The 70,163-nt window shown below is 34.1% G+C and overlaps 9 protein-coding genes, 2 long non-coding RNA genes and 1 pseudogene across 14 annotated transcripts in view; 7 read left to right on the top strand and 5 right to left on the bottom strand.

The window, feature by feature from the left end:
* Positions 1-3,337, bottom strand: part of LOC108844225 (acyl-lipid omega-3 desaturase (cytochrome b5), endoplasmic reticulum) — a 3,621-nt gene extending 284 nt beyond the window's left edge. The window contains exons 1-8 of the mRNA XM_018617446.2: positions 2,919-3,337; positions 2,394-2,483; positions 1,607-1,673; positions 812-904; positions 532-717; positions 365-445; positions 134-271; positions 1-35 (exon numbers count right to left, since the gene is read on the bottom strand). The exon at positions 1-35 is cut by the window's left edge and continues 284 nt beyond it. Of these exons, the coding sequence (XP_018472948.1) occupies positions 1-35; positions 134-271; positions 365-445; positions 532-717; positions 812-904; positions 1,607-1,673; positions 2,394-2,483; positions 2,919-3,217 (989 nt within the window). The 5' untranslated portion in view covers positions 3,218-3,337. The remainder of the gene's footprint in view (positions 36-133; positions 272-364; positions 446-531; positions 718-811; positions 905-1,606; positions 1,674-2,393; positions 2,484-2,918) is intronic.
* Positions 3,338-6,459: 3,122 nt separating this feature from the next.
* On the bottom strand, positions 6,460-8,460 carry LOC130509540 (uncharacterized). 2 transcript variants are annotated; one of them, XR_008943546.1, is made up of 6 exons: positions 8,180-8,460; positions 7,972-8,083; positions 7,634-7,878; positions 7,266-7,314; positions 6,790-6,892; positions 6,460-6,720 (listed from the first exon to the last, which is right to left on the bottom strand). It is a non-coding gene; the product is annotated as an uncharacterized LOC130509540 (long non-coding RNA). The 2 variants fall into 2 exon arrangements; XR_008943545.1 differs by having other exon boundaries at positions 7,634-8,083.
* Positions 8,461-18,921: 10,461 nt separating this feature from the next.
* On the bottom strand, positions 18,922-21,520 carry LOC130509198 (internal alternative NAD(P)H-ubiquinone oxidoreductase A2, mitochondrial). The gene is made up of 8 exons (XM_057004929.1): positions 20,913-21,520; positions 20,469-20,682; positions 20,218-20,378; positions 20,066-20,131; positions 19,821-19,984; positions 19,628-19,742; positions 19,367-19,546; positions 18,922-19,287 (listed from the first exon to the last, which is right to left on the bottom strand). The coding sequence occupies exons 1-8, from the start codon at positions 21,372-21,374 to the stop codon at positions 19,135-19,137; spliced, it is 1,515 nt and encodes a 504-aa protein (XP_056860909.1). The 5' UTR covers positions 21,375-21,520; the 3' UTR covers positions 18,922-19,134.
* Positions 21,521-22,075: 555 nt separating this feature from the next.
* LOC108845955 (PHD finger-like domain-containing protein 5A) lies at positions 22,076-23,190 on the bottom strand. Of its 3 annotated transcripts, none has more exons than XM_057004930.1 (2): positions 23,038-23,190; positions 22,076-22,566 (listed from the first exon to the last, which is right to left on the bottom strand). In XM_057004930.1, the coding sequence occupies exon 2, from the start codon at positions 22,542-22,544 to the stop codon at positions 22,212-22,214; it is 333 nt and encodes a 110-aa protein (XP_056860910.1). In that variant the 5' UTR covers positions 22,545-22,566; positions 23,038-23,190; the 3' UTR covers positions 22,076-22,211. The 3 variants fall into 3 exon arrangements, with proteins under 3 accessions (XP_056860910.1, XP_056860911.1, XP_056860913.1); XM_057004931.1 differs by having other exon boundaries at positions 22,076-22,554; positions 23,038-23,185; XM_057004933.1 differs by having other exon boundaries at positions 22,076-22,580; positions 23,038-23,177.
* Positions 23,191-25,833: 2,643 nt separating this feature from the next.
* LOC130509709 (probable protein phosphatase 2C 25) lies at positions 25,834-27,375 on the top strand. The gene is made up of 2 exons (XM_057005892.1): positions 25,834-26,701; positions 26,856-27,375. The coding sequence occupies exons 1-2, from the start codon at positions 25,928-25,930 to the stop codon at positions 27,195-27,197; spliced, it is 1,116 nt and encodes a 371-aa protein (XP_056861872.1). The 5' UTR covers positions 25,834-25,927; the 3' UTR covers positions 27,198-27,375.
* Positions 27,376-35,595: 8,220 nt separating this feature from the next.
* LOC108845441 (mitogen-activated protein kinase kinase kinase 18-like) lies at positions 35,596-37,219 on the top strand (annotated as a pseudogene).
* Positions 37,220-45,689: 8,470 nt separating this feature from the next.
* Positions 45,690-47,824, top strand: LOC108847382 (protein transport protein SEC13 homolog B). The gene is made up of 2 exons (XM_018620608.2): positions 45,690-45,847; positions 46,683-47,824. Exon 2 carries the CDS (start codon positions 46,704-46,706, stop codon positions 47,607-47,609), a length of 906 nt encoding a protein of 301 aa, XP_018476110.1. The 5' UTR covers positions 45,690-45,847; positions 46,683-46,703; the 3' UTR covers positions 47,610-47,824.
* Positions 47,825-48,256: 432 nt separating this feature from the next.
* Positions 48,257-50,215, top strand: LOC108847381 (ran-binding protein 1 homolog b). The gene is made up of 4 exons (XM_018620607.2): positions 48,257-48,540; positions 48,662-48,813; positions 48,929-49,054; positions 49,724-50,215. The coding sequence occupies exons 1-4, from the start codon at positions 48,380-48,382 to the stop codon at positions 49,939-49,941; spliced, it is 657 nt and encodes a 218-aa protein (XP_018476109.2). The 5' UTR covers positions 48,257-48,379; the 3' UTR covers positions 49,942-50,215.
* Positions 50,216-52,039: 1,824 nt separating this feature from the next.
* On the bottom strand, positions 52,040-53,339 carry LOC130509657 (uncharacterized). Its single transcript, XR_008943661.1, has 5 exons — positions 53,282-53,339; positions 52,972-53,173; positions 52,742-52,846; positions 52,460-52,637; positions 52,040-52,384 (listed from the first exon to the last, which is right to left on the bottom strand). It is a non-coding gene; the product is annotated as an uncharacterized LOC130509657 (long non-coding RNA).
* A 5,429-nt stretch (positions 53,340-58,768) lies between these two features.
* LOC108834370 (potassium transporter 1) lies at positions 58,769-62,817 on the top strand. The gene is made up of 9 exons (XM_018607703.2): positions 58,769-58,991; positions 59,566-59,809; positions 59,884-60,129; positions 60,213-60,263; positions 60,355-60,615; positions 61,141-61,193; positions 61,269-61,383; positions 61,460-61,714; positions 61,798-62,817. Exons 1-9 carry the CDS (start codon positions 58,947-58,949, stop codon positions 62,640-62,642), a joined length of 2,115 nt encoding a protein of 704 aa, XP_018463205.1. The 5' UTR covers positions 58,769-58,946; the 3' UTR covers positions 62,643-62,817.
* A 570-nt stretch (positions 62,818-63,387) lies between these two features.
* Positions 63,388-64,760, top strand: LOC108834371 (F-box/kelch-repeat protein At4g38940-like). The gene has a single exon (XM_018607704.2). The coding sequence runs from the start codon at positions 63,494-63,496 to the stop codon at positions 64,607-64,609; it is 1,116 nt and encodes a 371-aa protein (XP_018463206.2). The 5' UTR covers positions 63,388-63,493; the 3' UTR covers positions 64,610-64,760.
* Positions 64,761-69,057: 4,297 nt separating this feature from the next.
* The window catches only part of LOC108846881 (F-box/kelch-repeat protein At4g38940-like), a 1,222-nt gene continuing 116 nt past the window's right edge, over positions 69,058-70,163 (top strand). Inside the window, exon 1 of the mRNA XM_018620065.2 lies at positions 69,058-70,163. This exon is cut by the window's right edge and continues 116 nt beyond it. Coding sequence (XP_018475567.1) covers positions 69,114-70,109 — 996 coding nt within the window. The 5' untranslated portion in view covers positions 69,058-69,113 and the 3' untranslated portion in view covers positions 70,110-70,163.

Below are 70,163 nucleotides of genomic sequence, written 5' to 3'. Positions count from 1 at the left end.
TAATATCTTCCCAACACATGTTTAGCTGCTTTTGTCTGTCACATTCCATTTAAAATCACTACATTAGTAACTAATCACCCTTTAATCAAATGATTTAGATATAAGTAGAGAGAGAGAGAGTGAGATAACTCACAGCATCGACCAAGTGATAGTGAGGGATTTGTGGGAAAAGATGATGGATCACGTGAGTTCCAATATCGTGATGAATGTTGTTGAAAATTCCGTAATCTCTATCAATAGTTGTTAATCCTCCACGTAGGTAACTCCATTCCTATTATTATTCACAAAACATCAAGAATTAAGATTAATCAAATACTAATTATTACATTTTTTGTCAAATACTCGTAATCGTTGATTTAATTACCTTGCCTCTGTACCAAGGCAACTTCTCATCATGACCGTGGTGATGCAAGTAAGTGACAGCGTCCAACCACATCACAAAGATCTGAATTTTCAAAATTTTGTGTCAAAAACAAATCATATAAATTGATATTAATAAATCTATACACTATGATATACTAAGAAACTTACGATGTATGGTACACCGTATACTTTGAGAACTGTGACTGGACCAACGAGGAAAGAAAGATAGATAAGAATAGCCAACATTACGGACCAGCAAGAAGTTGAAGTTGCAATAAGCTTTCTCTCGCTTGGAGCAAATAAACCACTGTATGGGTTAAAATGTGACCCTTCTTTTCCAGGACTTCTGTACCACTGCGGTAAAACCAAACAAAAATAATAATTTATATTATTTATAAAACAAAATCTAAAACGAATTTTATTAAATTGTAGGAATTTAGGAAAATACCAGATATATAGGGTAAGCGAGCATGGGGAGAGGGACAGTGTATCTGAGCATCCGAGTACTGTGGGGTAAATTCTTGTATAACTTTTCTGGTAACTGAAAGGAACAATTAAAATGAATTTTAGTAATCAAGATTGAAGTACTTGGGAAAAATAGTACTTAGAAATGTATTGTATATTCATTGCATGCAAAATGTTTATAAGCTTTTGACTAATAAATTATTTTAGTTAGTTTTCGAGACAGATAAATTGTAAGCTACGGAAAAGCCAAACTAGAGAAAGTAAATAATAATACCAGAATAAAAGTAAATGCATTTAGAGGAGTAAGAAATTCGAAATTAAAAGCATTTGCATTAGTGAGTCTTTCACGAGATTTAATCACCAAAATCCCTTATTTGAAAGACTTTCACATGAGCTTGTCATAAACACAAGTCTTCCAATTTTTCTAAAAACTTTTTAATTAAATATTAATACAATTGATTAATACAATTGATAAAGGTTCACCAATATACAAATAGGAGTGGTCCGTTGTCACATACCATTATGTATTTTTTATTTTACAAAAATGTTACTACTATAAATCGCTAAAAAAAATTAACGGTGGTTAACTATGACACTAGCAAACTGTTTATACTACAGCTAAAAAACAAAGCTGACAAGTGGTCGTTCTGGCCTCAAATTGGTATAAACTACTCTATAAACATATAGGATCATAAGAACACTGAAATGACGGAAATTCGAAAAATAAATTAATATTTTGAAAAAGACAAATAGAAATTATCAAAGAGGTAAAGGTTACCGGAACCCAAGACTCGTCGTTTTCAACATGGCCATGGTTCTGGTGGTGTGTCCGATGGCTTAGTCTCCTGCAGCCTCAAATTATTGAATAGGAGTATGTATTTTCATAAAAGTTAAATGGTATATAGTGTCGCTTTCATGGCAGATTAACAATCTCACTCTTTTAAGTTATTTTTATTGCCAGGAATAAGTGACAATAATGTCGCAGCAAAATAATGCATGTAAGTCTATTTTCAAAGATATTTGAAGATAATGTTACATTTACCAAACAAAAAATATATAATGTTACATTGTAGACTTGTAGTACTACATGAGACCATCTTTATGGGAGGTTTGAACACAGTTTTTCGATGATTAAAACAAAAGACAGTTTCTCATTATTAAAAATGAAGAAATAGAAAAAAATAAAAGATAAAAGGAGTAATTTCTCAATGAACAAATTCATGAATAATTCTTAAAATATCTAAAAAAACACTTGACCTTTAATAATTGGTTTAATATTGTTTATAAATTAAATTATAAATTAAATTCAAAATACTAATGACCAAATATAAAAGTTTTTAATGCTTTTTTCATTCGTTGCTAAAGATTTGATGCTTTTCGACAGGAATAAGAAAAGCTACCTCACATGCATTATTTCATCATAAATTTGGCTCTAGACAAATAAAAAAGAACAAACAATAAATAGTTTTTCAGTTATCAGATCATAGTTTACTAACTTGCACCAAGTATAAAAAATGAAAATTTAATAAATAATATAATGAAAAGGGCTAATAAAATTGACTCACCACCCATGATAAGGAACGAGGATGAAGGAATGAAGAATATGGCCAACCACACTATTCAGCAGAGGAATGTCTGAGAAACTCCCATGTCCACTGCCATTATTCAATTCTATTTCACATCATTATTCATCATAGACATATGTATCATTGATTGCACTATTTATTTAAACTTTCCATGTTTGTTTGTTTTAAACGCTTCAACAAGGTATATGACTTTAACCAAAAAAAAACAAGGTACATGACGCGTCACATCTCTAAATCTCGAAATAGATTGGAATACACCAAAATTAAAAATAAACAATATTATCTTTCCTGTTTAAGAAAAATAATATAAATATTCTTGATATTTTACTTTAATTATAAGTTCAGAGATCCATAAAATGCGGAAGCAGTAGTAATTATAGAGAACAAAGATTTTGTTTTGTAACGAGTGGTACGACCGATGAACGGTGTTAGTGGAACACTGACTGAAAAAGAAAATCTAAAACAAAAATAAACCGATGCAATGCAAAATGGAAGAAACTTTACCAGTCGTGGCCGAGGACAAAGATGGCCCAGAAAAGGGTTCCTTGAGCGACCCAGTAGAGAGGCCAGAGGAACCAGCTATCAATATACACGGCGGCAATGGCCAAAGCCGCGACGGCGCAAATGTCTCTGACGACGTAGCTCATAGATCTCAAAGGACTTTTCACCCAACAATGCTTAGGAATCGCAGCCCTTATGTCCCCGATCTTAAACGGCGGTTGTGCGCTTGGATCAAACCCTTCTTCCTTTCGGGCCCTGGCATCTCCGTTCACATTGGTACGTTGGTCCATAGCAACAACCATCCTGGGAGAGAGAGAGAGATTTGGAGGAAGATTATCTCTCTATGTTTCAAAAAAAAGAAAGAAAGTGGGAAGTGGAATGTGGTGAAGAAAGGGTTTGATGTATTTTGGGGTCCGTGAAGCTTAGCTTGTTTATATAAAGGGAAAGGAGGATAGTAGACATTGAGATACTACAAACTGTTTTTTTACTACTATTTACTCATTCCATTTCTAAAAACAATTGCTTAAACATTTTTCTGGCAGATTAAAAACATGACTAAAATATGTTTATCTTTTCTGTTACACATACTTAACCAACAATATATTAAGATAAATAAATTAATTTATAAAATCAGTACAGTTTAAAATTACTATAAAAAATAAATATAATCAGTATTGAAATTCAAAAATGTTATTCTTTGTATAACATAAGAATTGTTAAAATGATATACTTTAAAATATGCTTATCTTACGCAAAAGTAAAGATATAAAACTTTCCATCTATATTTTGTCTCAGATTATATTACTTTTAACGGCGGGTAAAAACCACAAATATAAAAATCTGAATAAAATAATTAAAGAAATTAAATCGGATTGAATTCGACATAAATATCTAAATGAATATTGTTTTATGGCATTTGAGATTTTATTTTTACGTAAATTAAATTATAATGGATAGATCTGAGCATGAATCGGAAATCCGGGTTTTTGAAAATATTTATGATTTGCTTCGCATGTTATGAATATCTAATTTTTTATTTGCTTTGCTTCGGAGAAATACGAATATTCGGAAAAACGAATATCCGGAAAATAAATATATATTTGTGGATATTTATGAATACTTATGGATATCTCATATGTTTTTGATTAGTACAAACAGACCTAAAAATTTCATACAAATTTGTTTTGTAAAATATATTTTTGCATGATATATAAAATAAAAATTAAAAGAAGCAGTGAATTTACATATTTTTTAAAAAAATATTAAATTTAGTTAACAGTTATAATAACACAAAGCTTAAGAAAAAAGTTATAATTGTCATACATTTTTTCTCTTTCTTTTATATTATACTTTTATATAAGTAATAATGAGAATAAAACTTGTCAAATCATATGTTAATAACAATAATTATATTATTTTATACATTTAAAAACTTTAAATATAATCACAATATACATATATCTATATATTGACGGATCAGATCAGATATCTGCTTCTCAAATTTTTAATATTTATGATTTGCTTTGATTTTATTATATATTAATTTTTTAGTATTTACTTTGCTTTGAAAGTTTACAGAATATCCAGAATTTTCAGATTGAATCTAAACGAATATCATATCGAATCAAATTTAACAGAGAAATGCCCAGCCCTACTAACAGATACCCAAAATAACTAAAAATTTTAAAACCCCAAAGAACATTGCAAACTGGAATTCAATTTTGAATAATTATTACTACTGACCACATCTACTCTATTAAAATAGAGTCCTAATTTTATCTACCATAAAAAAGTATATATTAGACCACTAACTAAAATTTAACATCATATCCTAAATTTATGCATGTGTGATATAATATTTTCCTAACAAAAAGCAATATAGATCCAAACATTAACATTTCTGGTAAAAATCTAATCATTTTTTTTATTTTGCAAATATTTTTTATTTTCACCATATTTAATATAGGTCATATTTTATGTTATTTTGGGTAATTAATTTTAAAATTAAATATTATTAGCCCATTTGGAAAAAAAATATCATATTAAACTTTTATATAACAACAACAATTATTGGTTGTATCATTACACATTTCATTTTGTAGTAAAACGGAAAACTAAAAAAACTAAAATATAATACATTAAATAAAAAACATTTCAAAATATAATATTAACTAATTTGAATTAGTACATAAAAATATTTTTTAGTATAATTTTTTTCTAAAAACAATTGTCAAAATATAATATTTAACTAATTTGATTTAGTACGTAAAATATTTTTAGAATACAAATTTTCTAATATATATATGTATATATATATAAAATGTAATAATTCATGTAAAAATAATTTTAAAATTAAATTATTAATAGAATATTATATTTTTAAATAAATAAGCAAATAAATGTGGTAGATATATAATTACTACAGTTTCATCCAAAATTAATTTTGATATAAATGATTTTCAAAATAATTACATAAGAAATTATTTTATATTTTAATTATTATTTTAAAAAATAAATATATATCCGCACGAACGTCATGATTTAATTCTAGTTACTATTAAGGAGCAACCATCGAACATACTTACAAAAGCACTGTCTACTCCTTGTTTATTTTGAAATGGGGTATAGTTACCGACAGTGTTTTGAAACTCAATCTGGATCTACAGTTGAACCGGTAAATTCACTGACCCAAAATAAATCTGATTTAGGTTTTGTAAAGAATTCAAAATTTAAAAACCCGCAAAAACTCAGAAAAAACCAGTAAATCCCAAAATACAATAGTGTTTGAACCACTGGTTGAACCAATAAATATATTTTTTAAAGTTTTAGTTATGCTTTAGATTATTTTTTATATTCTAAATTTTCAATTAAAAATTAGGTTTACATTTTGTTAGTTATTGTCATGATCTTCTCTTTTCGTGCTGATCGCTACCAACTTTGTATCCATTTTTTATATGTTAAATATTAACAATTTATTACATTGATATTTTACTTTTAGTTTATTTTAGATTTGAAATTTTATTTATTATTCACATTATACATTTAAATATTTATGAATTTATGTCTTAATTCTTTTTAGATATCAACACTCTTAATTTGTTATAAAAATCACTAAATTATTTTTGATCTTTTAATATTTATACATTTTATGTTTTTAGAAAATATTTACCTTTAGTTTCTATATTTTCATTTTTATAATTAATATATTATTATATAATTAAATTAATTTATTTATTTATATTCATTACAATTATATTAAAGAATGTTTGACTTCATCCGAGACCATCTTTTCTAGCTAGGCGCATATAAACTGAGTTTATTTTCATTGTTTTGGAGGAGATTCACATGAATCCAATGTTCCGAAGCCTTAGAGCATCTTCATTACTGAACCCCCTCTTGGGGTTCATAGACATTTTTTAATAATTTTATGGTGGGACCATAAATAGTGATGAACCTCTATCAATTGTGTTTCTCCATTGATGAACTTGAAGTTGGAGTTCATAGAAATAACATAAAATATTTTTAGAAATTTTCTGAAGGATGGTTCTTTGTTATTGTTTACAGATGGTTCTTTGTTTACATATAGTCGTATACTTCACACAATTCACAAACACTCAACTCGATACAAGCAGTATGTAAGGATGGTTCTTTGTTGTTGTTTACAGATTCTTGTATTCCTCTAAGCCTTCTTGTCTTTCCAAGGCTTGAGAACGCCAACAACGATCACAGCAACAACAATGAGAAGGATGATGATTGCAATACACATCCATTTTCTTGAGTTCTTCTGTAAGCTATTTGCCAAGTTCTACAAACATTTTGAATATTAATACAAAGAAAGAAACGGATCAAAATCAACAACATTTGAGTGACTCACCTCTCTGTCCAGCTCCTCGAGTTTACCCTTAATGAAACGAGCAATACTTCTGACTTCATCAACGTCCTTTTCCATTTTCTTCTTTATTGCTGTTCATTACACACTAAGCAACACAAAACACCAGACTATATGTAAGGGGCTATGGAAAACCATTAACACTAATTCTCCTACTACAGTTTCAAGCCCATGAAAACAAAGAATCTTGGCTGCTTGACAGTTCACCTAAGTTAAGATTTATCATTTGTACTCTAAGAAGAATGTACCAAATATTTAGAAATATAAAGCTTGTCTAACTGAGGAACACATGCTTAAGCGAAAGTTCACTATATCGAGTGCTAGTGCAAGCAAACACCTAATCATCATCGGAAACTTAGTGTTTCTATCAATAAATCCCAGAAGAAACATACCAAAAATTATTTTCACTGACTTGTAATAGTTTTGGAAGAAGATGAATGAGCAAAAGAGACAAAACTTACCCTTCATGGCGGGAGCTTTGGTTACCGCCTTGGACTCCTCATGTGCAGCCTATAGATCAAGCCTGCACGAAACCGAAGCGTCAAGCATCACTGCTCTTTTAAGCAACCCGAAGAGGAAACTTAACGAGCTTTTCAACGGGGAGAAGAGCAACGACTGTCTCAACAATGGCTTGTTCATGTTCATTATGTCCTGTCTTTGTCAGCTCTCTCTCTGTGTAACTGACCAAAGAAGCTCCTATACTCTCCGGACGCACGTCACGGCACTTCATAGCGTTCATCACTCTGATACAAATCGGTCCTGAGAACAGAAAGATCCTCAATCCACCAGTAGCCCAAGGTAGAAGAAGTCACTGTACTGGTTTATATACCTGAAGTTTCTTTAGAAGCTTATTAAGCTTTTCATATTGTTTATCAATCTCTTGAACCTAATAAGAAACGGAAGGAAAACACACTTAGGTAGAGCAGCTGGTGAAGTAATATAACAAAACTTTGTTTTTTTAATAGCTTAGATAACCTTTTTGAAGAAATCATCTAATCCTTGATCTGCTCCTTGTTCACCAAGTTCCACATCTCCTTCTCTAGAAGATTGACCCCGTGGAAGCTCAAACGAACCCTATAGAACCAGAGCCAATAAAATTCAGCAGAACTAAAGAACAATAATCTTCTTACATAAACCCTCAAATCATACAGCTGGTGGAGACCGTACAAGTGACTAAATTTATATCCTTATAATCAGACATTCGCATAAACGATCTCCTTACACTCTTACAGCATTCAGATTCTCAAACTGAAATTATTTGAACCAACATGGCGATGTTCTGCCATTGAAACAAAAGCAGTATTAAGAAGAGGCCATTGAAACAAAAGCAATATTAAGCAGATCTGGTCTACGGCAATCGGATCTAATTGTATACCTTAAAGGTTGAAAACGAACGGTGACGGAGATACTATCCCGCTCAGAGCTAACAGTCTCCTCCAAAGGCTCCTCACCGAGAAGCTTCTCCGACGGGTAAGGAACAGGCGACTGAGAACATGACACGTGGTTTGAACTCCCCTCCTTCGGGTTCACGCCTAAGGATCGGTTCACCGAATTAAACGTATTTTTCATTTTCTTTTATCAATACAGCCCTAAAAACTCGTGCCATGAACCCTTTTAAATCCGTTAATGCGGATGCTCTTATGTTGCCAAACGTGAATTGCTTCTAAAGTTTGTTTTTTTAAGAAAGAAATCGCTTCTATACTTCTCATAACTAAATCTTTAATGGATTAGTGGTCCACCAAAACTGAAAGATGACATGTTAAAGAAGTGGACTACTACATATTCCCAATCAACATAAGTTACATAACTAATATTATATGACAAATAGTCCATCAATTATCATTTTTTTCTTGTTTTTTTGCAGGTGTTATTTAGTGTATCAAACCCGAAATGCATTTTCTAAACTAATAGTTATACGCAGTTTTTAGTTCAATGTTCATATTGTTACCAAGAAAAACACTTGTGATGTGAATATTTTTTGGATTGCCGTTAGCCGAAATGTCATGGATCAATGGATCTTTGCCTACATATCCCCAGGAAAATGTCTCATAATAAAAAGCAATAAAAAGAGTATGAGATAGGATTTTAAATGGCTATTTAAAAAAAAAAACTCATGAAAACTCCATTAACAACTTGTGTTTTATACATAGGTTCAATTTTTATATTAAATTATCATTAATGAAATAATTAAATTGCATTTAAATACTGATATTTTTTTAGACTCTTAGTAGAAATAATTGTAACCATTACTTATTTTCTTATTGGCCAAGTGATGTGAAACAGTTTTTTTGTTTTAGTAATTGTGTTTTTGTTGCTTGTCGTGCTCATTCAGTTTTCTTACGATTCTTCAGTTTCTCGGTTAATTGGGGTTAAAACCTTTTAAAATATCAGGTTTTCGGACTAAGTATCAGATTTTGGGAGTTTTGAAATAAAAATCGGACAATTCAAATAATTTTTAAGTACTTTGGATAAAAGTATTATAATAATTCAATTTTGGGTATTTTGACTTATAAATAGTATTCCTAAATTATATGATTATTTTAAAACTAAATATAGTTAATATTTATAAATATATAAACTGTATTATAGATATTTTGGTACCCATTTGGTTCATGATTCCGTTTTGATTCTGATTCGGTTTCACTTTTTCGTTCTAAAAATATAAGATCCACTAGTATAACCGGTCCGATCCAAACACAAACTGAGCCTCATTTTTTTGGTTCGGTTCTGTTTGGTTATTTGGTTTTGGATAAATGTGCTGAGGTTGCTACCATGCTAATGAAAAGAATAAAAGTAGTTGCTTGTTAATTGTTATATACGAATATAGTATAACCATGTCACGAGTTACATAGATATGAAGAGATACATTATATGTATTGTAACAGAAATATTAGGTCTTGGTCGTTTGCATATGGATATGTCATGCTATTCCGACCAAATTGTGTGATCTATGATTGTAACCTATGATTTGCGAGTAGATATTAACCATATCCCATAGGTTCCTGCGACTAGTGGCATGTCGCAAGAAAATATCTTTAGTTGTTAATTTTCAGCGATTGTTCACAATTCATGAAAAGAAAAAATAATGTGCGGTTTGCGACTTGTTGCAGATTGGAGATACATGTTAACGAACATGACATTAGTTGAAAATGCATACTACGTGAAATGTTAAAGAAAAAGTCACACATTAAATTCCTTAATAGTCGACACAATATGTGTGCCTAGAATAACATCGTGGCTAATCAAATTAGCTTCTAGACTGCAGGCTGAAAAAAGCAGTTTCTCTCTCATCTCTCTCTTCCATCTCTAAGACCCGACCCGAATTTTCAGATCGTGTTCTGCTCCGGCGTTGGGAGGCCAGATCCGGTCTGGTGCACGTTAGCTCCAACGCCGGAGGCTTCCTTTCTTCCCCTTCTCCGTTTTCCTTTTGCTTCTTCACTGCTCCGCCCTTCCTCTCGCCTTGCTTGTGGTTCTGTGTTTGAGGCTTTCCCGGAGGCGACTTCGCTGCAGAGAAGATACGTTCTGGTGCGAGTCCCTTACCCATGGAGTCACGGCGTGGTTGGCTCGGGCTGTGCTGTCGGAGGAGTCGGCGTTTAGGGTTTTAGAGGCAGTCCCTTAAACTGCCTCTAGGGTTTGACGGCGCGTGGAGGCGTGAGGCGGGCCTCTGTTTCAGATCTGGCTTTGGTCTTCGCGATCTGAGTTTCTTCGATTTGCGGCGTTGCGGTGGAGACAGCGGTTCTTTGCTCTATCCTTGGTGTCTTGGTAAGGGTGGGACTTGTCTTGTTCTTCATCTGGGGAGTTTCGGAGCTCTCTCTAGCTCGTTAATGCGCTTAGCCAAGGACGGTGGTGTGTGCCTCTGTTCGCGGTGGTGGCTCGTGGTTGTTCCTTTGTCGCGGTGTCGGTTCCGGTCGTCCATGGCTGTTCCGAGGCGTCATTGTGACCTCCCTCCCTTCTAGCCTCTCTCTTCCTCGCTCGTGCTCCTGTTTGCCCTCTGAATCTTTGTCGACTGGGTTTAGTGGTCTTTGCTTGTGGTGTTTCTTTGTTTGATTGCTCTGTCGTCACCGGGCGCAATCTCGACAGCGGTAGGCTAATCGTTTTAGGTTCCCTAAAGCGACGGATGGTGATGATCAGGAAGGTTTCGTGTGATCTGCGGGTCTTTGTGTATCGTTGGTGGCTCCTTCCGGTGTGTCAACCTTCCCAGTGTTGTGGCCTCCACTTGGCTGGTCACGGCAGTGTTGGCACTTTAATGCTTATCTTGCAGGTCTTCAAGCGTTTTTCAGGTTCTCGAGCAGCTGTCTATCTGTTCCCGTCTTCTTGCATACCGCTCTTGGTGTGGAGTTCTCAGCGTCTCTATGCTATTGATCGGTTGGCGTTCTTGGAGATTGTATAGCGGGTGATGGAGCGTTTTTATTGGGTATGTGCTTCTATCTCCCATCTTCGATTACGTCTGAACGTTATGGAGGTGAAAGTTACAAGTTTTGAGGAGATCATCGAAACCTAGCTACTCCGGAGACGACACGGGAACTCCCGGCATCCAAGGTAACGAGGAGAACCTCACTTTCCCGTGATCATCGTTTATGGCTGAGAACAGGAATCGATATCTATTGTTTACTAAAAGCAGATTGGCGGATTGTGCCGGGTTTAGTGGGTGGGCGAAGCTGGTTGTTGTAATACGTAGACTTGGATACTTTTGTTCGAATCGGGCTTGTAACCGTAACTATTTCCCGTTTAATCGGGTGGATTTATAATATAATTAAAAAAAAAAAAACATCGTGGCTAATCTATCAATACAAAGCACAGTTAAAGATACAACCACTACGAAAAATCACAGAAGCCTCAGTTCAAAAAAAAGCACACTTACAGATCACGATTAGTTCATGAATATATACACGTCTCTTCAACTTTTTTTTTTTTGGTAAAACGTCTCTTCAACTTCACAAACTATTTACATGTATGATTTAATATCTAACAAAGCATATTTTTCAAAGATACTATTACTCTGTCAGGCGGAAATTAAACCAAATTTTCATAATAATTAGATGAAAATGAGAAAAAGAGCGATGGCTTTGGACAAGAAAAGAAAGATGGGATGTTGTACGTGCACACGTTTTAACGACGAAACACGTTGTCTTCTGTTCCTGAACATACAATGGCTCTGTTTTCTTATATATATAATTATCCAATTAATTATTTGACCTAGACAATGACATTTTTCGTTCAAGATTTCCACTTTTTTTTCTATTCATCAATAGTCGTTTCAAAATGATATTATATCCGTTTTATTTAAGTTGTTGTTTTCTATTCACACATATTAAGAATTTTTTTTATATATATTTCTAAAATAAAAACATCATTACATACAGACCTAATCATATCTTAACTATAAAAATAAATTATAAAATATTATTAATAAATTTTGAAAAAAATTAAAACGACATTTATTTTGAAACGAAAATTATACTCTAAAACAACTATATTTAAACGGAGGGAGGACATGTTTTATTTTTTTCACATATATTAATAAAATATATATTAAGATTTAGTATTTAATGTATAATTTTGTGATTATCAAAATAACATTTTTTTTGAAGTTTACAACTAATCATTATTAGTTGATAAATCAATGAAAAAAATAAAAATATATTTTTTTTGAAATTTTATTTTTTTTAAAACATACTCCCTCCCTATATTTCAAAAATATATTTGTTTTAGATAGTAAAAAATAATAATTATCAATGCATTATTTTTGTAACTAACTATTCTCCATAACTTTTATCCAATTTTCAATAACCACAATTATATTTTTGAAATTTACAATAAATTATTAATTAATACATTGAAAATGAACAATTTTTTTTTCAAATATGAATTTTTCTAAACAGAAGGAGTATATCTTTATAAAACAGTATATTTTTTGCTTATGCCAATTAATAAATGATCAGGCATCTTACAACAACACATATTCCTATCGATGACTAATATTACATTTGTAGTCACATAAATGATAGATTTATAGTCAAAATTGGCATCTATGAGATGCGGAAGCCTTCAGTTCCGTGGTACAGTACCTTTTATGATTAAAAATAATTTTATAAGCATAATGATATTTTTCTAAAGGTAAAAAATCAGAATTTTGAAGCTAATAAAAATTTGAATCCAAAAATTTATAAATTTATTCATTGACATAATCAGTTGACAAATTTTAAACAGACATTTGCCTCAACACATTTTGCTTTCTTAATTATTTTTGCTTTCTTCAAAGTTAATTTGTGTTTGTTGTTTCTCACAAAAAGAATGCATGTCTTCAGTATAAGAGAGAATACGCTTCAGTTTTAAATTTATGTCTATATAAAACACTTTTGTTTCTTTTTTATATTGATTCTGTTTCATATTAAATATCATTTTAGCTTTTACATTTTGTTTCATTATGTATCATTTACATTTATTAAATATATTAATTTTTACATTTAAATTTAGTTCATTAATTAATAAAACTAGAAAAATATATATACTAATTAAATAAAAGTAAAACAAAAAATTTAAAACTACATAACTAACAATTATTCAACCAATAGAAAAAATCAACTGAATATAAACAATCACATATCATAAAATTATAAAGTTTATAGTGAAAATTGAAAACGTCATGTAATGTGAAATAAAAATAGATCTCTAAAAACGTCATCTAAAAATAGAAGGAGTACTAGTAATCTATGTCCAAAAAACTCAGCTATAAAAATCCACTGATAATGATGCCTTTAGTAATGAGTTTGCCTCCCCGAATCATTAAGTTCACACTGACTCTCTAGCCAATGGCGACAAAAGTAAACAAAGGTATGTATATCTTAGTTGGTTGGGGGAAAATATAAGCAAAGGTTAATAGAGCTGAAAAGTAAAGTCATAGTCCTGCTTTTGCCGGCATACCTATTTCACACATTTGGTCACTTTCTTATATTTACATATATGCATTAAAAACGTGGACTAGATGAATAAGAGGTAATGTTTCAAAAAAAAAAAAAGATGAATAAGAGGTAATTGTTTTCTAAAATAGCATCATGAGTTTGGAGTTGAAATCGTTTTTTCTTACTTTTGATGAGAGAAAACAGTTGATTTAAGGTCTTTATTTAAATACATACGCATTCTCACGTCTTACAAATTATATTATACAAATTCTCAAAAACATATTGAATTAAACCAATTTTCACAATTAGTATACTCAGACCACATATTATGTAAAAAAATAATTTTAAAATAAAATAATACCAAATATTTTTGTTTAGCTACAAATTTGAACTAATTAATAATAATAATAATAATAATTGAGTGTTTAGCTACAAATTTGAACTTTGTAAAAGATTGTCTAGCAAAAAAGCTTCCAGTGGATTCTGATTTTAAATTCAATTTCTATGTACCGAACTATCTACATGCCTTGCTACACAAGGATCATATACATTCCATCCATTAATAAAATTTGATGTTATAAAAAAAATAATTGAACTATATTACTAAGTGAAGTATAGTAAAATATTTTAAAGATTTGGTGTGATAAATAGTTTTACATTAATAATAGTGCAACATTATTTACATCATATACTAAATTTAGTTGGATGATAACCATTTAATTAAGTTAAAAAATGATAACAATTTTATTATTTTGTTAAAAAGTAAAATATATCAAATTTGATGTTTTGATATGTTTTCGAGATGGCCTTTTAGACAGGCCAACGACAAGTCTTTTTTTTTGGGTGCACAGCCAACGACAAGCCAATTGTCCATTATTGTATTTTCTCACTGCCATTTGTTCTCTATCTTCTCCTTTCGCAAACTGTACATGACATTACCATTTCTTAAAATGTTATCATTTTGCATTATTTATCCGTGTAAAACGATTTTAAAAACAAAAGCTTTTATAGTTTTAAGAATAACAAACAACAAAGACTTTTTAGAAAGAATGAATAAGAAGACAACATTGTTTGTTGAGTTGCATTAAAGAATACGCTTGGAGATAGATAGTACATGAGCCTACGTGGCAACTTACATGAACATGTGAATATATAAGATCCAATATTCAACATCTCTTCTTTCTAAAACTTAAATACAAAATAATAGTAGTTACTTGTTTTTAAATAGTTCTTTATAAAATTTTAACTAATTTTAATCACTTCATTTATTATCATTTTCTAATTAATTGACAGCATTTATTACAAAGTATGAAACATGAATTTCTTTTTTTTCTTCATATTTTCCCTTTTCACGTTTTCTAACTATTTTATTAATTATTTCTATTAAAACTGAAGTAAAAAGTAATATTTGCCTATTTTAAAATTATTTCTTACATATTTTTAGTTATTTGTAACTAATTGTAACTATATTTTTATTATCGTTTTTAACTAATTTGAGAGCATTTATTACAAATACGAAACATAACTTATATATTAAGGTGTTTTATTATATTTTTCCTTTTCACCTTTGCAAGCTATTTCATTAATTGTACTTATTATCATAATTTGATGTTATTTATTTTAAATGTAACTATAATAATTTCACAAGTTTGAATGAAATTGCTCCATTCGTGATCGAAATTTAAATCGATTAATACTTTTTTTTTTACAAAATCAGTTAGACATAGACATTTAATACCCATTTGAATTAATTGGTTTATTAAACATCATGTTTTTCGAGTTTTAAAATTGATTGAATCAGATCTTTCCGAATCCGGATATATTCGTAGGAACCTAAAACATTCAAATAATTTATATATTTAAAATATAAATAGTTTATAAAATAAAAATAACAATATATACGGACACGCGAATCAAAATTTACTACTTACCTATATTTCTGATGTTTCAGGATATCTACAATACAACCTGTGTAATATGAATCATATATTATAAATAACTAATAAATTTAACATTAAAATCAAAACACAAGAAAACTAATAAATTTTACATTAAAATCAAAACACCATCCATTCTAATTTGATACAAAAAGTTTTTTAAAATATCTTACTAAAAATAGATATAATATTTTCTAATCTTATATATTAAAACATAAACCACAACCTTGATTCATGTGTGATTTTTTTTTAAAAAAAATAGATCCTCACTAAAAATCAGTTATTCATTTATTACTAATAACATGAATTAATAATATATCATAACTAATACTTCCTCTGTCCCACTTTAAGTGGTGTTTTAGGTTTTTGTTTTTGTCTCATTTTATGTGATGTTCTCACTATTGTAGGTAGAATTTAATATCCTTTGAACTTTTTGACCAATTATAAAATGCTAAGTTTTTTTCTTATTGGTTGAACTAATTTTATTTAATGATATTTTTATGTTACCAAGATAAATTATATAAAAGTTTGTATTTTCTTAATATATGTGCAAAAACCTTAAACACCGCTTAAAATGGGACGGAGGGAGTATAAACATCAACTCCTACAAAGCCGGAATGGTAAACATAACCGATTTTTAATCCTTATTAAATGTAAAATAAATTTATAAATAGCCATGATGTAAACCATTATCAAACCAGTCCGTTGACCAATACATTATCCTATTATTATTATTATTCTGAACATGCAATATAAACAAAATTTTGACTAATCTCTTAGACTAACGACGAACACTATACCAAATGGGTTGAAGTAATCTGTACTGCGTTTATAAAAGAAATTATATACACTAAATCTGAATTATAGAATAACTAATTATATCATAATATTTCACAGGTATAATATATGATAGTGTGTTAAAAATTTGATGTTTTAGCAGTATCCCAAAAAATTATCTGTTACCAATTTGATTTAGTTTTTAATAGTAGGTCCAAATTTGATTTAAATTTTATATATATTACAAATTTAGAAATAAAAAAATATGTAAAATAGTACTGTTACGTAATTATGTTTTCAAAACAAATTTGTTACAAGAGTACAAAATTTGAATTTTTATAATAATAATATCATAAATCACATAAACACATGTATAATAGAGTTAGATAATACATAATACTAACCTATATTAATTTATTGATAAATTTTGTTTTATTAACTAAAATGATTTAGTATAGAAAATGAAATCCGCACGATTGTGCGGGTCGCGATCTAATCTTGTATATTAAAAACAGAAGTCACGACTTTTTTTCATGTGTGATATTTTATTTTGGACCATCTCTTAGAAAATCATCAGATTTAATTGTCGTAGCATTTAGGCTTATAGCAAATATAATCATAAGTATATCTTATTAATTGTCTTAATAAAATCAACAATATAATATATTTAAGGAGATTCTCAAATTTGCTTGCTGTTAATATATGCTACACTGAAAAATATGTATTCAAGAGTAATAAATTAAATATAATTAAAAAATATATATAGTTAAATATACAAACTGATTTATAATTTTAACCTATTAATCTAATAATTATTAACAACATATATAATTATTTTGTAGGTCACATTATTAACAAAAAAAATTCATATGTTATGCAATCATAATTATATGAATTATATATATATATATATATATATATATATATATATATATATATATTCTATTATTTTTAGTATTATGTTATGCAACCATGACATATGATTAATGTTATTATTTTGATGATATCAAAGGGGTATCACAACATGTGATTGTTCTTTACTATTAACAATTTTTATCAAATGTTTAGCATATTATTGTCTGTGAAGCAAATGTATTTACAAATATAGATGTACTAATATATATAATCAACTAAATGACACTTTTTTGACAAAAACTAAATGACACTATTTCCATTTTTCTTATTTTAAAATTTAGATTTGTTCACTCAAATTAAAGAAAAAAATTAATTTATGTTTTAACTAACCAAAAACATCATTAACTATTCACCAAATCATAATTCAACAAATAAAATAGTAACTGAAGAATATAAAAATAAAAAAGAAAAAAAATTGTATTAAAAATTGAAAATGTCATCTAATTTAAAATGTAAAGTTCTCTAAAACATCATATATTAAAAAACAGAGTACATATGTTCTACAAAAGTGAATATGTTTTACAAACAAAACACTTAAAAATTATGTTTTATATAGAATTATCAAATTGTAATTTACTTATCTAACAAATCAATTTGATTGTTTCACGATGCAAAACCAAAATACACAACCAACATAATTTACAATTTCATCAAATCAATTTGAAAAAACACTTGCGCAGTTGAGCGGATGAAAATCTAGTTATTTAATTAATGTTTTCTAATTCGAAACTTTAAATTATATTTCTTTAGGGTATCTTTCTAGCAATCCAAATATAACAAAAACACATATAATTATTTTTCAGGATGCTTAATGCCTAACTCTGAAATATTCTTTCTCAAAAAAAAACTCTGAAATATTCTTTTTTTCCTTCTAACGAAACCGCAACAACCCAAATATATTACTAGCAAGTAGCCAGGGCCGGCCCTGGGGTAAAGCAGTTAAGGCAGTGGCTTTAGGCGCCACAGCTTTATATAGTTTATAGGGCGCCAAGTAAACGTAATGTGACTTCTACTCAACGGTTTGAGTTCTGCAGCATAAACACTCTTGTGACTAGCTCAATCCCTGTTCCCACCATATTATTTTTTCCTTTCTATTTTATAACTCATTTTGGATAAATTAATGACGATTTGACATGAAAAATTGGTTAACTTTTCTAACAACGTAGTTTCTTTTTACAACTTAGTTTTTTTTTCTAGCAAAACCATGTTTTTTTTATCTGTCTTTTTTGTAAATTTTATATTTAATGAAAAATTTCTACAATATAAAAATACAAAATATCCTAAATTGAGTTCTAATATTCTGGGAGACATTTCTCAAAATGAAATTATTGTTAATGTTAACCTTCTATCATATGTATTGCTTTTTATACAGTTTATTATCTTCTTCTTCTTATTTAATTTCTATAAGAACTTAAAATAGAATTAAGAATCAATCAAATGAATTATCAATGGAATACAAAACATCTAAAATGTGGTTATTCAAAGTTGATCAAGGGTTTTGCGAGAAAAAAAGGTATTTGTCTTACATTTTATTTTTTTTGGAAACAATTGAAGTTTAGTACCAGATATTTTGATACCATATCAAAAATGCAAGTTTAGTTATATTTATGGGGTCATTATTTTTGAATTTGCTTTAGGTGCCACATTGGTCCGGACCGGCACTGCAAGTAGCAACCACAAAACGAAAAAAAAATTCAAAACCTTGTGTTTTCGGAAGGTTATGTTATTGTACTTTTGTACAAAACGACGACGTGTAAAGCAGACCGAGGTCAAAACACCGGTGGATTCGGACACTCACATCAGATGCGGCTAATGTCACGGCCAAAGACGAAAGTAGTGAACCAGTTGATAGCAACATAGAAGCGGTTTCTCCAGCTGATGACTCGAGTCAGATACGCCGATCTCCATATGAACCAGCTCACGAAACCAGTCATTGATATCCCCTTTGCGTCCTGCCCAAGTAATCTCTCTCTCAACCACATTGTTTCACGAGGTGAATCATAGTCAAATTAAATATTTCATATTTGTTACCTTGCTCTCGCGGAGGTCCACTAGGGCTTTGTATCTACCGATCGTTGCCATGCTTCCAAGGTGCTTATACACAAAAGGAACTCCAAGTTCAATCTCCTTAGCACTGTTGGCTCGTCCTCCATTGGCTCTCCCAATCTCATTTAGTAGATTCGCCAAGTATTTGCCTTCTCTCTCAGCTACCTTAATTGAGCAACAACGTAGTATAAACAAGACAATGAGAAGGTATGAACAACCAACGATTACGAAACTTATCTATCTTACCTGAGCGAGAGCAGGGAGAGTAGGTTTTCCAGTGGTCTCAAGATATCCACTGCAGTCACCAATGGCGAAGACGTCTTGTACAGAAGGTACACGCATCCATTGGTCAATACCAATTCTATACAAAAAGTCTAGCCGTTGAGGAACATTTTTAGCAAAAAAAAAGGTCTAATGGTAGGGATGTTGACGAGCTAACCTTCCACCAGGAGCTTTTGGAAAATCAAGAGAACTAACAAAAGGAGAAGGACCTACACCAGTGGACCATACTAAGAGTCCGTAGGGAACTTCAGTGCCATCGTCAAGGATTAGCTTCTGCGGCTTCACATCTTTCACAATCCCACGCACAAACCTCACTCCAGACTAATAATAATGTATATGAAGGAAAACTCCATAAAAATGAGCAAAAAAAAAAAGCATTCCATATGTTATAAATGAACTCACTTTGTTCAACTGCTTGATAGCATAGCGTCTGAGACGATCATCGAACGAGGAAAGTATATCCTTGGCCTGTAAATAATCAATCACATAAGACAAGAGACAATTGTGAAATGATTCAACACACATAAAGGAGGAATCTGAAGAAGCAGACAAACCTCTATCAAAGTAACATGAATGTCGTCCTTCACATGAGCATACCGTTGACGAACATCTTTCATAATAAAGTCACTGAGCTCACCGCTGAACTCTACACCAGTTGGTCCACCTCCAACCACAACGCAATGGAGCAGCCTCTGTTTCTCCTCTTTCGATATTCCTAATTTAAAACAAAAAAAGTGTTATGTGCTAATTATCAGGAGATAGATAGATAGATAGATAGATACATTCTTTGTTTATTATTATTTACCAGGAGTATCGGAGAGCATGAGGTTAAGAAGAAGCTTCCTGCGAATCTCCTGAGCATGGTGAACCTCACGGAGGAAGATGGCGTTTTCCAGAACTCCCTTGATTCCAAAAGTGGAGGCCTCTGCACCGCAGGCTATCACAAGCTTGTCGTAAGCTATCTTGAACTTCCATGGCTTTAGTGTGTTCAAGCCATCAGTTAAAGTCTCACAGTGAACCTATCACCACCAATGACAAGACATTTAAGAAAGTGTGCATGAGCTTTTCAGGTTAAGGTTTCCGGTTAAATATATTTTAAATTCAAATGGTTCTTTTAACATTGCCTAATACACGCGTCTAGGATACTGCAAAATCCAATCAGGTATTCTAACAAAACGGATCCGGTTCGATTCCAATTTTCCGGTTCAGTTAGAAATGCTTAATTCATATGATTCCACAGTAATATTACCTCATGAGAATCCGCATCAAGTCGAGAGCAGTTAGCGAGGAAGAAGAAGGATCCAGGCTCTCTCGAGATGGCAGGCTGGATACGAGAGATAGGCTCGGCGACGGACCTGAACTCGAGAGTGCCGACGCAAGTAGAAGCCAAGAGAGGAGTGAAGACCATGTGGTTCCTAGGGGAAACGCAAACGACGTCGTACACGCTCGTGTCGATCCCTTTCATCAAACGGCAACCCGCCCAGCCCGACCCGAGAACCACCACCCTCGGCTTCTCCCCTTCCTTCGTCGCTCCCAAACCTTCTGAGTACCGACTCCGATCCAATCCGTTAGGAGCCGGAGACTGGACATGTTGGTGTTGCTGATGATTCATAGCGGTGCAGAAACGGGATGATCCGGCGGTGTTTCTGAGTCCGATCAGGGCCGAGGATGTTGTCGGCGAGATTCGTCTGAGGTTCTTGATCAAGAACATCTTTCTTCTTCTTCGTATTTGGTCAAAGTGATGGATTCTGGTTTATGAATTTTTCCCTGAGGTTTGGAAGCATTTGAATACGTCTCTGTCCGGAAGATCTGTACTGTACCTGACAGAAAGAGAAGTTTCATTTTTCTTCTCTTCTCTGCTACTACTTTTAAAAAATAATAAAAATACGATTCTTAACAGGCTTTTAAGCCCATCTATCCTATAAAATGTGGGTTTAGCTGAAAAAGAGATAGCCCATAATCACATTAGTTCATGTGATCTTTCATTTTAAACTCGTAAACAAACCACTGGAAATAAAAAGACGCACGATTTACATTTCAAACAGACCCCCAAGTTTGTATTTGTATAAGTGAATGATGATTTAACCACTATTACATCTGCTAATCGAGTAATCACAACAATTCCGCAAATCAGTCAGATTTCAGTTTCAAAATTGTTCAAATCAAATCTATACCATTTTATTTACTTAAACTAACACAGTTTGGATAAGTTTTAACATGACTGCATTTGAGGGTACATGTAGTTTAGTGATTCTGTATTTTCACTACCAAAATTAACAAGATTGGCGTAACTCCCCCACCACCAAAGACATGATTTAAAGTCCAAGAACATACCTACTTCAATTGTGGTGCGATGAAATCAAACACGATGCACAATGCAAGAGAACATTTGGGACACTAAGATAAGTCCAATAAAGTCAACTCAAGTCTAGATTATCAAGAACAAGAAGGCATAATGTATGGGTTTTTCACCCAATACATGTTTAGTTTTATGCAACAGACATAGTAGCATAAGAAATCCAGTAATCGGGAAACCCCCATACATTGATCATCGTTTTTTGAATCCATATTTCTTACGTTCATAGAAGAGATCCGTCTTAGCGCTCCCGAGGTTGACAATCTTAGGACAACCATCTCTGTCTTTCTCCTGCTGCGTACACTCTTTGCAGTAGTAAGCATCCGAGATCCCAACCCCTCCGCATATAGTGCACCGGCCTTGGAACGACCCGTAGTTGCATTCGTCACAGATACGCACCAGAGTGCACGGACGCACGTAAGAGTCGCAAACCACGCATTTCCCGTCGCATTTCTCACACAGCCGTCCGATAGCAATGCCGGGCTGTTTCCGGCACATGATCAGATCAGGGTGATGCTTTGCCATGGACTACTGTCTGTTCAGAAACCTAAAATGATGTCACTTGTATAGACATGTGATTTGGTCACATTCACAAAGAGGTAGGTATGTGATCACTGAGCTTAAGAGAGCTTGTGTAACTACCCACACAGAGCATAGAACGAGGACAAAAAAAATAATGTTATACTGTTCAACAAAATGAATAAAAACAGAAACTAAAACTTGGAAGATGAAGCTTCTCTATCTAGTGCTTAATTTCTAAGAGGAATTTCGTCGAACACCTTACATGCAGCAGTTCAAGCCAGAAGAAAATTCGTCTAAAATTATAAATTTATATAGAGCTAATACGAAGCTATTAAAAGTTCTCAAATCTACAACCTTGACAACACAGAGAGGGAGAGAGAGAGCTACCACAAAAAAAAAAACAAGCATCACAATTCACAAACCCTATAAGTTCGTGGCAAAGAAATCAAGAAACAAGAAACGAAAAAAAATATAGAAAATCTGGGGAGAAGCTTACAAGTAACGAGAGATCAGATCAAACTTGAGAAAATCAAGAGAATGTTGAGTCGATAAATTTCCAAGATCAACCAAGAAGTTCCGGTGAAAGAAGCAAGAGGAGAAATAAAACGAGTCGGGTCGGGTTCTAAACCATTGATGAAAGGTTTATAATTAAGTCTGTCCAATTATTATGGGCTTTTAGTTTGGGCTATTCAAACAAATATGCTGCATAGAGTCATAAATTTATTCATTTTTGCTTATTGCGTTACTTTATTAGACACGATTCTATACAAATGATGAATTAATTTCTGTGTTAGGTAAAAACCATAGAAAAGAATATGTATTGGGTACTGAAGATCAGTAGCTTGTTAATTAAAGCATTGTTTTAAAAGTTGCTAGGAGAGAATTAGATCATCTGATCCATATGGATGCTAATGTTTCATCTTCAGCACATAAATCGATCAAATACCGTTTTTGTAAGGAAAAAGAAGTAGCTTATGTCATTAGAAGACACTTGTTAGGTTTAATTAGAAGACCTCCTCTGAACTGAGGATTAATTTTACAACGGTCATCAAATGGAAACCAGAGAAAGAAGGCTCCTCTCAGTCCACAAACGGTCACTTGCTAGGAAGCTGCGACTGCGGCCAGCAAGAAACAAAGGAAACTAGTCCAATCAAATTGCAACTCATCAGCTCTAACGGACCGACAACGTTCCTAGAATCTGTTTTTATTATTAAAAAAACTAAAAAATAAATTGAAAAACGTGAAGAGTTATTAATCAAACACTTCTTTAACACTGATACGTTAAACCACCACATGCCCAAATTCTTTGTTTATTTGCTTACCACTCTCTTCCTTTCCTTTAGACGTGTTTCACTGTTTCTGACTTACTTTTAAATGCCCCTATTACCCTCACAAATCAAAACATAAGAAAATGCTTACTTTAAAAATGCTATATTTTTATCAAAAAAAAAAAAAACTTACTTTATTGTTCCAGTTTTGGGTTCGCTGTGTTTCCTTGAATTTCTTTCATTTTACATCGGATTTTTCTTACTCATTTGCAATGCCAATTATTTTCTACAAGTGTTCTTCTTCACTCAGCATAAACTGGCTTTTATATAAAAATTAGTTTACATAATTTTTAATCAACTAAATAAAATATTTTATGCATTTTCTTGAAAGAAAAATTCTACTAAAACAGAACTGATACTTCGTGACAAAAATCACTTTTCAACCAAACCATTTAAGTACTAAATGATTAAATGTTTATACAACCTCTTTAGACAATTTATCTCTAACTGTTCATTGTTAAAATATGTTTTGTAAAATATACAAGTTGAAAGCTATTTAAAAATGAGTAATTGCATGGAATATACATAAAACTAAGATTATTTAGGTTTATCGTGTTGTTTGAATTCGATACTGTTTGATATTGCCTTAGACCCATTTATAACCCTACACCCTATATCTGCAAACATATATCTATGACCAAGCCTATTATGTAAGACTCACGACATTGAATATGTCCACTCTTAAAGTATCACTCTCACTTTCATGCAGTTGGAGATCACGCACCTTAAATTATGCTATGTTGTGACAATAGAATAATTAATTTTGCTATGGTTACTGGTTTACTATTTTATTTCCTAAAGAAGTAGATCTTTTCCAATTTCAACTTTAAAATTTGCTTGTAAAATGTTTTCTAAATCTTATCAACGAAGTCAAGTTCAGTTTCTTGATTAATGTTATATTGTTGTATCAGTGGTCTTTTGTTAAATATTAATTGAATCAATATAATATTACTAATTTGGATTCCAATAATGTTGTGTACCATATAAGATTAACTGACCAATATCAAGCCTTTTGTATGGCAATATGTGAGTTATTTCAACCTCAACGAGTCTTTATATCGAACAAATGTTATATCCTTCGTCATTACTATTAACAAAATTTCATTTACTTGAATAATAACAAATGTATGATTCTTACACAATCTGACCTCTCACCTTTTAACCAAACTTGACTAAAATTATTATCCTCTTATAGTTCAATTTGTCTTTCCGGAACAATTGTTATTTATTAAATTTTCATAAGATTTACAAATTACGTTACAAACTGTTACGTTGCAATTTGACGTTATCCAAAACCATGTTTGCATTAACCACACATCCTTATTCCTAATTTTCAAATTAAACTGCAATTTCAATATATCTATACGTAGGTTTTATTATTATCCAACTGGAAAGTGAAGTTCACGGGCTATTCTATTCGCACGCCTTTTCCTTATCAAGTGGGAGAAACAGCGACAATATCTGCCTTTCATCTGACTTACCTGACACAAGATGATTTGATGGTCTCTCGACGTCAGGGCGAAGTTGGTAACTTACCCAGCACGCGTACTTGACGTTACCTAATTAAAAAGTTCACCGACATGAAAACTAAATATGTTTCGATTCATGTATTATCATGCAAATGCCCCTTTAAAAATAAAATCACCAAAAAAGGGTTGCAATAATTTTTCCTTTTTTTATCCCAACAAAAAGGATAAGATAAATTATTTTATTATCTGGTCAGCAAAAATAGCGTAGAATTCTACTTTTAACTTTTTATTTATTGTTTCCTCGGAATAATCTCTTTTGTGGAAGGTGAAAAGGACAAGTGGCAAGGGGCATATTCTTTTGAAAAGTCAATGAAAACAGAAGAGCTCGATAAACACGGACTCAATTATTATTACACTTTGAAAGTCTTCAACAGTTGTTCCAAAAACAAAAAGGAAAGTCTTCAACATTCATTACCTTCTCCTCTCTCAGTATATATTTAAAACCTCTTCTTCTCTCCTTAAACAGAAATCTCAACGACTAGAAGAAGGTCGACATTATAACAAAGAGACATATCAAACCCCATAAACGATGTCTTGTTCCGTCGCCGTCTGCAATTCTCCGGTTTTTTCTCCGTCTCCGTCTCTTTTCTGCAACAAACCTTCCATCCTCTCTTCCTCTCCTTCGTCCGCCGCGGCGTCCCTCAACTCGCCGTTCCGTCTCCGTTTACAGAAACCTCCGACCGGTCTCGCTCCCACGTCGTGTACCGACCAATCTCCTCCCGGAGGGGTTTTGAAACGCAAACGCCCGACGAGGCTTGATATACCGATCGTTACCACAGGTGGTTTCGTAGCTCCGACGCTGGAGCATACGGCTGCGACGCCGAGGGAGGAGAGTAGAGAGGTGGAGAGGGAAGGCGATGGTTATTCTGTTTACTGCAAGAGAGGAAGGAGAGAAGCCATGGAGGATCGCTTCTCCGCGATAACCAATCTTCAAGGAGATCGCAGACACGCGATGTTCGGAGTTTACGATGGTCACGGAGGAGTCGAAGCGGCTGAGTTTGCGGCCAAGAACTTAGACAAGAACGTTTTAGAAGCGGTAGCTGGTGGTAATAAGAAGAGAGACGAGTCCGAGATCGCAGACGCGGTGAAACGCGGTTACTTGGCCACAGACGCTGCGTTTCTCAACGAGAAAAACGTTAAAGGCGGTTCATGCTGCGTCACGGCTATGTTCGACGACGGGAACCTCGTGGTTGCCAATGCTGGCGATTGTCGCGCCGTCATGAGCGTTGGAGGCGTCGCCGAGGCTCTTTCTTCCGACCACCGTCCGTGTAGAGATGATGAACGGACAAGAATTGAAACCACGGTGAGAATCTCACTTTTTATGTTTTATGAAAACGTTTAATTTTAAAAAAAACGTTTAATTTAAAAAAAACGTTCAATTTCTATTTATAAAAAAAAAAGAACGTTTTAATTTAGAAAGTTTAGATTTCTAATATTATTTTCAATTTTTTGTGCAGGGCGGATACGTTGATACGTTTCACGGTGTTTGGAGGATTCAGGGATCTTTGGCTGTGTCAAGAGGGATAGGTGATGCTCATCTCAAGAGATGGGTTATAGCCGAACCAGAGACAAAGATGTTGAGAATCGAGCAGGACCATGAGTTCTTGATCTTGGCATCTGACGGTCTCTGGGACAAAGTTAGTAACCAAGAAGCAGTAGACATTGCTCGTCCCTTCTGCCTAGGAACCGAGGAGAAGCCATTGTTGGCCGCCTGTAAGAAGCTTGTTGATCTCTCGGCTTCACGAGGCTCATCGGATGATATCAGTGTGATGCTGATCCCTTTGGACCAGTTCATGTAGAAAGGAGAGAGAGATACTTAGTTATTTTAGATAGAAAATTTGGAGGGCTTCCGTCCATCTATAGCTTTATTTAACTTCGATATAATTCATCTATTCATTCTTTCTAACTTAGTGAAGAGGAACCTGTATGAATCGAGCTTTTTTGGTCGAATTTAATCTAATTATTGCTTTCCTTATCTATGCTAAGATCCTCCCAATTTGTCTATGTTACGATCCAAACAAGAACTTGGATGTGATTTGACCCACCTGATCACAAAAATACAAGTTGTACCTTTGTTGTATTAATTCAGGTGTGTACACCTTGACGTGACTGAATAGTTAGAGAAGAATCATAGCAACATATATGAAAGTTTGAACGAAAAACATTGAGTATGTCTGTTCTGATTTGTGACTGAGTTTGTTGTGCATCGTATCTGAAAAATAGAACATGATTTTTGTGGTCTAGACGTGTGTTTTGGGGATGTCTTTAATCTCATTACTTACCTTAGAATTTAGAAAGAATGAACGGCCCCAAGCCATCCGGTGATCCGGGTAAACAACTTCTAACAATTTTCAGCAGCATTGGGCCAAACAGGAAATCAATTATTTCCACACAAGTAGTTTAATTTTGATTATCAATTTTATTTGTATCTCAAATATGTGTTTGATTTTGTCTAGTTGTTAGAATGTCGTTGAATCTATTTTATTCATTCGTGCGCTCTACTTTCAATTCTTTAGACATTGAAACTAATGAAACCACCTACAAAATCAAATTCACTGTGATATAAGACTCGATGGCGAGCCTTTGAAAATCGTGAAAATAGTGTGCTCTTTCTTAATTGTTGGCTGGACGAAAGATGGGACACAAGATTTTTTGGAAACAAAACTTGTGAAATGAGTTGAATCTCACTTTTTGTTGGAATTATTGATGAGATTACTGGTTGATCGAATGACACCACAAAAATTATAAGGATATATGATACTGCACAAGGTTTAACTCTAGGTGAATCTCAACCGAAGAACAAAGTCCCAAAATTCAAGAACATTAGGACCTTAGGTTAAACTCTGTTATTTTTGTTGATGTATGATAAAAGTGTGTTGGACAAAGCTACACAGAGCCTTATTAATATGCTCTTCAGAGGTATATTCAAGAAAAAAAATTCAAACAAGACTTCTGCAAAGAAAAGAAAACAAAAAACTGACATTTGAACAAATAATGTTCTAAATGAAAAATAAGAATGTGTTTGCCAAAAAAAAATAAAAAAATGAAAATTACTTATCTTGCTGCCTCAAACTATGGTGTCAGATGGGATAAATTATCGTTGGGAACAACCAGGATAGTCCATCTTATCTGCATAAATCGTTTAAATTGAAAAAAATGCCAAGTTTGGATGTGTCTTGATCCAGGTTGGTGCTTGGCTGTGTTTTGATGCGTTCTGGTTTATTTGGTGAGTAGGCTTTGGTGTAGAGTATCATCCTCAGAGTCTTCTTGGCTTGAGTCTTTAAGCTCTTCCACGTTCTTGATGATCAAAACATCTTCTTGGTCCATTTACTTCCTATTGGCTTCATGGTCGACCATGTGGTCATCCAGAAGCTTTGGTGCGCGGTCTTCTCACAAATAATTCACATTTACCTTAGTATGTTTTAGTTTAGTTAGGTAAACGTTTTGGCAAAATTTCCATTTGTGCCTACCAAGTCTTCTTTTGGCCCCCACCTTTTGGCCTAATGGTTGATGGTTCGTGACTCGGACAAATGGTCGATGCGAGTTCCTCGTACCCTACGATACCTGTAGCAGTTTACATAGATAATTTGGAACCGTCCCTCAGCCCATGGATTCTGGAACGTGTCATGGAAGTCTCTTTGACCTCAGATATGTATTTGAGCAAGGTTTAGGACGATGACCTCATCACATAGAACACATATGCTAGCAATGTTGTTGAATGTTGACAAGGATTAACCCCTTAACTTTCGATGCATTTCATATCAACAAGAGTTAGAAAAGATTAGAAATTGTATGGATATGGTGGGAGATAAAAAAAAGAGCTGAGACTCCTCAGCAATAAAACACATTTACAAACATCATAACTAAACTATAAAAATAATGCAATATACAACGGCCTCTAAATCTAGATTTGAACTGAAACCACAAGCAGACAAGCCCAAGCATCTTCTGTCTGAACTTAGGATGTGGGCGCTCTGGTGTATAGACCTTAGTTATATATTAACCAAGGCCTCATTCCAACATATCACTATGATTAGAGAACTTTGAGTTTCTCACACAAATCTGAGGGCTAACATGAGGTCATCCACAAACGTTAATTACAAGTCCCCAAGTTTTATTACCTAAGAAGTCAGAAAACTTGTATGACTTGTAACAACTAAAAGCAAGACCCCTCCACCGCCAAAACAAATCTCTTTTTCTTGTAGTCTTTGATTGCTTTGGTAAGCCTCTAAATTAATTCGTCCACCGGTTGAAATTTAAACCCTTGAACCGAGAACCGTTTTAGGGTGTTTCTGTTGTTGTCATTTTCGTCTAGTAGTAGTAATAGTATTGCATCGACCACATTTTACGTATTCACATTAGACTTTCAACTTGAATCAACATTATGGGATTGTCATAAATATTATCATAGATTGGAAACTCAACTTTATATCAGCAAAAATAAATAAATTTGTGCGGTGATATGATTACCAACATGGAGAAGGTCGATAAAGGATAAGGAGAACAAAATAAGAAAAGAAGGATTGTGTTTGTGATAAAGGAAGAATAAGAGGAAGAAGACAATGGTCAAAGTAAGAACGCGCAAAAACAACACATGAAAGATAAACTCATGTTTCTGTGTTGTAGGCGGAGAACACGTTGCTGTTTCTTTGTCTTCTCAATTGACTCCAAAGCGGCACGTTGTTAAGCTTTTCTCTTTATTGTTTGTTATTTTACTTTACAAAACAAAATCTCCGCCAATTTGGCAGTTCAGTCCCACACACACATCATGTGTAACTAAACTAAATGTGTGTTCATTTAGTGAAGATGAAAGCCTAACAAGTAACACCATGACCTACATGATCGACATTTGATTTGATCATTTTGTTGTTCTCATCTCATTGTTTACAAGACGAATGACGATTGAAAAGAAAAAGTTGCTGAAATAGACTTCTAAATGAGACCATAATTTAAAATAAATAAGCATTTGAAAACATCAATAATATTATATAAATCACACTCGCATCGCATGCAATTAAATATGCACGATATCGAAGACAAAGTTCGTCGCCTACAACTGGCCATTGGTTGGCATTTACTATTCTTTAGACGTTAGAAGCAGTGTCGTTGCGTGTGGTCCCTAAATTTTAGCATTGAATATAACTTTAGTGAATCAAATCATTTAGGGAGACATTTTTAAAAATTCGAATTATCTGATTCTAAGCATTAGTATAATGTCTTAGTCTAAAATGCATTTGCCTAAAACTTTGTGTCAAAAAGATTTATTCACCGTTAGAGTCACTAAGCTGCTTCCATTATTAATTTGAACTAATGTGCAGTCTCCATTACTTAGACTGATTGGCATTTTTAAGTTGCAGTCAATATCTTACAATTTTGCTTACATATTTTAAAAAACATATGTCATCATATTTTTATTAATTATAAGATACATAAAAACTTGCATTCAACTTTATTAAACTGCGATATCAGTTCACATACATTGTGACGGTCCATATCGCCTCAAATACGCTTAGGGCATCTCCAACCCAACTCCATTTTTAACTCCAAAATGGAGTAAAAATGATTATGGAGTAACATATGCTCCAACCCAACTCCATATCTCATTCCATTTTAAAATTTACTCCATAAATAGAGTAATCTATTTTTTTTTTGTTCATGACTCCATTATGGAGTGAAAAATGGAGTAGGGTTTGAGCAATTTTACTCCACATTTACTTTTACTCTATTTTGGAGGAAAAAATGGAGTTTTACATTGGAGATGCTCTTAAAATGCTTCCACCGTCCAAATTCCACAATTTTGTAACGAGTAAAATACCCATGATAATCCTCTTACTATCGATGGGATCGTTATCCTTGTGATACGAGGATCAGTGTGCATGATCTTGAACCGATCCTATATAAAATAAAGTTGAAGATGATGTGCTTATTAGATGTTTCTCCCGAGTTGCAATAACATAAGCATGTTGTATTGTCGGCCACCTTAATTTAGAGTTTTTTCTGCTCGTCTTTGTCTTCTTCTCCGACGACACTGATCAACATAAACAGCAACTTCTGTCTCTATTGTGTTTTGCTCTTTGTCATGCATCTTACCCGAAAATGCTATTTATTTTATTTAAAGAAATTATTAAAGCAAATCAACATATTGTCTCTAAAACCACGCGCCTTAGTTTCAAATAGTTCCTGATTATCTTAATTAACTTTATTTTCATATATACTTTTCTCTTTTCCGAGTAAATATTTGACCTTAGTACTTAAATCATATACTATTATTATACATGCATGAGTCGATTTCGATTAGAAAAGAACATTAAAGTTAAGTACCAGCGAATGACATGTTGCACTTGCACTTGCATTTGTCTAATATGTTTTCCAAGTGGATTGCTCGATCTGTGACTTGGTAATATGGTATAGGTCCACTAAATCTCAATGATATCTTATTTTTTGAACTCCAATCGAAAGGATAACCTACAAGTGGTGGACCGTTTATATAGATAGTACTTCATGTTCACGGAAGGGCAGATCTCTTCCAGAAGCTAACAAACAAAACAAACTTATTTAACAACATACTCCATATGTATCTACCCCTTCTTTATATATGATAAGTTGCGGCGGATTTTCTTTCAGAAAATGACGTTTTCTCAATAGAACCATAGATAGATGGCTAGTGTATGTATACAAGCAGCTGAAGTATTTGAAGTTTTTATTAATTAATTAATTCGTACCTTGTTTTCTTCTTGTCAACTCATGAGTTAGCTAGTAACTAATAAAGTAATAAGTATATTGAATAAATCCTTGATTATCTTTTTCCTTGGTCAAATTTGTTAAATATCATTTTTATTTTCTTTTCCTCAAGGATCACGTTAGTAATTTTCTATGTTGTTCAAAGTAGAGTTGGTGGTGGGGGTGGTGGAGGCACGTCAATACTGCAATCTTCTAGCAGAAACATAAGTGAGTTCGGACAACTGGAGTCTTTGGTTCTCCGTTGGAGAACGTGGACCAACAGGTTCTTGACACGTAAGTTTTCACAAAGGAGACCCACCAAAGATTTAGTTCTTTAGGTGCTTAAAAGTGGTAAGTGATCAGCCTCTATCTCACGTCGGATCAAATTTCGTTAGACAACTAACTCTGTCGCTACACGTACTTGCAGTGTACCGATATAACCCTGTCTACATTGATTGTTGACAATGTTTAAGCGCTAACAATTCAGATACCAATACTATCAGTTTACAACTCTCTAAATTGGGATAAATGGCTAGTGTATGTATACAAACAGCTGAAGTATTTGAAGTTTTTATTAATTAATTAATTTGTACCTTGTTTTCTTCTTGTCAACTCATGAGTTAGCTGGTAACTAATAAAGTAATAAGTATATTCAAATTTTAGCGAAAAAAAAAGAGAATTTGCACTCTCTACCCACCATTTTTTTCGTAATTAGGTAAATACACAAAGGTACTGTGTTGCACTGTTTAACAATATTTTAATACATTACTGCCCCTCTCTTTCTCTCTCTCTCTTCTTCTCCTTGCGCTTCAACCTCTCCCTCTCCTAACCACGTCTCCCTTTAACCACCTCCTCTGCACAGATTCAAAGCCTATAAAAAATGGATTTCAGGAAGAAAGTGATAAGGAGAGAAAGAGTCCAAACCTAAAACGAGATGTTTATCTAATCTCTCTATCTCCCAATCCCGAAATCCCTTCCTCCCTCTCACGATGGCGTCAACGCCGCCACACCCATCCATGAGCACCACCGACACCCACCCCAAGATCCCCCAACAACCCAGCTCCAACCACCGTCCATGACTCCCGCAGCGCGTCTCTTCCCACCCCCGCGCCGTCATCTCAGCTCCCCTCTCCTCCTCTGCCGCCGTCTCAGTCGCCGCCTCCGCTCCCGCCACCCAGCTCTCAAAGTTCCCTCCTCTCTAGACCTCTAAGTCCGACTCCTCCGACTTCTCCGGCCGCCGCTCGACCCGCTTCATTTCCAAGATCCGTCAACGTCTCTGTCGTGTTACCTATAGAATTTAAATCTTTGTCCATGGGTTTATTAATCATTAGGGGGGTTAGGGTTTAATTTTGATGAAAAGGGAAGATTTGAGAAGAGAAGAAGAAATAGGGGTAAACTCATGATCGCAGAAGAGAAGAAGAGGGAGAGATGAGAGAGAGATATTGTTGGAGAAAGAAGAAAAGGGCTTTTAAGTAATTATATATATAAAATATCTACCCTGACACACTGAGTTATACTGTATATGGTATATTGCTAATATCACGTTTTTTATGAGTTTCTAACATATTAACTCAAAAAAAAAACTCTCTAAATTGTTTATTTATATCAACATCTCGCCTTTTATTTACATGCAAGTTGTTGGCAGTGACAAAAACAATCACTTATAAATTATAATTGATATGTCATTTTGTAACTATAAGCTAAAAGTGCTACCTATATGATTTGCTTATTTTACGTGCTTTACTTTAGTATCACAATTCTAAGAATAGTGAGTACTTGATTGGTAGATTACCACCGAATATTCCATGTCTGATCGTGCATTAACTCGAGTTAACAATTTTTTTTTTTAAAAAAAGCTGTAATGCACAACTAAGAACGTCCACAACTAATAACAAAAGTCAACGGAAACAAATGTCCGAAAATCATTCGAGACGTTTAGTTAGTTTGCCGTTCCCACGATTCGTAGGAAAGATATCATCAAGCATCACTTTTTTTTACTGCATTTGTAACTAAACATGAATAAATAATTTAATACTTAACTAGATCTGGATTCGCAAAACCGTGCATATATTTATTTTCAAGTATATATACTATTAGTTACGAAATTAATTAATGAATTATTATTTAAATTATTTAAATGTTTTTGTAAGATTTTGTTTGATCTTTTTTTAACAGAATTTTATTAATTAAAAAATAAATTAACAGTTTTACAGGTAAAGTTGTTATATGTGTTGATTATATAAGATGTGATATCTTAATGATTCCAACATGTTAATAAAAAATAAATGAAATATAATTTCCTAGGAAAAAATCATTTTTTTTTAAATCACACATGAATAAAAGTTATGACTTCTATTTTAATATAATAGATTTTATATTTAAATGTACCCATAAAAATCGAAAAATCAAATTTAGATGTACAAATTATGTTAAAAATACCAAACATAAATAAATAATCTAATACTTAATTTTGTATTCCATTTTCCCTAAAATATATGAAACTTTATGTCAATTTACAAATATTAAAATTTTACTTTTTGTATTAAAAGTATTATTAGCACATAAATTAAAGTTATTTAACCAATTATAAATAGACTATAAAATATCAGTAAATGTACATATTTTAATAAAATTAAAAGTTACCTATAAATATGAAACCATCTTACAACTGAAACATCAAAAACTCCACATTTTGAAATGAGGGAGTCTTTATTTTGATATGATATTAAAATGAACTTAAAGTAATATTAGAACTCAAATGAATTCAAATTTAAAATAAATAAAATCTACATAATTTGGAATAATACTAAATCAAAAAATATTTCCTCTGTTTTTTACAAATACATGTTTTAAAATTAAATTGTGTTTTACAAAGATATATGTTACATTTTCTATATAATTTTTAGTAGTTAATAATGGTAAATTTTAAACTTCAAAATAGTAATTGTATTTATTCAAATAATATTGGTTATAAGCTTATAGAGAATAACTAAACATATAAAATAATGCATTTACAAAAAAAAAAAGATTAACATGTTTTCTTGATAAATGTATACACACAAAAATGTATCATTTAAAAACAGATGGAGTATTAACCAAACCAGATACCATGCAAAATATATAAATCTCAAATAGCAGTGTGTAAGAGGTAAGGAATCAACAGACCTGATCAAACCGCAACTTGTTTCTTATTGTGGATAAGAAGGATAATATGGAAAGTTCTCGGTTTCTTACAGAACATCCCGAGAACACCGAGAACATCACCAAGTGTCGTTCTGACTTCATCGAACCGTTCTCCTAATTATCCATTTGTCTAATATAAAAATATATAATCAAACTTATAGTTCACCACTGTTCTGAATTCCCAAGTGGGAAACTTTTACTTTATTTAAAAAATGGCTTAAAATGGCTTCACGATTTCAAATGTCAGAAGGACAAGTAGAAAAGAAACGTCCACGTCGGAAACTAATAAAACTCCAACTTTATTTCTCCTTCACATTTGACACTTCGACACACGTATATATACCGTCGTGTGTACTTCATAAATTACACACCAGAGTTAGTTAGCAAACAAAAACACATGGAGAAACAGAGCAACACAAACACTTCTCCATCTTCTTGGATTCGAGGCTCTTGTATTGGAAGAGGATGTTTCGGAACAGTGAGCAGAGCCGTGAGTAAAATCGACGGCGGAGTTTTCGCCGTTAAGTCAGTAGATCTCGCCACGTGTCTTCCTTCTCAATCCGAGTCCCTCGAGAACGAAATCTCGATCCTCAGCTCTCTCAAGCCTCACCCGAACATCGTGAGGTTCCTCGGCGATGACGTGTCCAAAGATGGTACGGCGTCGTTTCGGAACCTCCACTTGGAGTATTCACCCGAAGGTGACGTGGCTAACGTTGGAATCGTGGATGACGAAACCGTCCTCGGCCGTTACGTCTGGTGTCTCGTCTCCGCTCTCGGCCACGTCCACTCTAACGGAATCGTTCACTGCGACGTTAAATCGAAGAACGTTCTCGTCGTCGACGGCGGAAGCTCCGTTAAGCTTGCGGACTTCGGTTCGGCGAAGGAGTCGGAGAAACCGACGGCTGGGATTGCGCCGCGTGGAAGTCCGCTATGGATGGCTCCGGAGGTGATCAGGGGAGAGTACCAAGGACCGGAGAGCGACGTGTGGTCTCTCGGCTGCACCGTCGTCGAGATGCTCACCGGAAAACCGGCGTGGGAAGACGACGGTTTCGACTCGCTGAGTCGGATCGGGTTCTCGAACGAGTCGCCGGTTATTCCGGCGGGTGTTTCGGAGCTCTGTCGCGATTTCTTGGAGAAATGCTTGAGACGTGATCGGAGGCAGAGATGGAGCTGCGGTCAGCTTCTGGAGCATCCGTTTGTGCGTCGAGATCAGCGCTCGTTTTTCGCCGAGTCGTCTCCGCGTTGCGTGTTGGACTGGGTCAACTCGGATTTCGAAGAAGATGAGGAGAGCGATGTGACTAGCGATGAATCTATGGTTTCGGCGATGGCAAGGATGAGTGAATTGGCGACGAGCGGAGGGGCAGAATGGGAATCAAGTGGTTGGATTGAGGTGAGAGCCAATGATTTCGAAGAGTCAAGTGCCCAAGGGGAATATGAATATCCAATTTCGACAAGGGTAGAATCGGAACTACACATATCTGTTAGACCGCTGGGGAATGAAGAATCGCCGTCGGCGTTGGCGATGACTTGTGAATTATTGTTACTTGTGGTAAAGTGTATTCAGATTGTCACGTTTTACAGTATTATTATTCGTGTTCTATGTTGTTGTTATCATCATGAAAATAATAATAATAATAATAATAATAATAACAACAAGAAGAAGAAATTGCGAAAAAAATCTCTTTCATTCTCAGCCTTAACTTTGTGTTCGGTATTGCATGTGATTCGGATCGGTCTATCTGTTTATTGAAAGCTCTTTTACGTGGTGTGATGAGTGTCCTAAGTCCTAACTCTCAACTGTTGCCTCTCTTTGTTGATAACACTCATTTACACAACCCTATCTTGGTTTGGTAGTGGTAGCTTCTTGACCAAGTATATATTGAAGGTCGTTGGAGAAAAACTAAGACCATGTAAGTAGTATAGTTAGGCTTGCTAAAGTAAGTGATTGGGGGCCAACCTGAAATTGTCAGCCTCTCCTTAATTTTGTTGTTGGTGTAGATAGACTTGTGTACTATAAACTTTGATGAATGTTCAAAAAGCAGACAAAAACAAAGAAACAAGGAGGAGAAAATGGAATATGACTATGAAGTGGTGGGCAATGTTGGATTGCCATAACTCCACAAGTTTCCAATTTGGAGAAAGGTACCAACATAGATTATACGCTAACTTTTAGAGTAGTCCACTCCCTTCATCGCATTATATCCCTTTTTCATACTTTATTTTATTTTTAATGCAACACTTCCTTTACTTTTTAATGGATAATTGTACTTTTAATTACAATATTATAAAAAATTGCATTTGGGTATCGCATGGATATAAAATATTTAATTTATTTACGATTTTACAGTATTTGTATGTATTGTACTTTATGCTCAATACATTTATATATTATTTATACTTAGCCAACTTAGTCAATATCTAGGTGACGAGTGCAGTCCAGCAACCCTTTTCCTTTTGCGATTTTTTTGTAGGTATCCAATCAAAAAAGAAACATGAAAATTTTGAGAAAGCTTCGTAGTTGAATGAAGGTTTGACCAATAGTAATATTGAATAAGAGAGCCAATAATAATATAATTTGGGGAAAGTCTTTGGGATATCCCAACCATTTAAACATCGATTGCTGGATTTTGTTGAACTCAGGATCGGAACGAAGTGTTTTACTGATAGGGAGTAAAATATAATGCGCTTTTAGGTTGGTCCTAACGAGATCATTCAGCAGGGAATCACTTATGGGGACTTTCCGAGAGGCGTATCCAGTGATTTGTTTGTTTCCATGAACAAGAACGTGACTAATAGTGGATTTTTTTTACAGTTTTTTTTTTGGACGACCATATTTGTGATACCCAAGCTTTAATAGTGGAATTTTAACAACTTTACACTTCTTTACCAAAAATAAAACTCAATAATGAGTTTACTGCATGCATAGTTGTTGAGAATCGGATCTCTGTAACTTTTCCGATTCTCTAATTTTCTGGGTAAATTAATATTATTAGTGATAATTGTTTTTTTTCAAAATATTTTACACTGGTAATTCATTAAAACTTCTTGAAATTCTAGAACTCAATAATGAGTTTACTGCATGCATAGTTGTAGAGAATAAGCAGAGGAATACAAAGAAAATCGGATAAGAGAGTATTTTCTAAATCTATTGAAAATAGTTTAAAGCTTTTTTTTCAAATTATAAAGATTATAGTTGTCTAAGAAATAAGGTATATATAAACATAGGATCACATTGGGTCAAATATACAAGACTTTGAGTGTAACGCCCAGATCCGCCAACGGCGAATGGGCTACCCACGCCCGCTCTCTGGGCCCGTGGGTCCCATCCCATCCGACGGTCGGTCGTTAATTTTTCTAAGGCTCGAAATCATTGTTTACTGACCCTGCAATCACCACCCGACATTTTCCCATGTTTTGGCCTCACTTACACGGTATCGCGAATCACTTCCCGATAGGTCACCCATCCTTTCACTACTCCAGCCCAAGCACGCTTAACTCTGGAGTTCTAAACGGAGGTGTGACGGAAAAGGTAAGTCAACTTTGGTGACATAGGTAGCCAAATCAATTATCTTAAGCCTTTTCACATATCACAACTCGGGATGTTACATTGAGGCATATGCTTTTTCGTAGTCTTAGGGTTCGATCGAGCACTTGTTTTTTTTGGATAATTCCAATTAATTTGAAGAATAAGTTAACTCATTACAGTGAAAGTTTGTTAGTTAAGGAAAAAATAAAACATATCTAGCTTAGGATTTATGTTTTCATATTATTATTAGAAAAAGATATAGCTTTGTCCTATATAAAATGTTTCTATGGAGAGATGTAACATCGTAAAAAACACACTGTTTTAGTTTTGAGAAAGTTTCTAGAAGATTTTGTTCTTATATTTTTTGTGTTCTTGCAATTTTAGTTCTCACACCTATCCTGTTATCTGAAAAAGGCTTGGCTGATGAATAAGCTTGAGATTTTTAACTAAAAATGTACAGTTGTTTGTCATTTTTTTTTATTTGATGCCGTTTGCGAAAAGAAACAAATAGCCAAAAAGGACCAAAAAAAAGAGAGAGTTTACTCATCTCCATCCTGTTATCTATTTGACCGTCCGGTTTAATCTGGCTACGGTTTAGTTTACTCTTTCACCAGACATAATTAGTTTTTAGATCGGTTTATACAAACTCTAGAACCAAAGAAGGGTCAAAACAAGCTCGATAAGCAAATAGTTGACACTCATAAAACTATGGGCCTGTTATGAATATTATGTTTATGGATGTCCAGCCCATTAGATATTTACTTGTAATCTTGGCCCGTTTATGGCCTATTGTATTTAGGCCCATGTCGCCATATATTTCCTATATAAGGAACACTTTGATTCAATAATAAAACACACTTTCACAACACGTTATCAGCACGATACGTTCTCCAAAAACCCTAGTTACCAAAACCACCAAAAACCCTAAAAACGGCGCATCTTAAAATCGCTCTATCTCTCCAACCGTAAGGATCCAGACAACGAGCCACATATCAAATCGAAGCTCTCGACGAAACGAATCCAAAGCCGTAAACCTCGTATCAATCCGATCTCGGACGCTCCCTCACGCTCTGTTTTAATACGCGCCGCCAGTAACCCTAAAACCCCTAATTTCGGCGCAACTTCAAATCGATCGATCTCTTCAACCCTGAAAACCCAGACGACGAGTAATATATCAAATTGAAGCTCTTGACGAGACGAATCCAACGCCGTCGGCCTCGCCTCTATCTGATTCCGGACGCGCCCTCACACTCTATTTTAAGACGCGCCGTCGAGTGACCTAAAACCCTGAAATTCTAAAACTCATCTGACGACTTCAAACCGTTCGTTCTCACAAACCGTAAGGATCCAGACGACGTGTAATATATGAAATTGAAGCTCTTGACGTGAAGAATCCATCGCCGCAAACCTCGTATCAATCCGATCTGACACGCGCCCTCAAGCTCCGTTCCAATCCGCGCCGTCAACTACTCTAAAACCCTAATCAAAAAACCTAAACTGCAGCCTCTCTCTATACTTTGTTATGTTATGCGATTTGCTTCATCTATCTATACTAACTTGTTTTGATTCGTTTTTGATTAAGGTTTCTAAAGATACAAGAGGTTTTTGCTCAACCTAGGACACGCGACCAGCTCCTGATCCGTTCTCGGTGGTCCAAATCTACACTTCAAAGTTCTAAAGGTAAACTTTGAAACCCTAAAAGAAATCATAATCGAACATGGTTGATTGATAAAGGAATGACCATTAAAATTTTGCAAAACCCCAAATCAAACCCTAGCAAAGATTAATAGGTCCAAATCCTTCCATGAGTAAATCGAAACTCTTAAACCAAAAGTTCGATATGAGATTGTTTTACAATTAAAATCGAAACCACAATGGTTTCTAAATCTCAAAACCCCCTTGATCTGAATGATCAAATCGAATCCTTAAACCTAGAAATCGATCAATCCCCTAAAACATAAACAAGATCGGTTTTCATCCAAAAACATCTAATTTTTTTAATGATTCCGACTTGAATATTGATCTGATTGTCTAGTTTGATTTTTTTAAAAGTTGTTCTTGATGTTTAGAACTGCTTAGGATTGAGAATTATACAAACCCTATTTTTTTATGAAATCCGATTGCAAATAGGTGTTTTTCGATTGAAATTGTTAAATTTTAGTCTACTTGCTAGATTGAAAGAAAAATCGGATTGCATTGCATAAATTTAAAGGTTGAAAGAAACCAAAGTTGCATTGCTATATTGACTAAAATAAATCGGATTAGATTATATAATTTAAAGGTTGAAAGAAACCAAATCACATTGCATAACTAAAAGGTTGAAAGAAACCAAAATGCATTGTTTGAATCTGATTATAAGTCAAATAATAAGACTCTAAAATCTATATTTTCATATGTCAAATTTGGATTATCCAGCCCTTAATCTCTCTGGAGATAATTATGTAAAATGGGCCATGAACACTGCAAGTGTCCTGAAGATAAGAGGACTTGACAGATGTATCATCAAAGACGAGTATGCAACTGAAAATGAAAAATATGGGGCAGTAACAATTATTCGCCAACATCTCACTGAGGATCTCAGAGATCAGTATCTAAATATTGAGAATCCTCTAGACCTTTCGACAGAGTTAAAATCCAGATACACAATAGTGTTATTACCAAAGGCTAGGCATGAGTGGATAAATCTCAGATTTCAGGACTTTAAGTCCGTAGATGAATATAACTCAGCTCTAATCAAAATCGTTTCTAAATTGAAACTATGTGGTGAAGAGGTAACAGAGGAAGATTTACTGGAAAAGACATTCCTCACAGCTGATCCAAGGGATCTATTGTTACAATATACATACAAAAAAAAAAAGGTTTCACCACTTATACGAATTTGATCTCGTATCTATTACAAGCTGAGAAGAATAATGAGATACTAAAGAAAACCAGTGAGATGAGACTTCCTGAAGCCAATAAGGCTGGAGAGAATAAGGATGAATCCAAAGAAGCCACGTCCAGAATAATAAAGGGAATTGTCGGCTTGATTTATGTTTTGATTTGTTTGTCATTTACAATTTTATTATAAGAGTTGTTTTATTTTTATATTATCTTATTTGATTTGCTTGATAATTTCTTGATTGATAAATGACAAAATAAAAATTTAAAAATGAGTATAGTAATTAAAATTATCCGACCAAAGGCATTGCCTAAAAGAGGCATGAATTATTCACCCAAACAAAAGTCCCATTTGAGTTATAAAATTTTGAAAAATGAATGGTTTCCACATTGAACCAATGGGCAAAGGAAATATAAGTTCCTTAAGATTATAAAGAAAGTAAAAATTGCCCAAGGCATAAAAATGGCCGAGACTGTACTCCCAACTGATCTAAACTATGCTAAAAGATCAGTATGATAAAGGCAAAAGGCCTAGGTAACCAGATAGGTTGACCAAGAAATTTTATACACTTTATGGCATGACTGGACTAGCCATCCAGGTCTTTAAAATTGAAGCAAAGATTGATATCGAAAAAGGCACAAAAGAGTTATCCCATAGAATCTCACGTTGTGTAACATGTACACAAGGGAAACTCAATAGGCTATAATGTTCCAAGCATCTAAAAGATTTATAGCATGTTCATGAGGGGGAGAAATGACACTCCCGTGGTCCATGAACAACACTAAAAATTCGAGTGACATGGTCTATGACCATGATAGAACTTGGCCGAATTCTTTGTGATACAAAGATCACTAGCTAATGCTTGGGAACACATGGATTTACATGTAATAAAAATATGCATCAGGCCATATAAAGTGAGCATAGATATTCCCATCTAAGAATGATAAAGGGTCATGATCCAGACATAGACCATCTTAAGAGATTATGTATAGACCACCACAATAATATGTGCCGTCTAGGATGGAACCTCATAAGAAGATGAGATAAGATTGGGAATATATGTTGGATATGAGAATACTTTCTCCCACGATTTTATAAGAAACCTTGAGCCAAATATGGGTGATCAGATTAAGGCCAGGTTTACGGATTGCATGATTAAATCCGACTATCCAACATCAGGGGGAGAAAGAAATAAGCTGGTACAAGTATAAAGAAATGGAATGGTATCAACCATCCTTGTCTTGGCAAGATCCTCGGACCAGAGAATATGATTTAAGACGTCCAAAGAAAGATCATACAAAGCTAGCTAAAAGAATGCCAGACAGATTAGACCCGAAAAGAAAAGAAAAAGAATGACTAAGTCATACCAGCTTAAGCACCACGAAATTAATGTCCTAGAAGAGACATAATCAAGTTGCTATAGAGTCTAAAGATAGACCAATATGTTCCATAAGATAAGGAACCTCGGAAATGAAAAGAAAGGTGCATAGAAATGACATATCTGAGGTCATAAGGGAAACCAGACCAGACATTGAGATAAGGCTGCGCAGCTAACATCTAAGGTACCAGACCATGTAGTTTGGGACGCCAAACTGCAAGGTAATAAATGTTCTTAGTAAGAATGAAATCTCTAATCGATTAGTTCATGTCTGGAACACAATGGAACACTATAAAAGAAGTGTCGACACATACATACACAAAAGATAAAGATGCATAAGAAAATAGCACTTGAGTTTAAAAGATATAAGCGAGGATCAAAACCCACGAGAATACAAGAATGCATTCATAGACTAAAAGAAACTGTGGGGGTTTAAGAAAGATTCAAAGAATCTATAAAAGAGATGGGTGTATTGGCCATATATAGAAACACCATCTGATAAGATAAAACCAGTGAAAATGGGTCCTGTGTGGGAAAGGAAAAGAAATCGTGAGACATGGACTAAGGTGTTCATATTCCTATTTAAAGCATTCAAGGAATGGCTTGATTACACAAGGATACTCACAAAGACCAAGGAACATATTATAAGGAGATATACTCCTATGTGGTGGATGCTACTACAAATCCGAAAGTGATAAAGGTCTGGATATAAGAAAAGAGAAATGTAGTAAGCAACATGATTGATCACTGGATAAAGAAATGATAAGAGTATCAGAAAGATGAGAAAATAAATTGTCATAGAATAGTTTTGTTCCTAAGTTATTCATGGACAGAAACGAAAGGCAGCTGCATATAAGGCATATAATGCATGTAAAGGATAAGACTAAGTAATACTTAGTGAAAGGAGTTCTATAAGAACGTCCCTGAACACTCTATACTTATATTATGAAGGAAATTCCTTGTGTTCATACTTAAAGAAAAGATGATTAGATTGATTGATTCTTGGACAGGCTATGATAAGAATACAATGATCTATAGTGGAGATGATAGCCATGAATATGTATTGAGATCTATGATCCAAAGTACCAAGAATAGAATGTGATATGGTCAAAAGAGAATAAGAGGATGAATCCATCAGATTCACGACCAAAGACCCATATCAACTAGGATCACGTCCAACCTAGTTCGACCTTAATCATCTTGGTTCTAGTCCAGCCCGTTCCGATCCGTTCCCTTCGGTCTTGTCCGACCTGAAACGTCCATAGTAAGGGGAACGGCATATTGATCCAAAAGTGGCTTAGTTTTGATGAACATCAAATTATAGCATGATAGCCATTCATGAACAAGTTATGGACATATAATAAAGAAGGTTCATGAAGAGTTTGGTCAAAAGCTATGAACGGGACACACACAATGGACATAGCATGATCCGAGTAGATCATGGATATACTAAGGCATTCATGGTCGAAATTTATCTAAGAAAGATGGACCATGTAATCATCTCGGTCTTGTTCCGGCCCCGTTTCGGCTCGATCCCCTCGATCATGTTCCGACTAAACCGGTTCCAGTGACCACTATATTCAAATCGTGGTATGGCTATGGACAAGGCATGTGTCCTTGGTCCAGGAAAGACTTTACATAAGTACTTTTAAGACTTATGCACATCCGACCAAAAGAAATGTATTGATATGATTGGTGCCTTGATATGGCAAGCCATACTAGGTCGGATAAGTTTTATGGATATGTTCAGATCATAAGACATTGATACTAAAGCCATACACGTGCCCTGCCATAAGTGTTATTGGCACTTTACTTAGATAAATTTGGCATGTCCGAACATGAGACAATGGGACATGATCAATATATCCTAAGTTACCTTCTAAGGAACTAAAAGTTTGAGATTGATTTATACTAACCAAACCCAAAAGAAAAGGGATTGTTTGGTTTTAATAAATGTTACAGGTTTACAAGGTCTCAAACAGGTTATACACATTTGGAGAATGATGAAGAAGCACAAAGTACTACAAGTTCAGTCATGAGAAATGTTAGCCGACTTCTTCACCATGTCTACACCAACTACACATCTATGAAGTATACCTATCCGTTTGGGACATGGCAACAGAAGGACCAGTTCAAGACTTGGCGCCCATGAAGCTAAACCATCAAAGTGTCCATGCGCCAGACTTGAAGAACGGAGGTCCAGAACAGGGGGAGTAGTGTGTGTTGTACTCTTTTTCCTTCACTTCGGTTTTGTCCCACTGGGTTTTCCGAGTAAGGTTTTAATGAGGCAACATTAAGCACACTACAAGCTCTATATGGTTCTGGCATCCAAGGGGGAGTGTTATGAATATTATGTTTATGGATGTCCAGCCCATTAGATATTTACTTGTAATCTTGGCCCGTTTATGGCCTATTGTATTTAGGCCCATGTCGCCATATATTTCCTATATAAGGAACACTTTGATTCAATAATAAAACACACTTTCACAACAGGGCCAAAATTATGCTGTACTGATAACCGCTTTATAACAAAGTATCTCTAATCTCTATCCGGTTTTCTAATTAGACCCACCCGGTTTAGAGTCTTGACTACGGTTTAGACTACTTTGTTTTTTCGCCAGATCTATTTTTTCTTTTTCTTCAGAAACAGAAGAAGAAAAAAAACTATCGATTCCTTCCCCTTAGCGTTTTCTTCTCTGTCGATCTTCTTCTTCTCCAACTCACACTCCGGCGTCTATTAGTCTACCAACCGCGCCTTCAGGTATACGCTATATCTTCCCTTAGTCGTCTCTGCTAACTGCGTTCTCCTATCTCGACCTGTCTCTGTAAATCTAAGCTAGGGTTCTGTTCGAATTCTCTGATTGGTTTCTCACCGTTGTCGATCTTCGTTTGATCTGTTCTGTATTGCGACTCTGACCTCGCGATCCGTCTAATTGAATCGCATTTCTACGAATTATCTCCCAACGTTTGAATCGGATTTCGTTCTGCTCTGGATTCGATATCTTAGCTTAGATCTTTGTGTTTGCATCGAGTCGATCTGCGGATAGAGTCTCGTTCTTAGGACTATTTGCTCGAATTCATTGTTAATCTCTTTTTGTTAGTTGAGGTTGAAATTTTGATCTCTGAGGATTGATATGGTACATTGTTACGGTCTCTGACTGAGACTTCATGCTATTCATAATCATATTATATGATCGTTCTTGATTATATATAATGTGTGAGCCTATTAGAACACGTAGTTATGCCGAACATCATCAACTTGTAAGATGTTATTATACTTCACTGAGATTGAAAGCCATTGGAAAAACACGCGAAACTGCTCTGTGGAGTATTGTTTCGCTTTTTTTTTGTGTGTTCATTACCAACATGGATTGCGTTTGCTTATGTTAGCTTATGCCTCATTGTTTTCCTGGTAGAGCACTTATTTATGTAGAAGATGCGTTTGTGTTTAAAGTTTTGTAAATTTATCTTGCTTCTGGTGTGAATTGGTATCCTATACGTTTGTATCATCATCTATGAGATGTACATTGTTTCAATTGCTTCTTTAATTGTTTCTTCTATGAACTGTGTTTTGGTGTGTTTTCTTTTAAAACCAGGGAAAAAGTCATTTCGGAAACATGCCGGGTCAGAAGATTGAAACAGGTCACGAGGACATGGTCCATGATGTGCAGATGGATTACTACGGGAAGCGAGTTGCAACTGCCTCGTCTGACTGCACCATCAAGATAACCGGCGTCAGCAACAACGGTGGATCCCAGCACCTAGCTACTTTAACCGGCCACCGCGGTCCTGTCTGGCAGGTCGCGTGGGCCCACCCGAAGTTTGGATCGTACCTCGCTTCGTGCTCCTATGACGGTCAGGTCATACTCTGGAAAGAAGGCAACCAAAACCAATGGACCCAAGCTCATGTCTTCACGGAGCATAAGTCTTCAGTCAACTCCATTGCTTGGGCTCCTCATGACCTCGGGCTATCCTTGGCTTGTGGATCATCCGATGGAAACATTTCGGTGTTCACAGGCCGTGCTGATGGTGGCTGGGACACGACGAAGATAGACCAAGCGCATCCGGTTGGAGTCACTTCTGTCTCATGGGCACCGGCTACTGCGCCCGGTGCTCTTGTGAGCTCTGGCTTGCTCGATCCGGTTTACAAGCTGGCTTCTGGTGGGTGTGATAATACTGTGAAAGTGTGGAAGCTCTCAAACGGGTCCTGGAAGATGGATTGCTTTCCGGCTCTTAAGAAGCACACGGATTGGGTCCGTGATGTGGCTTGGGCACCGAACTTGGGTCTCCCTAAGTCCACCATAGCCAGTGGGTCACAGGATGGGAAAGTGATAATATGGACTGTGGGGAAAGAAGGTGAGCAGTGGGAAGGGAAGGTTCTGAAGGACTTTATGACTCCGGTGTGGCGGGTGTCGTGGTCGTTGACTGGTAACATGTTGGCTGTGTCCGATGGGAACAACAACGTGACGGTGTGGAAAGAGGCTGTTGATGGAGAGTGGGAACAAGTCACCGTTCTGGAATGATATGTTTCGTTATTTCCTTTACTAAATTGAAGTCTTTTTTAAAGGATCTTTTTTCGCAGTCTGGTTTGGTCTATCTGAGGGAATGTGGTTGTCGTTTTTTTTCTTAATTTGGGTTTGTAACATTTTGGACATTTCATCTTTCCTAGCTACTTTTTCTTTTGTTTTCCCCTTTGAAAACCCGATCTTCATGAAATATGTTATGTTAGTTTTAAACTCGACTACCTGAATCCTTCGACAGATGTTCTTGTTGTGTCAGACTTCGACAGATGATGTTCTTGTTGTGTCATATCTGACATTAGCATACAGGTTTGTGTTTGTGTTTTGTTCGGACCGAAAATCTAAACCGGAATTTATCAAGAAATTCGATTTGAATCTTCCGAGTATAACTATATAAATCTATGGAATGTGTCCGAAACATTTCAATCCATATCCGATAAGGAAAAACTCAAATCCCATTTGAAAAACCAAATGTCACGTCTCCTACTCAAATTCATTCAATTTGGGCATTGCATAACTCTAATATCCAAACAACAATGGACCCAATACAGTCCATTATCCAGCGCTTTCCAGAATAAACATGGCGCAGGCCCATTGATATCAATAATTCATTTCCAACAAAGCGCCGTCTCTCCTATAAAAAGTACCATCATTTCCTGTCACTAAAAACTCTCTCTCCCCAGACATTCTCTCCTCCAATCTCGCTGTTACGCACTGTGCATCCAACAACAACAACAACCACCAAAGCTTTTGATCTGATCTGATCTGATAAGATGGCGAGCATCAGCAACGAGCCAGAGCGTGAGCACAGAGACGAAGAAGAGTCCGGAGCCAACGAGGACGAAGACACCGGCGCTCAGGTCGCTCCCATCATCAAACTCGAAGAAGTCGCCGTCACCACCGGTGAAGAAAACGAAGATACCATCCTCGATCTGTAAGCCTGATCCACTAATATCCAGATCGTTTCGATCTACTCCTTACTAGATCTGATCGTAGTAGCTGCTAGCTAGGGTTTAGTGTTCTGATGCGCGAGATCGTTGTTTTGAAATCTGTAGGAAATCGAAGCTGTATAGGTTCGATAAAGATGGGAGTCAGTGGAAGGAGAGAGGAGCTGGGACTGTCAAGTTCTTGAAGCACAAGGAGACTGGGAAGATTCGTCTCGTTATGAGGCAATCCAAAACTCTCAAGATCTGTGCTAATCATCTCGGTAACGATCCTTCCTACTCCCTCCCTCCCTCCCTTGCGTGTTTGTGTGTTCGTATTTGAAAATGGATCTGCATCATTTTGAATCTTTCCTCCTTGTTGTTGTTGTTGTGTGGCAGTTACGTCGGGGATGAGTGTTCAGGAGCACGCTGGGAATGATAAGTCTTGTGTGTGGCACGCTCGTGATTTCTCCGATGGGGAGTTGAAGGATGAGCTTTTCTGTATCCGCTTTGCCAATGTTGAGAGTGAGTCTCCGTTTTCTCTTGTGTTTGTTTGGATCTTATTGTGTGATTGTTGCTTATAGTAGCACTGTTCTCATTGTAGCATCCTTTAGTAGCTTAAACCTTTAGGTCATTTGAGGATGTTGAATATTAGTATGACCACATGTGCTTGGATGTGAGAGTGAGTTTGGATTTTTTCTTTTGTGTATGTTTTATTCTCAGATCATTGAATCTATAATAGCTAAAACCTTATGAGCTAGGAGTCTATAGTGTAGATACTGTAAATTTATGGGTTAGGTCACTGAAGGATCTTGAACTTGGTGATATGACATGTTTTGGATGTCCTACAAACTTAAAGTATTACCTATTTTAGAGCCTTTTACTTGTTTTGAGTTATTTTCACTCTCACTAATCAGTAATTGTTGAAGGGTATCATGATTGTTTACTTAATGATAGCCTTTTGAAGGTGGGTATCTGGACATTTGTGTAGGTTCAAGTGTATAGTCTGCCTAAGTGTTTGTACTGGCTTTCTCAGTTTAGCTTGGGATTGAGCTGATGTAGATAGACGTGCAGTATTGGAAACTGGTTCGTGTGATATATTGTGTGTGTTTTTGAAAAGCTTTCTACGTTGTTGGTGGAGTCATTGATAGAGTTGTATAAATAATCAAGTCCTGTTTACAATACGTTTATCAGACTGCAAAGCGTTCATGCAAAAGTTCAAGGAAGTTGCTGAATCTGAAGAAGAGAAAGAGGAGAGTAAAGACGCTTCTGAGGCTGCTGGTCTTCTTGAGAAGTTAACAGTGGAAGAGAAGAACACGGAGGAGGAGGAGAAGAAGGAAGAGAAACCAGTGGAGAAGGTAGAGAAAGCTGTTGAAGAAAAGAAAACCGAGGAGACTGTCCCCTCAGCGTAAGATGCATATGCCTTGTACAACAAACACACAAGGCTACTTAATTTACAGCCTCATATGTTTTAAATCCATCAGAGACTTGGCTTTCTTTTCTTTTTTTTCTTGAAATTGATACATGTTTTGTCAGTGTCATCATGTTTACTTGCTGAGTCTATATGAGATTCTGGGGTTGTTTTTGGGATTCGTTTTGTGGAAAGAATATATCCCTTTGTTTTGATTTTCCAAAATGTATGCATTGGTGTGTTTTTTTTTTCATTAAACAAGTCGTGTTACATTACATTAGCGTATTGCTGTTTTACAAAAACCTCAAAACCGGATCATCCGATCAATATTGGGTTAGAGATGGACGGTTGTGATAAGACCTAGATATCCGAACAGATCAGGATGGACTGGATCAGAATGTTCCCAAGGTTTTGAAATCGGCCTAGTAATGATCATTTGAAAGAAAAAAAGTATCAGGGGTTCCTCAGAACTCTCCTACTAGTAAGTAATTAGCCAGTAAAATGGTAAAAATGGAATGAAGCGACAAGACCGGCTTAGATCATATGGTATGGATAAGCCCTCTAGATTGTGAATTATTACAATCGGACAAATAACGATTCAGGTTCGATCATGAGTCACATTAGTTGACAGGACCCATGATGGTATTCTTGGGGTGATAGTGGCATCGGCTTTAATCCGACTTTTACTAAACTGGATCGCAAAAATTGGGAACCCATTAATGCGTGATGCTGATTTGTCACATGTAGGCCTTTTAACCCATCTTTTTCTTCTCTCTCCATCTTTTGTAATATACGCATGTTCTTTTGATTGTGCTAGTGTTAATTTCTGTTTAACAATATCACTCTTCAACATCTGACATTTTTTCTGGATACCATTTTACATCAATTTGAGGATAATTTCTTTAAATTAAGGTACATGGTGTCCTTTAAAATATATATTTAGTTATCTTTTACGTAAATATATTGTTTTTTCTTTGCCAAACATTATCTACAATGGTAAAAACAAATGCATATTTTCTTATATAACAATTGGATTCCAAAACCCAACTTATATGTCACATTGTCACATCTATCTATCGATCCGTCCATCAAGTTTTCTTGACAGCTCTTCCAATATATTTATTTACTACATCTTAGCTTGTATTTTCCTCAAAATTTCACAAAATATAATCTATTTACATGGAGCCAACCAAAGATTAAGAAAATTTATTTTCGAACTTTCATGTTATAAACAGAATGTTTGAAGTACCCATATATACCTGACTGAGCCAAAAATTGACATTAGTGGCTATCAAAACCAGAAGCGAAATTCCCCTTTAACAAACAAAAAAAAACTGAAAAACTAATATATAATACATATATATATGTAATGTTCATTTAGGAAAAATATCGATCCTAATATTGAGCAACAAGCAGCGAGACTCATCTTTAACATTGCATTTCTTTGAAAGGAAGTTTGCTACAGTTATAACATAAGTTATAACATTCTATGTACTTCACCATTTTAGATCGTATTTATGGTATTATCCTGATCATCTTGATATTTCCACTGTTTTTAAATATCATGAAATGCCTCGCACATTATAACAATGGGAAGGCTGTACGCAGGATGATGGTTATTTACAGCATAAATCTATTGACGACATTTGTATTCAGTCCGAGTGTGGTATGAAGTCATCTGATCAATCTACCAAAAACTAGAAATGATAATTAGATACGTATATATAAAACGAAACCAAACAATGAACCTTATCAGTAGTCAGATATTTTGTATTGAACTCGATTTCTTGTACTAGTTGTTGAAGTGTTTAGAGAACTTTAGAGCATGATTATTGGTAGGACATTTCTTAATTTTTTTTTTCTGAATTAAAAATAAAAATAAAAATGAACCAATCGGTTAAAATTTTTTTTGTGGGACGTCTCTTATTTAACGACTTAAGAGCATGATTATTGGTAGGACTAATTTTTAAGTCCTTAGGTTTATTTATTAGTATTTTGATGTTAAGAGACAAATACAAGGACTTATAAATTAGTGTAGATTATTGGTAAGACTTGTTTTGAGTCTTTAGATTATTTTTTAGAAGTTGAATGACTGGATACAGAACACACACAATACACACAAAATACACACAATACAATACACAAAGGGATCACATTGCAGTGTAGTCTAGCAAAACTAAATTAAACAGGATGACTCTTACCACTACAAAGCAATGTTCTGATCTGAGTAGTAGCCTCAATCAACAGGTCCTTCTTGTCACAAGCTTCACCTGCAAAAACTGAAGCGAAAGCATATCAACAGGTCCTTATTAATCTTGTCTCGTTGTTCGGCGAGTTTGGCCTTTGCAAGAAGGCTAGGAACAGAGTAGTCCTTCACACCAAGCCCGAGAACACCGTTCACAGCTTGACGGTTCTGGAACAGACCTGTCTATCTCTGACCGCAACTGCATCACAAAAAAACAATCGAGTCGGTCAGTTCTTGGTTGCCTCATTAAAGAAGAAAACAGTCATTTACTCACCCAAGCGTGACGTTAGCTTCCATAGGCTTTAAATCCACATCCTCTGTGATGAGATGAAACACATCTTGTAACAATGTCCCTGTGGAGGGTTGTGGTGGTAGACTCAGAAACCTGATAAGGACAAACACTTGAAGGAGAAGAAACACATCTTGTAACAACAAAGCTTCACCTGCAAAACCTGCAAAAACAGGATGACTCTTACTAGTCGATATGCTTTCCACCTTAATTCTTTAAATATGAAGCGTTCTGTTTCTGAGGAAAAAAAAAGATTAAGATCATTACTTCGTTTAAGTCATCAAAGGCTCAATGTCAGGTTTGTTGTTCCCTTGCGATTGTCAGCACAGTGACTTGAGCCTAAAGGGATGAACTTTACACAGTTTTTCCTAGCTAGAACAATTCAACCAATAAATTGAATCATTGAGTCAATTCGAGATTAAACCCTTGAATGATCTAAGAGAAAGGTGGAAGCTTTACTTTTCATTCATCACTTATCCAAATCAAAATATACGAACCTGAGGCTTGATCTTCTCGCGTCTCCCTCCGCATCGCGCTCTTCGTCTCCACCACGGGCTTCGCCGGATTCTGCTCCGCCGCCGTGTTAATACTGGTCCGTCAAAGAGATCAACAGAAACGCCATGGGCGGAGGCAAGGCCATTGATTCTGTCGAGAAAAAGAGAAAGAGAAAGAGAAGCACGAGACGACGACACGTATCACCTAAGGACAATGAAAAAAATATCTTAGCTAAGGACGTCCCACTAATTTTTCTATTTATTGCATTTATTTTTAATGACATTAACACTTAAGGACTTCGTTTAGATATACCGTTAATGTTGATCTTATGCCTTCGGTTTTGCTGAAGTTTGTGGTTTCCCTCTCCTTAAGAAACGTAAAATTCCCCCCTCCCCCCCTCCCCCCTAATTTTGCCCTTACTATGAGGTCTATGGGATCCGACTATGTTGATTAATGTATCAATTATCAATCCTAGAAACTTCATATAAACATCACCCACAACTTTCAGCACTACATCTATCAAAGGGACAAGCGTTTGTACTTTTTCTTTTATTTTTTCTGTCTACTTTACTTTTACACACGCAATCTCACTTTTTCCTCTCTATTCTTTTTTTTTGCTCATATATGTATATATATATACATATTTTTCCCATTTATATATTTTCTAATAGCATTTTGTTTGTTTTGGAAGTGCAATTATTCCGTTCCACTTTTACATGCATGTACTTTGAATTTTATTTTCAGAGATAGTACGGATGGACCCCACCAAATGACAAGACACTTCAAGATTTGGTTGTTGAGTTACATTTTCTTAAATCACTCCCAACCGTGTGCATGCATATGTCCATTTACGTTTCTTTAAATTATTGAAGAGTTTGTACCAGGCTAGCAGCGATGTGAACACGACAGAATTAAATGGTTCAATCAATCACAAAATTTTACACCATTTATATATTAAGAACCGTTTTATTACTATTCACCTGCTTTCTGATTTCTACGGAAGCAAAATGTACAGTCAAACATGAATCAGTCGCAAGCTTTTGCCAATGTAGAGAACTAGTATTATTTACCTTCTCGGCGATGTGAATATTATATCAGCTACGTGTAAAACTTAATAGGGAAACTATAAAAAGTTTTTTTATTTCAGATTAATTTCTAAATGAAAATAGTACTTTTTTTTTACATCCAAATGAAAATATTATTTAAATGTATCCTAAACATATACAATATTCGTGTGACCATATGATAGAATGTAGTATGGTACATTTGAATCCAGATTGCTTAGGATTTCAAAACCCGTCTATCACTAGACTACTATCACGTAGTTGATATATAGCAAAGTTTTGCAACTTGAACTAGTATTAGAGTACGACCACCCATGATCAAAATCTTATAATATTAGGGATGACTGGTTGGACTGTAAATGCAGAAGTTTGGCTATAGAATTTAGTATGTACTTTTTATTGTTGTAGTTGTTCATTATTCTGATGTAGTGACACATTTGTAACATTATTTATCGCTGTTTGGATTTTTTTATTGAAAATTTATAATAAAAATTGTAATACTATATATTGAATATGTTGCTATCTCCTGACATAATTGCAATGGTATATATATATATATGATTCTGGAAAACTAATTTACATTTTAATCAAATTTTTTCTCGATATGGAAAAATAAATAATATTACTACAAATGATTTCGTGGCAAGTACTAGAAAATAAAGTACATTAATTATAAAACTAAAAATAATGTTGCATATTATTAAAACTTTAGCCATTTTTCGTAATTCATGCTCATAGTTTTTCTGTAGCATTTTTATCATAATTTTGTTATACTTGTAAGAATTTATATTATCTCAAAATATGGTAATTAGTTAGTAATTTGCTATAAAATTTAGATTTCAAAATGTATAGAAATATGTTGTAAATCGTTCATGAATATTCACAAGTACAAAATATATCACAAATGTTTCTTAATAGTGAAAGTCATTATCTGCAATCTTCCCGAAAAAAGTCTTCCAAAAACTTGATTAATTTATTAGCTGAATAAAAAAAATTCGTAAATCATTATTTGGAACTCAGTTTCAAAAAAAAAATCATTATTTGGAACTAGATTAATAAATCAATTTCAAATTATTGTAAAACATCGCCATCTGGGTAGTACATTTCAAAGTCCGGTGGACCAACCATCTAACATGGACTCACATAGACCGGATACTCACTATTTTAATTATATTTGATATTTGACTTGTTTAATATGAATATTCTAAATTTGTTTTTTTTTGTCAAGAATATTCTAAATTTATTAAGAACGAGTATATGTTTTATTTGTATTTGTTGTTTAAGCATGAGTTTTCGTTCTATTATTTACTACCTATGAATACATATCAGTTATTTAAAAAATATTTCCGTTAATAAAAAAATATTTCTAAGTATTTGAAAATTATTTGTTAAATGATACTATTAAAAAGGGACACAAAATTTGTTTAGTTTACTCTACTATAAAAGATATGTGATTTATTCTAAACTTAATATTTGTGAATATTAAAAAAAAGAATGAGATAAAACATGAATCTTATTCGATATATGAGTATTATTTACTTTTCATAAAAATAATAATATCTTTTTTAAACAAGTAACAAATCATATAAAACCAGAAAACAAACTTTCTTACATATTTATTTATTTTACTTACAAAAGTCTAAATTATATTATTTAACAACTTACTTTACAAAGATGAGATTTAAAAATCAAAACTGGTATAAAACTGAAATAACTTTTGGTAATATAGTATAATGTGTATGGCTATTCCATAATAAGAAACATGTTAATGACAATTCAAAACTCAGACATAAGAGCAAGCTTATTAGTATAAAACTCACAGCAGGTTTTTATTTCTTTTTTACTAGTATGTTCCGAAAAAGCTTTTTAAAAATTTGAATTTTTCTTCTTAAAAATATTCTAAAACTTTTTTCAAAAAAAAAAATATTCTAAAACTTCGTGAGAATATGGGAACAGAGATGTTGATTTCTCTCTTTCTTTCCACGTATCTGTTTTTATTATTGTTTTATTGTCTGATATTAACTTTGTTCTCAATGATGGTGTTCTAACAGTGCCGGCTTAAAACTATATTGGACCTATGGACAAATTTTTTTGGTATTATAGTTAGTTAAGCATAATATTATAGATCCAAACAAACATAAATATAGACTCATTTTATTATTAAATTTAGTTATTTTTAAGATGAATTTATGGCATATGCCATGTTTGCAACCCTCTAAAGCCGACACTGTGCTCTAATGTTCTTCGGTTGAGGGAAACCTAATTTTCTTTTTCATTTTCTTTCAACTCTTCTTTAGAATATGCTATGTGAGTTTTTTGTATTTAAAAAACAAAACAAGAGTCGTGGAACAAGGAAAATCAAAAGGTAAGTGAACCAAATGAATTGAAGTTCTGTAATTAATATTGGCCTAATTATAAAGCGATGGCTGAGTAACTGAGTTAGGTTCACCATTAAATGAGTTGTTAATTTACACGTTAACCACATGTTAAAGGCTGTAGGATTCAAAATCAAGCTACATTTGAGAATTAAGACAGAGTTAGGTCTGCTTTCTGATTTCACACGAACTTCGCGTGAGATTTTAGACTAACAATTTACACACTTTATGCGTGCATTGTTGAACTTTGGTGAGAAAATGTGAGAAGAAAAGCAAGATTATTTTTTAATCCAACGATACTATCAACAGATTCTCGTTATTAACAAAAAAATGCAAGTACTTGTTCTTGCGTACCTATGTTTATTTGAAAATGTTTTTTGCCGACGTTTTTTTTAAAGGCTGTCTTAATTATTATTTTTAATGGTTTTTTCCCTTACAAAACAATGCAGTAAACATTTTGTTGCCGATAATATCTTGACTTGACTATACAATTTTTTAAAAATACTACATGTATATGTATTATGATCAGACATATACTGGCAGCTGGATGAAGAACCCAAAGAAAGATTTATTGGTGTTACTATTAAACCATTGATAAAGATATCTTTAATTAATATTGACAACATCTGTGTATTTTTAAATATATATATATATATATATATATATGTATATATATATATATATATGTATAGTGTCATGTTCAATTTGCTTCGTTCTTATCTTAATGGTCCCAAGTTTTAGTGCACCAGATGATTATATCTCGAGGCATCGATTCTATTACGGTAAAAAAGAAAAGGGTGAAGTTTTTTTTCTTTCTTTTCGACAAAAACCCTTTAAATTAAAATAACATAAATATCTACAAGATGTGACTATAGTTTTATAGTTAGGAAAAGTTTAACACTCTTCATGATAAAGATAATTTCAAACATAAAAACTCCATTAGGCAGAAACAAGAAAAGCCAATAAAGAAAAATAAGAAACTATCTACTGAGAATAGTTTTCCATTCCAGGCTAAGGGTGCTTCAAATCCGACACATTTTCCGATACCAAAATTATATTCCCTCCGTTTCTTAAAGAGTGTCGTTGTGACATTTTTCACACAGATTAAGAAAGTTGTTGAAATATATGTAAATTGTAATTAATTATACCTCTTTGACCAATAGTATTTTAGATAAATAAAATTATTTATAAAATCAATGCAGTTTGCAATTAATTTTCAGCTGAAAGTTAGTATAATTTACATTAGAATTGTAAAGTGACACTTTTTGTGTAACAAGAAAATGAGCTTAGAGTGACACTTATTATGAAACAGAAGGAGTATTTACGGTGTTAACAACATAATGCATTAATTCAATGATATTATCATGAAACGCATATTAATGTTTTTAGTATTCAATATATTAGTTTGTTTAGATGTGTGACCATGTTGTTGTATGTTATTCAGTGTAGTTAATTATCATTTTTCTTTATTTATGTGCAATGTTGAAGCAGGAATTGTGAAACATGATATGCAAATGAGTAAAGATAATCCATTTCAAATATTTTGTAATTTTATGTTATTTTTAATCCTTTGAACATGACTAAAAATTTCAAGTTTTATGTATTTTTTTTACAAAACTATTCTCATGTTTATTTCTATTTTGAATATAATTATTAAATTTTACACCAATTTTATTTTACAAAAATATAGAGATAATACAAAGAAGACAAGATATAAAACAAAACTACAAACACAGTAAAGAAAAACTACAATAAGAACCCATAACCGAACCAAGAAAATAGATACATTATAATTAGATCAAAGAACCATTCTAAAAAAATTACCAAAAAAAAACACAACTATTCTAAAAACATGACAAAAGATGGGTTTACAAAGGATGGGTTTATGTCACAGGGGTTTATGTCACAGCTCGAAGCGTAGAACAAGTTGAAGAGTCCCACACGTCGGCAAGGAAGTAAATTGCTGATAACCTATTCAGAGAAATTAATTTAAAAAAAGAAAAGAAATTAATTTAAAACATGTAACTATTTTCCTCATGCATATCTTTTATATATATTTTTTTTTTCTCATGCATATCTTATAATATTGATTATATTTTGTAAAATTAGCTAATAAATTAGTCAAAGACAAACATGTTAAAATTAACAGGTGTACGTTACTAAACAAACTTATTTATCTTCTGTCAAGCATTCAATAAAATATTTCATAACACAATATTAGAAATTATTATTTAGAGAGATAACAATAAAGTTTGTCAACACATGATCATTTAAAAAGAAACTAATAAAAATAAGTTTTTCTTTATTTCAAAAATACAAAAAAGGAAAAAGAACAAAGCATTAAATGAAAACCTGCAAAGTTTCTTCTTTGCACCAAAAAACACACCCCTCTTCCCCCTCTCTCTCCTCACTCCCTTGCTCCCCTCACTCTCTTCACATTATTATATTTTTTGGTAAAATTCCACATTATTATATTCCCTCTGCTTCTCTAAATCTCTGCTCAGAAACTAAACTGAAAATATCAGTTTGCTTACGGCAATGAACCAATCACCCACTCTAATCGAACAGGGAATTTCCCGACAGGTAAGTTATTTCTTTTATTGGGTTTCTCAGTTTCCTCTGCTTTTCATGTTCTGTCTGTCTCTACTCTGTTTTGATTCCTTCATTCTTTAAAAGCTGGCTGTCTCTTTTTGAAAAAGTTTTCTTCTGGATTTTTCATTTCCTAGACAATGCGAATTTAATTTAAGAATTCATTTGGTCGAGATTAGGTTCTTATGTGGAAGATGAGCATGAAAGCAAAACTAGCAAAGGGCTTTAAATGTTTTCTCTGTTTTCTTTTTCTTCTTATGATTTTTGGATCGTTTCCCAAGTAGGGCTGGTAGGTCCTTCTGGTTAACCTTATCGACTTTGTAATTACCAAAAATATAATAAAATCAAGACGTGAACGCTAAATTAGATAAAGCACTTACAAACTTGTGAAATTAAAATTTCTAATTATGAACGTAAATGTAGAATTTATTTTGAGATAAAAGTCAGTATTTTTCAGGAAAGAGATTGGCCTTTGGATGAAAAAAACTCCCAATGGAACAGAATTCTTTCATGTGAATATATAAAAAAAGTTCTAACTTAATGCAAAATCTTTGTTAAAATGTTTCAGCACTTGAGGACTGTTTCTTGTGCCAATGTTCTCACTTTGGCTTACCAAAGCCTTGGTGTAGTCTATGGTGATCTGAGCACATCACCTCTTTATGTTTACAAAACCACTTTCTCTGGTAAACTAAGTCTCCGTGAAGACGATGAAGAGATCTTTGGAGTGTTCTCTTTCATCTTCTGGACATTCACACTCATCGCTCTTTTCAAATACGTTTTCATTGTTCTATCAGCAGATGACAATGGAGAAGGTAAAAAAAAAACTTAAATACTTTATTTTTCCCAATATATGAAGTGTTTACTTAATTGTTTGTTTTTTTTGAAGGTGGGACATTTGCGTTGTACTCGCTTCTATGCAGGTATGCAAAGCTAAGCGTTTTACCAAATCATCAAGAAACGGATGAGAAACTATCAACTTATGCAACGGGAAGCCCTGGAGAGACTAGACAGAGCACAGCTGTTAAATCTTTCTTTGAGAAACACCCAAAATCTCAAAAGTGCTTGTTGATCTTTGTGCTTTTAGGGACATGTATGGCTATTGGTGATAGTGTCCTCACTCCAACAATCTCAGGTGAATTCTCTACGTGATAACTTAGGGCACAAGTCTTCTTCTTTTAGATTTAATATCAGTTCTAAACACTTTGTTTCTTGCAGTTCTTTCTGCTGTTTCTGGAGTCAAGCTCAAGATTCCTGAACTCCACGAGAGTATGTTTGAATCTGTTTAGCTTACTTTGACAACACACACGTATACCAAAAGCTAATGTCTAGTTTTGTCTATCTTGTCCTTTGATTCCAGATTATGTTGTCATCATCTCTTGTATCATCTTGGTGGCGATATTCGCAGTGCAGCGTTATGGTACGCATAGAGTTGCTTTCATTTTTGCTCCAATCTCCACTGCTTGGCTTCTCTCGATCAGCAGCATTGGAGTCTACAACACAATCAAATGGAACCCTCATATAGTCTCTGCCCTTTCACCGGTTTACATGTATAAGTTCCTCCGAAGCACCGGCGTAGAAGGGTGGGTTTCACTTGGGGGAGTTGTTCTTTCAATCACTGGTAAAAGAAACTTGGTTAATTTATCTTATTAAAACATAAATATGAAACTGATCTTGTTACTTACGATTTGTGCCATTCGAAATATTTGAATGCTTAAATATTCATTTTTTTGGACAAAGCTTAAATATTCATTAAGTATAATTTCATCATATTAAATGGATTTAACAATTTTCAAAACAAAACAATTACAAAATTCTCTAAATGTAATTTTATACTTTTCTAAATAATTGAATATTTTCGTCATATTTATTATAAATTAAAATTATACAAAAAATAATTGTTAAATATCTTAAAATTAGTAAATTAAGCTATAGTATGTTTATAGAAAGGTAAAATTTTTGAACAAATCTTAAATTGTTGCATCTACAACTATATATTAATTTTAAATGACTAAACATCAAAAAAAAAGAAATTTTTGTTAAAAAATATTCCACTTTTTAAAAAAGCAGTTAAAATCTAGTTAAACTACTATAACATCATCAGAGATTATGTTCCTCATTCTTCTATTGTGTTAATTCTTCTCAGGTGTCGAGACCATGTTTGCTGACTTAGGTCACTTCTCTTCCTTGTCCATAAAGGTAACACCCCTTAACTTTATAAGATATGGTTTCAAATAAAAAGCTTCCTCTTTTAGTAACACAAATTGAAATCAGGTAGCTTTCTCGTTCTTTGTATACCCATGTTTGATTCTTGCATACATGGGTGAAGCTGCATTTCTCTCTAAACACCATGAAGACATCCAGAGAAGCTTCTACAAGGCAATACCTGGTAAACAACAAAATAAAACGGTTTAGTGTGGTGGTCATTAGTCATCAACCGATAAACACAAAGTTTTGTTTTGCAGAGCCTGTGTTCTGGCCAGTGTTCATCATAGCTACATTTGCAGCTGTGATTGGAAGCCAAGCTGTAATATCCGCAACATTTTCAATCATAAGTCAATGTTGTGCGCTTGATTGCTTTCCTAGGGTCAAGATCATTCACACTTCAAGCAAAATCCATGGACAAATCTACATCCCTGAAGTAAACTGGATGTTAATGTGCCTTTGCTTGGCTGTCACGGTAGGGTTAAGAGACACTAACATGATCGGTCACGCATACGGTAAAAAACATCATGATCATTAACATAAAACTTCATATAACCATTTTTAAAAATAAATAATCTTTATTTTTCTTTTTCTGCAGGGCTTGCTGTGACATCCGTGATGCTTATAACCACATGTTTGATGACATTAGTAATGACAATCGTATGGAAACAGAGAACCATTACAGTTCTTGCTTTCTTCCTCTGTTTCGGTTCCATAGAGCTTCTCTACTTCTCGTCATGCGTCTACAAAATACCCGAAGGAGGATGGATCCCTATCCTCCTCTCCTTGACATTCATGGCTGTGATGTACATCTGGAACTACGGAACTACAAAGAAACATGAGTTCGACGTTGAGAACAAGGTCTCAATAGACCGGATCATCGCTCTAGGACCGAGTATTGGGATGGTGAGAGTTCCAGGGATAGGATTGGTCTATACTAATCTAGTGACAGGAGTTCCAGCTGTGTTCGGACACTTCGTGACGAACCTGCCTGCCTTTCACAGGATCCTTGTCTTTGTATGCGTGAAGTCGGTTCAGGTTCCGTACGTTGGAGAAGAAGAGAGGTTTGTGATAAGCAGAGTGGGGCCGAAAGAGTATGGGATGTTTAGAAGTGTGGTTAGGTATGGATACAGAGATGTTCCTAGGGAGATGTACGATTTCGAGAGCCGGTTAGTGTCTGCTATTGTGGAGTTCGTTGAAACCGAACCGGGAGGTGAAGAAGGGTCTGAGTTGAGGATGGAGATAATGGAAGCGAAGGAAGCAGGAGTAGCGTATATATTGGGTCAGTCTTACGCAAAGGCGAAACAGTCTTCTTCCGTGTTGAAGAAGTTAGCGGTGAATGTTGTGTTTGCGTTTATGAGCACGAATTGCAGAGGGACAGATGTTGTGCTTAATGTTCCTCATACTTCTCTGCTTGAAGTTGGGATGGTTTATTACGTCTAAAAGAGAGAAAGATGTTTAGGTTTAACAGAAAGAAAGAAGTAGATCAATACACTACAGTGTAGTAGAGAGACGAGAGAGTTCTGACAGAGAAGTTAGTGTATTGCATTTGCTAGTGTATAATGTGTAAATATACTTACAATTAATGAATGATATCTAAGAAATTATATATTTGTGAGTTGTGATAGTTATCTAAAGACTGAGGACAAAATGGAATATATAATAATCATAATACTATTAAGTAAACTAACTTCTAATATGTTTAAAACCATATACTTATATCATAATTTTCTTATGGTCAACTGGTGTATAACATCTCCATTATGTCTCTAAGCACATAGTTTAATTTGTAAAGTAGAGTTTGATTCCCACGTACGTGCAAATATTTTTTTTATTTTATAAAGTATAATTTTAATATTATCTAAACATTTTAAATACATGATTTACATTTAGTGTTATATATTATATAACTTTATAATTTTATTATACTTTCAGTGAGTTTCAAAATAATTTAAAAGATAAATATTTAGTTGGAGATATAAAAAATTTAACACATGTTAATAATTTTTATTTTTGTACAATATAATATAGTTAGATCTTTTTAATTGTCTCACTTCTATTTTTTCCTTTTTTTTAATTTGCTTCTAGGGTTGGTAGATGCCAAGTTTGTTAGGGTTTTGTGCTTTTTTCTTATATATGTGTGTTTTATGCACTCCTCCTTTTAGGATAATTTCCTATATATTTACGTTATAAATATGATTTATCTTATTAGGACTATTCCTCTTGTATAAATATTAAAGCTGTGAGATCAATAACACAAATTATTTAGCTTGATTGTTGAGCCTCCTAAAATTATGGCAGCCAAGAAGCAATCCTCGGAACCGCCGTCTCTGATTACGTCACTTCCCCAAGACATCATCCTTGACATATTAGCGCGGGTATCTAGATTCGACTATCCAGCATTCTCCGTAGTTTGCAAGCACTTCAGGTCAATTATTGCGTCCCCGGAGATATACGCTAGACGATCCTTGTTGGGACGCACGGAGCACTGTCTCTATGTTTTCCTCTCTTGCATGGACGAAACTCGTTGGCGATACTGTAACCGTTGTTACATTCTCTGCCCGAAAGCCGAAGCAGACGGCGAACGCCGCTTGGTCCTTATCCCGTCGCTTCCTCCAATTCCTACATACTCAGAGTATGCAACAATGGGATTCGTTGCAGTGGGGTCGAGGATATACGCCTTTGGTAGGAGTAGCGAACACCGTATGATTACATTAAGCATTGACTGTGTATCCCACACCGTGCAACGCCTCCCTAGTATGCCTGTAATCGTGTCTAATACAATGGCTGACATCATCGACGGGAGAATCTACGTAATTGGATATGGCAATCATAACGACTGGAAGATGAAGATGGAGGTGTTCAATACAGAAATACAGACGTGGGAGCCTGGGATGATGATGTCGCTAGACAAGGACGCTCGTTATATATACAATAATAGTTGTGTGGCGATGGCTGACAAGATATACACTAAGAATTCTATTAACAGCTTTGTTTACGATCCAAAGGAGAATAAATGGGAAACGGACGAGATGCTGGATCTTAAGATTTGGCACAATGCGTGTATCGTCGATGACGTGTTGTACTACTTAGACTGTTATGGGGGAGAGTTAAGAGCATATGATCGTAAGAAGAGGTATTGGCAAGTGGTAAAAGGTTTGGAAGCATTGTTGTCTGAGACGGCGTCAGTGAGACAACGATCGGAAGATTGGTCGCCACAGACTTTTAGTTACGATGGGAAACTGGCTTTGTTTTTCCCTAGGGAAGATTCTTGTCACAAAAAGATTTGGTGTGCGGAGATTTCGCTGGAAAGACGCCAAGGAGGGGAGATTTGGGGTAAAGTTGATTGGCGCGGTGGTCTCCTGACTGGAAAATTTCTCTCTTTGAAAGCTCTTGATGTTGTTGTTTGATACTTAAGCTCTTGAGAGATCTAACAGAGAAGTTATCAGGTGTTGCATTTGCTAGTGTTTTTTATTTTAACTGCAACTTCCATTAAACTTGGTTTGAGGTTAATACATGTTGGAACATAATTATGAATGCACAATGTATCTTGGTTCAACATCTGTTGTTTTGCTAGCTTGTCCGTCACGCTGTTACCTTTTCTTCCAATCCAAGTCAACTGAAAATCTTCAAATATTTGTATCCACCAACGAATCTCACGAACCCAATTGTAAGAATCAAACTGGAGCTGCTTATTGTTGAGAATATTGATAACTTTCTGACAGTCTCCTTCCATAATCACCTTCTTATATCCTCTACTCCAGCAATGTTGTAAAGCTATAAGAAGGGCTTGAAATTCGCATTCAAGTGGTTGTTGATGTCAACTATCAAGTGTTTAATGTATAAATATACTTACGATTAATGAATGAAGTCTACGATTGTGATATAGTTATCTAAAAAATTGAGATTTGATCAAAAAAAAAAATAACTGCAAACTCTAACAACCAGCTACCGGGTAATGTTCTCTTATTATCTCCTTTTAATGAAAATGGATATCTAATATTCTTTATTACAGACCTTATTGGAGAGATAACTGCTGTCAAGAGTACAGTTGCTGACCCTCCACATGACAAGAACCGTGTTATGGCAACCATCAAGATGGAAAAGTAAGTTTCTTGAGTTTCGTCATCTTCACAAATATTTTGAGTTAATACTTTCGTTCTCTAACCGTTCCGACTTTGCATCATGCAGTGGCACTTCTGTGATTATGAGCCTCTTTGACGATCAGGCTGTCAAAATTCATGAGCGGTTCGAGAATATGAGAAGTGATCCAAAGGTTGTCGTTGCAACCAGTGTGAATCAGAAGATGGTGGGAGGTAAGCAACCAGTTCGAAACATAGATGACTAGGTTTTTAGTGACGTCGAGCTTATAGAAACCATCTCATAATGCAGGTCGTCTGTTTTTGAATGCCACGTAACATGTAATACAGAGAGCATAGGTACAGAGCTTTTGGAGCCTTTGGTTTAGTATGGTTAAGATAGACCTTGGACAGGAGTATATTTTCTCGGTCCTAACTCCATTTGGACTCTTTCCTTTAGTATTTCAACAGCAGCTCTGTGAATGGCATCTTTATATGGGGAAAAATCGCCTCTGTTGACTTAGATTAGGGTCCTTCACCAATCTACGAGTGATAATCACTTGGTTATAGTTACAACTCCTCATAAATATCATACTGTGACCCCTACTCTATAATTGTCTAATAACTTATGCTGAATTTTATTGTAGTTCATACATGTTCTGGAACTTGGAATGACCTTTCTGTATGCAGATGACATGAGGACGATCATTGCTGTGAAATTAAGGAAAAAGCTTGGTTGTAGGATGTGCGAAAAGTTTCAGTTGACAGGAATGAAAGGTAATGTAGCTTTCTATTGCTCTATCTGAATGTGACATTTTCGTTACTACAAACATATTTCCGCTTACTCTTTTAAAGGTATTTATTGGAGTGAACTTCCTTTGTCGATGTCCTTTTTTGGTGGCGTTTACGTTTATGTTTTTCCAAGCCTTCATATTTCCAGAACAACAGTCACAATAATAATAATAACTCTTCAATGCGCAGTAACGACACAACAACAAGAGAATAATTTGTTCAAGACAGAGAACATGACCAGCAGTATCTATGATCCAAGTGAGGCTAGCATTGGATGGAGTGTCGTAATGGCAAGTATAGCAGATCAATTTTTTTATTTCAGGTTACTATCTGATAAAGAGGGGCACAAGAAGTGGTTCGGTGGGTGGTTAAAACCAAACATGTGATGGCAGTTAAAGTTCGATCTGATGGGTTTTGCCGGGTTGTAAGTGAAACAAAGCTGTCTTGGTTGTTGATAGTACTATAACTCTCTATTAGTTGATCGGATGTGTGTAACTATCATTGATCAGGCAGGAACATATGTATATAACTTGATATATTTTAATGATAAATTTCGATGAATAATAAACGATTGAATGGAATGTTCTCAAACTGGGATGCAGATGAGTACCTGCGACGACCACTGACCGTATTCACCTAAACCCGTATAATATTAGACGCATAGGTATACATCAGATATTAGACGCATAGGTATACATCAGAACAGAGTTTGATAGTGCACAAACAATTATTCTTTCAATTCTTCGGCCAGATCAATATACAACAATTACACAGAAATGTGTTATATCGGAAAAGAAAATAAATTGACCTCCCACATCTCCTGCTAAATTAATATGTAACTGACAGAGAGATACAAAACAACAATCGCTCTTATTTTAATGATCAGCCCCTTTGCATCTACACATTCCACTCAAGCACCGTTTAGTTTTGTGAAACCTACTCTGATTCATGGTTAACAAAACACCTAGAAGAGTTCCATGATCTGGTTCCAGTGAGTCGGGTAGTAACCAAGAGAAAAGCATGGGCGCTGACTTAGACACGCCAAAGGTTCACGATGCCTCGAGAGTCTCGAGTTCCGTTCGTCTGGCTTTTCTTTATTTTTAACATAGAAATTGTTGATGAGTTCATCAGGTGATCATCCAGACAATGACCCGCGATCATCTAGACAAGCCCGAATGCTCATTCGATCTACAAAGTCATCACAATCAACCTCGGTAGGTTACTGGATATCATATGGTTTCAGAAGTAATTTCTTCTCGACATGAATCTATTATAATAGCTCAAGATCTGTTTATTCTATAGCTAACAAGCAACCCATAAAGAAACTCAAAATGGGAAGACCAATAATTAATAAAAATTCAAATAGTATAAACTTTCCAGTAAACTATAATTGTTATTAAAAACAAAATGCACCAATGAAATCCAAAATCTAAATAATTAGTTAGTTTTGTATGGTATATGTTTTACTATAAATGATATATAAATATATATAAATATAATGCAAATATATCTTTCGTATGTCTTTGTAATCATTTGTATTATGTTATAAATATTTAAACGTCAATAATAAATCAGTGGAAATTTTAGTAGTTCCTAAATTTCAGTGTAGAGCTACCCCGAGTACATAATACATATCTAATTATCAAGATAGCAGAGTTTATTTAGACTTCAGAAAATAAAAACAAATATAGAATTAAACTAATATTTATATTTTAAGTTAATAAAAATTTATGTTAAATATTTACTTTAACTATTTCAATTATTTTCGAATTAATATCCCGCCCGTAGGGCGGGCCGAATAGTTCTAAATAAGATACAAAATATAAAAGAAAACTTTTAAAACAAATTTAAAGGATATATATGTATACTAATTTTATTAAGACTTAGATAGTATTTTAATGAGATACTAGATCTTGACCCGCCCAATCGGGCGGGTATTTATTTTATATTTTTAGTTTTTTATTTATAAATGATATATTTGTAATATTTAAACATAAATTTAGATTGAAAATTAACATTGATAGTTATAATAAAAATTAAAAGTTTAAAAAAACATTTTGATATAAATTTTAAATTCCTAATTAAAATAATATAGAGATGGATCATAATTTTTTCCAATTCCAAAATCTTAGCATTCTTAATAACAAATAAAATAATTTATAAATACATAAATTATGTAAACATATTTGAAATTAAAATAAATTTGTTAAAAAAAAAATCTTACGCCATTGTTGTTTATTTCTATAGTTTGACCCGTGGCCGTATAAATATTTGCTTTCACTTCAATTTTTTTCTTTGTTCTAATGATAATATATATATATATATATATATATATGTGTGTGTGTGTGTGTGTAACTTAATATGTATTACATAATTGTTAGTTTTAAAACAATTTTTTTTATTTATTACTTTAAATAATTATATTATGTGATTTTAGTCGTCTATTATATCACAGTGTATCATATAAAAATCTAATATTTATAACTAATTGGACCTATATTATAAAAGTGTTATACTAACAATTTATAAATAAAATATTTTATATTTTATTTATATGATATATAAATTGATTTTGATGTGTGATTTTTATTTTATTATTTTTATTAATAAATATTGAAAAATATTAAATGTTAACAAAAAATCTATAAAGAAAATTATTTTGGTTAAGATTCATTCTATTAAAGAAACCTATTATTTAAATTAGGAAATGACATTAAATACTTAAATCTATCATTTAAATAAGAAAAAAACAAAATTCTCTACTATCTTTGTTACCAAACAAAATTTAATTTTTTTTAAAGATTCTTATCTTTATTACCAAACAAAAGCTTAAAGTACTTCTACTTTAATAAGATAGATTTTTAATTGTCTCACTTCTCTGTTTCCTTTTTTTTTTTGTTTTTTTTTGCTAGTTTGATATTTATTGGCTTCTAGGGTTGGGAGATGCAAAGTTCATTAAGGGTTTTGGGCTTTCTTCTTATTTATTAGTGTTTTATGCTCTTCTGCTCTTTAGATTAGCTTGATTGTTGAGTCTCCTAAAATTATGGCAGGCAAGCAGCAATCCTCGGAACCACCGTCTCTGATTACGTCACTTCCCCAAGACGTCATATTTGACATATTATCGCGTCTATCTAGATTCGACTATCCAGCACTCTCCCTAGTTTGCAAGCACTTCCGATCAATAGCTGCGTCGCCTGAGTTATTCACAACACGATCCTTGTTGGGACGCACGGAGCAATGTCTCTATGTTGTCCTCTCTAACATGGGCGAACTTTACAGTAACCGGTTTTATATTCTCTGCCAGAAAGCAGACGGCGAACGCCGCTTGGGCCTTATCCCGTCGCTTCCTGCAATTCATACATATTTTAGCTATGCAAAAATGGGATACTTAGCAGTTGGATCGAGGATATATGTGTTTGGTCAAAGTACCACGGACCGTATGATGTCTTTAAGCATTGACTGTGTATCTCACACCGTGCAACTCCTCCCTAGTATGCCTGTAACCATGTGTAATACAGTGGCTGACATAATCGAGGGGAGAATCTACGTAATTGGATATCACAATCGTAACGACTGGAAGAGGAAGATGGTGGTGCTCAATACAGAAACACAAATGTGGGAGCCTGAGATGATATGGCTAGACGACTCTGATTGTTATATATGCAATAATAGTTGTGTGGTGATGGCTGATAAGCTATACACGAGGAATTCTGCTAACAGCTTTTTTTACGATCCAAAGGAGAATAAATGGGAAACGGACGAGATGCTGGATCTTAAGATTTGGCACAATGCGTGTGTTATTGATGATGTGTTGTACTACTTGGATTTTTATGAGAAAGAGCTAAGGGCATACGATGGAAAGAAGAGGTGTTGGCAAGTGGTGAAAGGTTTGGAAGCATTGTTGTCTGAGACGACAAGATACCGAATAGAGGTGTGGTCGCCAAAGACGGTTAGTTACGATGGTAAACTGGATTTGTTTTTCCATTCTCTAAGACGACACGAAGACAAACTCTGTGAAGTTTGGTGTGCTGAGATTTAGCTGGAAACACGCCAAGGAGGGGAGATTTGGGGTAAAGTTGAGTGGTGCGAGCGT

Source organism: Raphanus sativus, chromosome 3 (assembly GCF_000801105.2).
Source record: "Raphanus sativus cultivar WK10039 chromosome 3, ASM80110v3, whole genome shotgun sequence".
NCBI classification, from domain to species: domain Eukaryota; kingdom Viridiplantae; phylum Streptophyta; class Magnoliopsida; order Brassicales; family Brassicaceae; genus Raphanus; species Raphanus sativus.
This window is presented reverse-complemented; position numbering and strand designations above follow the sequence as displayed.

Bases quoted from the DNA above. Each gene is read 5' to 3' on its own strand.
- LOC108834371 (XM_018607704.2), top strand. From the start codon at position 63,494: ATGGCAGCCAAGAAGCAATCCTCGGAACCGCCGTCTCTGATTACGTCA.
- LOC108847381 (XM_018620607.2), top strand. From the start codon at position 48,380: ATGGCGAGCATCAGCAACGAGCCAGAGCGTGAGCACAGAGACGAAGAA. The intron at 48,541-48,661 runs GTAAGCCTGATC...TGAAATCTGTAG, and splicing joins GAAGATACCATCCTCGATCT to GAAATCGAAGCTGTATAGGT. The intron at 48,814-48,928 runs GTAACGATCCTT...GTTGTGTGGCAG, and splicing joins GATCTGTGCTAATCATCTCG to TTACGTCGGGGATGAGTGTT.
- LOC108847382 (XM_018620608.2), top strand. From the start codon at position 46,704: ATGCCGGGTCAGAAGATTGAAACAGGTCACGAGGACATGGTCCATGAT.
- LOC108834370 (XM_018607703.2), top strand. From the start codon at position 58,947: ATGAACCAATCACCCACTCTAATCGAACAGGGAATTTCCCGACAG. The intron at 60,616-61,140 runs GTAAAAGAAACT...AATTCTTCTCAG, and splicing joins AGTTGTTCTTTCAATCACTG to GTGTCGAGACCATGTTTGCT. The intron at 61,194-61,268 runs GTAACACCCCTT...AATTGAAATCAG, and splicing joins TCTCTTCCTTGTCCATAAAG to GTAGCTTTCTCGTTCTTTGT.
- LOC130509709 (XM_057005892.1), top strand. From the start codon at position 25,928: ATGTCTTGTTCCGTCGCCGTCTGCAATTCTCCGGTTTTTTCTCCGTCT. The intron at 26,702-26,855 runs GTGAGAATCTCA...TTTTTTGTGCAG, and splicing joins GGACAAGAATTGAAACCACG to GGCGGATACGTTGATACGTT.
- LOC130509198 (XM_057004929.1), bottom strand. From the start codon at position 21,374: ATGTTCTTGATCAAGAACCTCAGACGAATCTCGCCGACAACATCCTCG. The intron at 19,743-19,820 runs GTTAGCTCGTCA...CTTTTTGTATAG, and splicing joins CCAAAAGCTCCTGGTGGAAG to AATTGGTATTGACCAATGGA. The intron at 19,288-19,366 runs GTAACAAATATG...TTACTTGGGCAG, and splicing joins TGGACCTCCGCGAGAGCAAG to GACGCAAAGGGGATATCAAT.
- LOC108845955 (XM_057004930.1), bottom strand. From the start codon at position 22,544: ATGGCAAAGCATCACCCTGATCTGATCATGTGCCGGAAACAGCCCGGC.